We start from the raw sequence: 72,089 nt of genomic DNA, 5'->3' as shown, positions 1-72,089 counted from the left end.
ATGTCCATCCCAGTATTGACCTAGAAGCATTAAAGTACCATCTATCTTCCAATCTAATTTTTATTTTCTACTCTATACTGAATACCCATAGTACTTATTAACTGGAAAGAGGAGCTGCATCTGTCAGGTAATCAAATAAAAGAAAGCAAACTAAAAGAAGGCAGAAGCAGGAGCAGAATAACAGGTTTAACACCTAGTTAAAATGAAAAGTGCTTCATCTCCCCCCAGAACGTTCTAATTTATTGCAAAGTCTCCTAAATAAAGAATATTTTTTAAGTAGAGCACCAACATCCCCCTTATTTACAGTACTTCTATCCTTGTATTTGAGCAAGAGAAGGAGGAAACCCTTGTGTATTAAAACACTTAAGGAGACTACTAGTAGGGTTACAGCGAACTCTGTTCAAGGGCACTCTGCTGCCTGCTGTCAGGCTTTTCTTGCACACCCTTCAACCTGTAATGAGACATTAAAATTCATATGGCAGGAATTCACATGCCACAGAAAGGACAGAAAATATAAAATAGAGAAACACTAGACTGAAGGAAAAAACCCTAAACCAAAATAACAAAAAAACAAACTCACAAACAAAAAAACCCACGCACCAAAATCCACAACATAGAGAAATTCGAGGTTTCATTAGTTAGCACAAGAAGTTTGTTAGAATTAGATGAAGCAAACTAAATTGTAAATCTTTTCAAAGTATTACCAGATCCCACAATAAGAAGCTGCCTCTACAAACAGAAGATTTTATCAATTTCTTTCGAATACTACCTACCTTCTGTTTTCCTAATGATTAGATCTGATTATCAATGATATCATAAGCCTCAAAGAGAATCAGATGAAGTGTAGCAAGTTTGACATCCAGCACTACACTCTGCCTCAAGGCTCCCAACCCTCTGGAACTACATTAGAACAAACAGATTTTTGCTAGCTTCTAAATTCAGTTGGTCCAGAAATTATACAGAACAGACATGTATAAAGTTTCATTTAATGAATTCTAACTGAAACCCTATTAATTTCCCCCCCACTATCATATTTTTCCTCTTCAACCTATTGAAAATTTTTTTTTCAAAAACCTTCTCTCCAAAACACTTATGATTTATATTCATAACATTTATCACCCTAAGATCAATTGAATGCATGTAATACCCATGCGCTGTCATTCACATTCCTGGTTTCTCTCAACTAAACAGTGAAGGGAAAGAACTGTCTTTGAGAAAACTGAGAACGAGGTTGCAACATCAATAGGTATTTGCCCCATTTATCCATTTTTTATCAGGCATGATTTTATCAGGTAATTTATTTTTCTTTTTTAACCTCAGTAAGTAGACAGAATGGTTGTTATGCATGAGCTACATTCAAATACAGAAGAACTGACATGCCACAAAAAATTGATATCATATTCATATAGCAAGCTGTAAAGGAAGAAGTCTGTCCTGTTTCTGCTCTGCTCTATGCTAGAATTAAGTAAGTGACTATTGAGTGAATTGTGCACGAGAATTAAACTGATGTATGAGATAATCAGGACTAGATCATACACAAGACTGACATCTTTTTGTAAATATGATCATCAGGCCCACCAAATCACCACAGAGAAGTTTAATCTACAAAGCTACATAAACCAGTACATATTTGCTCTGATAGCTAAAATTAAAAACAATAAAATCCAAAATTTTTAAGTTACCATGCTAAGCCTCAATACACAAGAATCAGTCTTATAACACCTTTCATTATCCTTTTACATAAATTTAAAAAACAAAGACACCCCAGTAATATTTCATCATCACTAAATTATCATATCTCATTCCTCCATTCCCTTCTTGGCATGAGTAATATCAATTTTAGATGTACACGAACAGTAACTTTTTCTTATACAACTATCCTTCCAGACTTCTGCAACAGTAAGAGGAGGTTAAGGGGCTGAAAGTAAGTTCAACAGCAATACCTTTCTGAAAATAGCTATAAAGTTAAGAGTTACGAAACTGACCTGGACCTATTGCACAGATTCTTAAAGAATCTTGCTTAAAAAAATAGCTGAAAGAAAACTGAGTTTCATATAGCCCTTGGCCCCTGAAAATCGAAGTCTCTACAAGCACACGCTGAAGTAGAGACACTCTCAAATTTAATAATTAAAATGTTTTCAGAATTACAGGTGGTCACTTATTTTGATTCTCACTTATGAATATATAACATATGGATATGCATAAAACAGTTGCAGCTTTTTTGTTTGTCAAATCAACTTGATACTTTTCTTATGTATATTCTGTCTTTCCAGAGAAGGATCTTATTTCAAGTACTCGGCCCTTCTCATTAATTTTCCTTTATTAGAGTAGGCTGACATTCTGAATTCAACATCATCACCTATTACCAACCTCTAGGAAGGATGCTCTGCAAGATGGCATGGGAGAAATACATACAGTAATAATTGCTTTAAAAAACTCTGAAATTCTACTTTAGCAAAAAGTTTATGGACTCGGGTTTGACTGTAAAGTATGAGCAAGAATTGTTCTGTCATTGATGGCCTTCAATTCTGAAAAGCCGATAACAGATTCACTAAATACCAAATTACGTGTGTCTTTTTCTTCCCCCCCTCAAATGTTCCATTTGTGGACTTTTGCTTTCATCAAAACCACATGAAGGAACAGCATCTTTCAGCAGTATTTAATAGCAATTCTACAGTTTTATACAGAAACAAAACATGATAAAATAAGTCAGAAATCATCAGTTTGAAACGTCAGCAAAAAGACTTTTCATTATTCTTGAACAAGCTTTTAGAAAGGCTGGCCTTACACTTTGCCATTACCTAACAGAGTTGCTTAAAAGGCAAGCACTTTACAACAGGAACTCTTATCTATGTCTCTAAAACATCTGAAACCATGTTACCACTGTTAACAGAGGTCAGTGAGACATCAATGGTAGTTGTATTATAAATATTCTGTAATTCTGATTGGGAGCACTTTTCTTTCACATGGTGGATGCTAAAGTTTGCTGATATCAAGCGTTGACTGAGTTTGCCACCACCAAAACTTCACCTAATATACATAGCTGTGACTTGACTTCACTGAATTTCGCGCGGCAAACAAGACTGATAAATGTTCAGGCGCTGGTATGTATTTATGAGAGTTACATTTTTGCTAGGACACACTTTATCTCTTAAAAAAGGTAAAAGTGATACATATTTTCTGAAATTAGGAAATAAATATAAAACAGCAACACTCAAACAATAATTATTGAGTATCAAGTACAGAATATAAAAATGAATAAGCTTGTTTTCTGCCACAGAATCTCAGAAAATTGTTGTATGCTATAAAATCCTGTGACTCCCCTGGAGTCACTAAAATAGACCTGGCTCCAGCCCTCAAGCCCCAGCATGACCCTACATCCATACCAGTGTTCCCTTCAAATGCTGCAATCCCACCTTTAAGCCCTCTTTGAAATTCAATAACAAAAAACTATATGGGCAAACATTTGAAGGGTTTAAATATCAAACTCTCTTTGAATGAGTAATCACTCAAAACCTTGAATAATAATTTCAATGGACTAAACTTCAACATGACACTAAAAAAAAAAAAAAAAAAGAGAGAAGATAGTCATCTTCAGAAGCTGAAAAACTGGCCTCAAACAATATCTGGAAGTGAACACAAAAAGTGTTTCCAAATGTTCCATAAATAGTGGATGACTGGGTTTTGCTTATAAAGATATATACAAAGAAAATGCAACTTTTCTTCTTTTTACTTTAAACTGGCTCAACTGTCCATCAGCCGGTATGTTTTCTGAACATTTAATGCATGATACTTCACGTAGCTTCTTTAAAAGCACTGATGTTTCCTATAACTCCTGATATTTTCCCTACCAGGAAACACACATAATACATATATGTATGTATATACATACACATAAAACAACACAAATAACTGCGTGTACATGTAAGTTTACGTAAAAGGATTTTAAAGTATTTTTGAAGTGTCATCATTGTTATCATATACTTCCCATCCAACTGTCGTAAATATTTTTCGTGTTTCTGCATAGATTTTTAGGTACATCATAGAATCCCTCAGAGCTTTTTGCGTTTTTAGCGATCAGTTTTTCTGAAGTTCTGATGGTTTCACTTCCTACCCTGCTACTCACCTCATGAGTATTCTCAGTTCATGTTTTGCTGACAGGAATACAAGACCTGGCTTTTAAGCACTCATTTTGCATTTAGAAAAGAAGAGAGAACACTACAGTATTTGAGGAAGCATTTAACAGTCTCTAAATCAGAACCAAGTCAAAGTAAAAACATTTTTGCTATGTGTCTGCAGATATCAGAAAAATTAGTTCCCTGTTTTCTGCCAGACAAGATCGGGCACTGATAATGGTTTTTCTATAAATTCCTTTACATACATTCACAGTTAAAAAATGTACAGAGAAGGTACCACATTGACAGTTGCAGGCAAGCAACCATTCAGCATTTCTTTACGTTCAACAGTCATTTCTATGCACTTATTGTTCTTTTCAGACATGCACGAACCTCCTCACGCCCAAGAAAATGCTCTTGCAAGCCCTGATGACTGACTCCTTCCTTGAAATCACAGTTTGTAAAACACTGCCTTGTTCATGAAATTTCTAGGAAGGGTGGAAACAAGCAATGGACCAGATTTTCAACTGGTGTTACCTATTTAAGAGAAATCTGTTTCTTAACATTTGCCTTAAAAGATGTGGTAAACACCAAACAAGCATCTAGACTGAATATAGCCAATACAATTTTAATTACAGAAATAAAAATTTTGAGAAATCTGAATCTGACTGACTTTCCTGTTAGCTACAAATCCTTCTTTCAGCTGTTCTGTTTACAACTCTGAAATGAAAGACAAATTCCTGCAAACAGTCTCCTTTTCAACAAAAAAAAAAAAAGGAAAAAAAACCCACAGTGTTTTTATTGATCTACCATTATTGAAAGGACACTTGTACTTTTGAGCATCAGTTCACACATTCATGTTTCATCATGAAAATTAAGAACTTCCAGAAGCATGACTTGACTCAAAAAACCACATTGATTTCAAGGGCATCTGTCATTTATCATATAACTGGACTGGGATGTCAGATTTGAACTCAGAATTTTCCTTTCAAACCTGATTTCATTATATAAAGGTTTTCTGACAGATGCCCTTTATATCGAATGTTTTTGTACAAGTATAAATGTATAACCTCTTTCGAGAATCACATTAGAAGCCAAATGTTTTACATCTCATGAGTTTTCTTCAGGTTAAATAAATAAATTGAATCAGAAATTGAACTGAAAGCTTGACCTTGAAAGTTGGCTTTTCATTTCTACAGTTCTCCAAGGTACCATAGTATCCATCATTTTCTTGCTTAGATATAAGTTTAAGTCAGGAATATCTGCATGCTCATTTAGCAGAGAATTTGGGAACTCCACTTCTGAAGTAGCTGCATCAAAGAGTTGCTATTTCTTCGCTAGCAGCTATCTTGGACAAAATTGTTTCAGCTTGGGAAATTTTTACTTAATTTAATTTATTGTTAATCACACCAACTTCTGATTACTGATTTGGGTATTAGGAAAAGAGGGGAGCATGAAAAAAAAATAAAATCAAACAACTTCAGTAAAACTCTTCCTCCCTCTTCCTCATATTCATCCTACACCAAACATCATCTTTCCCCCACACCTCATCTGAACTTTCCTTATGTACATGACAGGTTATTCTTGAGCCTTCCCAAGCATCATAGGAGAGAGGGGGCAGTGCATAGCAGTTTTTCCCTGCTGCTCTTCGCTTCTTCGTGCTTTTTCTCCGCTCCAGCATCAGTCCCCCATGGGCTGCAGTCACTCAGGGGTGTGTCTGCTCTGGCATGTGTGCCCCACAGGCTGCCATCCCTTTGGGGTGTCCCTGCCCTAGTGTGGGTGACACGTGGCTACAGTCTGTTCAGAAGTGCCCCACTTTGGCACTGAATACCTCCTTTCCAGGGCACATTTCCAGTCACCTTTACAACAGTGCATCTTCAACAATGAACTTCCAAGACCATCTCCTCCACATCTTCAACAGTATCTTCCTGCCCCTCTTTCTTAAACATGCCTGAACAGGGACTCCATATACTCCCCTCATAGGCTGCAGTGTTGGCATGTGATGGGTGTTCACATCAATCTTGGAGATACCTGGAACCAGTAAAAGCAGCACACAGGAGTTTGTGGCCTTGTCCCATGCAGGGCACTCCTGCAGAGTCCTACCAAAATCTTGCTACATATGTTGACAGAAGCTGGGAAGAGTTTAATAAATATCCACAAAAAATTGGTTTGCAATTTGTTTAAACATACACACACATAAAGTCTCTCTGAAGACTAAGTATACTTACAACACAGTAGGCAATGTGCATTTTGCTAGTTTAGTATATGGAAGTTCAATAGATTAATAGAATCGTTTACAGACAGTGGCTGCAAACTGAAGCCATGTCCCCCACAACCAGTTAAAGCAGTAAGAGGCCCTAAGTAGAGCTTGCTGAAGCTCCTCACATTGCCTAGTAGGCAAAGTAACATGCCAGCTTCGATTAAGCAAGTAATGGTTAAGGCTTGAATATATTCTTTTGATCTCTCAATATCCTCTATTTCTTTGGGTTTTTTCCCCTTTCCCTTCTTTTGACAGATGCATGGAGAGGGGCAGGAACAGCTTCTCTGAAAAACAAAATCCTTCTAGATTTCAAAGGAAATTAAGATTCCTCTTGATTCCCCTCCTCCACTTCCTCTTTAATCCATAAATATATGTCAGGAAGATCATCTTCGACTCATTCATTTAAAATAGTTACAATACTTAGGTAAGTGTTTATTCTACATATTTCACCTGCCTTCAAAATGAAAGCTAGAGAAAAAGTACTTTTTCAGTCTGGTTCAGCATGCTTTAAGAAAAAAGTGCGTAACGTTTTACAGAGCAGAAAAGTGATTTTTTTACTCAGAACTTCGCAAGCTTATGTTTTCATCATACTCTTTCTCTCATTTTACAATGTTCCTAAAACTTCAGTAAATGGCAAGTATACAGATAAATAACTGGATTAGAACATCAGGTTTCAAAATAATAGTGATGATTATAATTATTTTATTCTACCCATCTGTAGAGACACTCCTTCCTCTGAAGCAGCCACTACCGAGAACACAGGACTAGATGCATCTCTGCATCGTGACAGGATGGCAATTTCTACCTTCTCATGTTAATAAGAGTTCAGAAGCATCTGGGACTTCTGACCAGAATTTTAGAAGAGACTACAAAGTGACACTTGAGCAGATGCTCAGATCATAATTGTTGTGTATTTCCTACATGTATATTCACTTAATGATGATCAGCTCTAGATTGAGGGTATAATTATTCCACTGATTAAAAACTAAAACAAAATTAAAAATCAGCAACTGACATTTCCTAATATGTCAATACATAAGACACATTATCAATGTCACTGCAGTTATAGCCTAGCAATAGTTGCAGCAAAAGTAGTAGAGGTCAAGAACATATAAAACGTGCTTAGCTATTTTTTCAAAGAACTGATTTATTGGCATCTGATTTAATTTCTTGCTTGAGTTAAGAATTAAAGTGCACTTCTTAATACATGCTTTCCCTAAAGAAAGCACTATAAATTATCAACAAAGTATCCAAACGTAATCAAGATACCTGGACAACAATCATAATATGTTTTTTTAAATATATAATCTTAAAATTTAATTATGCATAACCATATACTGTTGATATTCAGAAAAAGAGGTGGTTAGAAATGCCAGAACAAACTTTGGATGAGATCGTCTTTAATTCTCTACAAAAAGAGCTGAATATAGGAAACACTATCACGAGACCTAGTAAGGCACACATTAGGAGCAGACCTAAAAGTATGAAGGCAAGTACTTCAGGATTCACAGCGACCAGTTACAGGTCTTAGAGAACCCTCTTGGGGAGGTAATCATAATTGACAGTCATCAAATTCTGCATTAAAAGGTACACCTTTGACAAGTGCGGCATAAAACACGTGTTAATTAGTAACACATTCTCATTTTAGTCAGTATTTCAGCCGTTTGCAGGAATCATTTTTCACTCACTAGGAAGAATACGGGTCAGCAACCAGATGGCAGTTATAACAAGAAAATGGATTAAAAAAATATTTTGAAGAATGATCTTAGAAAACATTTGGAATGTTTTCTAAACAGATTTCATATAATGTAAGAATCAACCACATTTGCTATAAATAAAAAGAATCTAGAAATTCAGCCGGCATGCTTAACATTGGAAACAACATTACTATGTTGCTTTATTAAGCTTCCAACTTCCTTTCACAATTCCTGACTACTCCTAAGACTGCATGCTGATCAATTTAACATTTGTACTGTTTTACTAAAGAAGTTGATTTTCAGAACTGGCAGTTAAGATTAACTCAGTTCTGCAAAAGAATCCATGCTGAAGAAGCCAGGCCTGTGTGCCTAAATGGAGAAATAGCCTCTTCAGGATTTGATAGTTGCACTTCTGATTAATTATCTCATAGCATATCGAAATTATCCTTACAAAAGCAAGGCGGGGGGAGGGGGGAAATATATGAAAAGGAAACATGAAAATTTTAGGACTTCCTTATTTTTATGAAGAAGGTTGAAAAGTAGCCAGCTGGTAAGCAGTTTTGCAGAACAAGACCTGGGAGTCCTGATGGACGCCAAGTTGATCATGAGCCAGCAATGTGCCCTTGAGGCAAAGATGGCTAACAGTGTCCTGGGCTGTTAGGAAGAAGGTCACTAGCAGGATGATGCTACTCAGCACTGGTGAGATGCAGCTGGAGTGCTGGGTCCAGCTTTGGGCTTTCCAGTTCAGAAGTGACACAGACATACTAGAGAACATCCAGAGAAGGGCTCCACTGGATTGGAGTACCTGACATGGAAGAAGAAGCTGAGAGAGCTGGGACTATCTAACCTGGAGAAGGCATATCTTACCAATGGGTGTAAATACCTGATAGAAGGGTGTTAAGAAGACTAAGTCACACTTTTCTAATTGGTATCCAGTGACAGGACAAGCGGCAACGGGCACAGATTGAAATACAGGAAATTCCAACTGTACATAAGCAAAAGCTTTTTAATTGTGAGAAGAAGCAGGTTGCCAGAGTGCTTGTGAAGTCTCCATCCTTGGAGATACTCAAACCAGCCCTGAGCAACCTGCTCTGGCTGGCTTTGCTTTGAGCAGGAGGTTGGACCAGAGGTCCCTTCCAACCTCAGCCACTCTGATTCTGTAAATACTCTCAAGGAGATAATAATTTTATTAGCTTTCATAAGATTTTATAGACTTCATCACAGCATCTCATCAGATAAATTCAAGAAAGCATTTTCTACTGCAAGGCACCCCATTTTTCTCTCCACACATGCAGAGTTTGAAGTAGTGTTCACAGAATAGGTACCCTCCCCTCCATAAATTTCAATGCCCAGAGCTGTACTTTGAGGGTTCTGACACTCATTCCATTTTTATGCACTGTTTCACTAAGCAGATATACTTTCACAAAATGTAGGTGAAAGAGGCTTAGGATACTTTATTAGAATTGTATTTCTACTGCAGTAAGAAATCAGTTTTTACGCCACTTACTTTGACGGAATTTTTTGACATGATAAGATCTACACTTGATTTTCACTTGTATTAAAAAAAAAAACCCTAAGTCAAGATACGAAACACAAAATATAGAGAAAAGAATTAGATACTTGAGGAAGTAAAAAAGAAAAAAGTAAAGTTTTTGCTTGCTAATTCAGTTTTTTTTTTTATCAGTACAGAAACAAACAGGAAAAAAGTAATTTTATACAGTAAGTTGAAAAAATCTTTGGTGGTTTTCCTCATTTAGAGAGGAAAAAACATACAATGCTTTCTTGAATATGACAATTTAATTAATAAAAGATACATTAATCTTCCTGAAACACTTAGAAAAAAGAAAAATATACAGTAATGCCAGTCCTTGGTCATTTGAAAGTGACTTTCCATCAATGACTGACTTTACATCAAATGCAAATTTACATGCCAACCATGTTCATATAATTGCCTGCAGTTATCACCTATAACACACACACACAGTGTTTTAAATCAATACACTCGTTATTTTATATTATTCAAACAACAACAATATCTTTTCTTTCTTCATGATACACTTTAAGTATTGCATTTACATAATTCTTTAGATAAATTGTCCTAGTGCACTACATTTTTCAGCTATTTAAATGGGTCATTGACTTTTAAGAAGTTAGAAATTTCATGCATGTTACAATCGACTTTGCTTGCTCCCCATAAAAAAGCACCACCAAATACTTGAAGGCAACTTTGAGGTTTGCTTTGGCTCAGTATGCCTCTTTGAAGAAGGGTCTAAGGAAAGCACATTGTTCATTGCAATTATCACCCTTACTGTTCAAACCCTTCAAGCAAGCTTAGCAAAACCATAACTATTTCCAAATCAGAGGGGTTTTGTGCTGGGCGCAGTCTTTCTCCAGATGCATACCACTCTTTATTCGCTTTAATTGCAATTAATAAAAAACGTGACCATGAGGAAGAAAGATTTCCTTACACAGAACATTTGTAACAATGTATGATAGTCTCATGAATCTTCAAAGAACTCTAACAGGTATGTGGAGAAACAAATTGCAGATACACTGAACTAGAGTCACTGGTTTTAATTTCTCCAAGTTTCTCCCTCTTTTTAGTCTTTCAGAAGCATGATTTATGAAGTCAAACTTGACACTTCAGATTTTATCAGAGAGGGGAATTCATATTTTTCAAGTTTTAAAGGATTTGCTAAAGGCAAGCAAAAAAAAAAAAAAGTCTATGAAAACTTTAAATGTTACTACTGTTCAGCCAAGCTCTGTATCATGAAAACTGAAACTGAGATTAAAGCAATCAAAAATCCTTTCGGTAACAAAACTAACTGTACAAAACAGATAAAGAAATGAAAGAAAAGAGAATACAGGGACTGAATCAAAACTAAGAGCCCCCCAAAAGTGTTGTTGTTGGGTTGGATTTGGGTTTTTTTTTATGTAGAGATATCTACATACAATCTTGCTTTATTTTTTTTCCTAGAGGTAATAGTCTGCATCCTCACACACGTTTCAGTACAGCTATCTGACCTAATACTCCCCACAAGGCTCGGAAGATAGAATATATGGGATAACTTTCACATGATTCCAATATATTTTCTTGGACACTTGGGCAAGTGACAACATTAATGGACCAAGCCTTACACCACACAACTGAAAATACTTCTTTACACTGCTGCTGTTTCCTCCTCTTAGGGAAGCAAAGGTGTGCTAATTATACCTGAAGCTATTTATAAACCGTGATCCTTTCCTAGAATGCTCATCAAGCCCATGACTGAGCTGTAGCACACTCTCAAGCTCTGTGCCAAGGTTATATTTGAGCTGGTTGGTGCCTCTTACCCATGGAACAACCGGTCAATCAGAACATCCTGACACCCTAAAAGTCAGTGACCCATTTTAAGCAAATAAAAATCTGGTGTGGTCTGACAAATTAAAGACTTATATGAATTCAAACTAATACTTACTGCAACTGTATTATAAATGAAGAAAATGATACTTTTATTATACCAAAAAGTATCTAAATGGCTATTGGGCAAAGTGCATTGAGAATTTCACTCCTAAGTCATTTGAGTACCTTAGAGCTCGTAAATACCTAAATGCACACATTTCCACGTATAGATCCTACAGCCTGGAAGCTCATGAAGTTCCTGCTATTTTTGTTAAATGGCAGATAAGTCTCAACATCTTAATGATATCACTTTCATAACTAAGTCCTCTGCAGAGTTAAACTTCTTTTACTATTATAACAAAACTCAACAGATACATAGTACAATATCTTTAGAACGGAAGCTTCATCAACTTACTCTTTTTTCGTCTCCTGTTAAGAACTTGGTTTTTTTCTTGCTTTTAAACAAACATCTCCAAATATCATCACAATGAATACCCATAAGGGCTGTAAACCTTAGAGCTTCTCAACTCCCTACAGTTTTCAGATTTATAAGGACTGCTAACATGCACTTAAGTCCTTGGTACTCCTCCATTTTTAATGGAGTATTTTATATTTTTTCCCAGATAAACAAATCTAAGTGATCATAACAGCCACCTTTTCATCAAACAAAAAAAAACTAGCGGTGTGTATTAGACACGAGTCCATATTCTTCCAGCAATTTGGATGTCAACAGTAGACATATTTCCTGCTATTTTTAACATTTTATTTAAAATGCAGCAATTTCATCCATTAGCTAGCATTTCGTTATTTACATTACACAAACACAGTCAGTATAAAGCCACATCTGCTTTGAGAGTTAATCATTTGGGCTCCTATCTCACTCCTGTGCTATGAACTGCCACAGCACAAAACCAGTTGCATCCTTTACTAGTTGGCATTATTCATTTCTTAATGTGTCTTCTGAAATCAGCAGTACATTTTTGAACACGTTGGATAAAACAAACAGAAGAATAGTCGCCTGAAGTTAAGAATGCCTTGATAGTTCTCCTATTAACACTGAAGAAGAATCTAAGATATGTTTTTTGTTAATTTCTATGATACTTCAAGTCATACAGGAGACTAGCCAGAGTTTCAGTGCTGACGGGGTTACTTTTCTGACTTTAGCAGATACTTCATCAGACTTTAACCCTGTTAAGCTTATGACTATCCCAATACATGGCACTCTGCATACAACATACTATATGGTTTGTAACACTATGGGTTAAAGACATGTTTGAGAACTTTACACAAACAGCTTCTCAAAATATGAAATTACTATGTAACAAACCCAGAGAATGCTACAATCCAGACAGTGATTTAAATTTCTTATAAATTGAAGTAGTTATATTACCATTCTGGCTGGTTATTTTCAATTTGTGACATTATCCCTTCAAATTAGATGCATTCACCCATAAGTTCATGGAAATTAATAACCTTTGAAAAATTCACAATTACTTCATAATTAAAAAAAAAAAACAGTAGGCAAAAATCTTGAACTCTGTGAGAGTAAATTCCTATAGAAAAGTATTACTCTAAGTAGTTACAACTTGTGACTCCTATTTTACACATCTTAAAGAACTGTGACAGTAACACAATACCATTAGGGAGGCTAGGAAGTGCTATATAAGAACAAACAGGCTCAAAATCAGTTTCCTTCCATTTTCAAGAGAGGCATCAAGCTATCATTTGTAAAATGCAAAAGCAGTGAAAACATTTGACACCACCAGGAAATAAAGTTATGCTCTGAGAAATTTCCATCAAAAGCTGTTACAGGCATAAGTGAACAGTGACTCCGAAGGCTATGTTAAGACTGAAATTTTATTCTTCCCATTTTAATAAAAGTAAGTTCAACAGGTCAACAGAAGAGCAAAGATGGAAGTAATGGCACAGATAAAACATCAAGAATGGAATGGAATTTAATCCTTACATTTCATAATGGCATTCTCAAAAAGCCATAAAACCTTAGAGTTCACTGCTGTCGACTTGCGTACATTAAAATGTACATGAACCATCCCACATACACGACTGAAGCACCAGCATTAGGCCATATTTGCCAACATTTTAAATACAAACTGCAGCAAAGAAAATACGTATAAAAAACATATGTAATCAAGTTAGGTATATATTTTCAACACTAAATATAATTTACAATAAAAAGAAAATGTAAGTGTTCCTAGTTTGTGACTTTAATGATGATTAAATGATTCTGGCTTTCACACAGCATTTTGATTCCAAAAATATTTCTGCCAAAAAACCTGCTACATGTAACACTTAAATGAAATAAAATCAAAGTACATTAAAAACTGTTTTCCTGCTACTAGTTTAGTGCATTTGACAGCCTAGGATAATAGATCTCTTTTTTTTTTTTTTGTAGATGTTTTAATTGTGCAAATGCTATCACAAGAGTATTCTGCTGCAGCTTCCCATCAGACACAGCTTTTCAGAAAATATCACTAAGTATCACAAGTATTGGATTTTTTTGTTTAAATTTTCCTTGCTTTTAAAGCGAGCATCCGCTTAAAAGCAAGCATTAAGTTGTAAAGCTCTGATTAGTGTGAAATCCCACGAACTGAATATGTTTGATATCTCTGGACACACAAGAGATGTCTGTGTGGAATTACTCTCATCACTTCAGTAAAGACCTACAATGAGCTGCTGGGTGATCGTACCATAAAAATATCTAGATTAATGTCTACATCTCTGAATTTCTGTAACTTAAGGTCTAACTCTGCTTCTAGTCAAGCCAGATTTATGTCAGGTTGTACATGATATGATTTCAGAAGTATTAATGTAATCAATTACTGCTTTGGCACATCTTAGTCTTCTCGTGTTGGTCTCGACAGAACTTCAATAACAGTAGGGCAAAACACCATCTTACAGAAAACAGTGTTTTCACTTCTACTAACATGCTTACTCTGAATATTAATTGAAAGTTACTCTTAATAAAAATAAGCCTATTAGCCAAAAGAAGAATTGGCCTGCACATTATTTGCACAGTGATGGGCATCAGAGAGACAGAATAATGAAAACTCTGCCATGTGAAGAGCTGTTGTTAAGGCTTTTTCAACTAAAAGCTGGATATTGAGTTTGTGGTATCAGAATGCACGTATACAAACGTCCATCAGCCAAAGATGATGGTTGAATATTTTCATATTCTTTTTAATAGAAATTAAAAATAGCATCATTTAGGAGTACCTGCAATAGAAAGTAGTACAGTGGAATTCAAACAATTTGATACATTTTATGAACAACTCATATTAAGTCAGAATATTTATGGTTACACCAAATAAATAAAACAGAAACATAATGCTGTCCTGTCTTTTTTAGTTTTTGGACCATATCGAAAATATCATTACTCTTCCTATAGACTGTATAGTGTATACATACACACGATTCCTATATACTAAAAAAAAAAAATGCCCACTGAACTATCTTTAAAAAAAAGAAAAGAAAAAATCTTTCCAGGTTTCTTTGAGTTTAATTGGTTATTTAACTTTTCAGTTATAATTGGAGAACTTCATAACAAGATTTATGAAATTCCTGCTGAAATCAAAATACATACAGGAAAAATAAAAACCTTGTCAAATTATCACCTGGGGAAACAGAGATCTTTGACATTCTTTATCTGTCAGATAAAGATCTTCTACACCCAAATTAATGAACAGCAACAATATATAGGAAATGCCATTCCTTCCAGTGCAAGAAAGTGACATAACTGGCAATAACTTGCAAGTATTTTTAGATCATACATATGCATGAGATGCATAGTTGCAGCAAAAATTTATGAGCCAGTATCAAAAACATAGGTCAGAGTTGTAAAGTACCAGATGTCTGACACACAAATAAGTGGAAGTTAAATACCCTGATGCACTTGAGCACTCTATAACTAAAAGGTAAAGTATAAAGGATAGTGAGTCTATAAATAAGTACAGAAATAAACTCAAAACAAATGGACATCTTTACTTTTCAGAAGCTATAAAAATTCAACTTCATCTTTGATAAGGATTGCCATTTCAAAGACAGCCACTGAGTCAGTATAGATGGGGTAACACGGACTGCGCAGTACAGCAATGCCGAAGAGCGCCGGAGGAGGGAAAGAACAGAGACACAGACATTGTGCTCCATTCTAGAGGACAAACATGAAGGGTTCTTGTGGTTCTTAGGGGTCTGAAATCTATTTTCCTACGCAAGCCCGCATCTCTCATTGCTGCAGAAATTTGAAGATAGTGCCTCAGAAAACAAATACTTAATTTGCCATTCTGTTTGTCTCGTTGATCGGCATTTCCAAGAATTTGCAGTAGAAATCAGAAACAATGACAGATCAGCTAGAGTGGAAAAGAACTGCAAGTCTCTTTTAACAGATTTTAGTCATTAAGTATCTTGGAACTTTAAAAGCGCTGGTTTTATGACTACAAAATAAACTTAATCTCAAAAATAGCTGTCTTCAATGTTTAGTCTTTCCAGAAAATACACAATATAGAAAACTAGGATAAGAAAATAAATAAAGAAAGCAATGTTCCCAATTCAAATTGAAACCTTTGAAAATATTCCATAGTGCTGTATTTTTATTTCCATTCTCAGAGAACACTCACATCTCTGAGCTTGCTTCTGAGAAACATTTCCACAGAACAGGATAAAAAAGCAAAACCCTGAAAGCAAACAGACTCATAATGAATTTGTTTTCATGTATCACTGAAAATTGGTAGACATTTTAATTTTGCTTAAATGCTTCACGAAAGATTTTTTGGTTTATAATAATTTTCTCCCACTCTGAAGGTATTATAGCCTAAATGTGAACTTTAACAGAAGGCATACTGGCTCATACTTAGAGAAAAAGCTAAGTGATAAGAATGCACAAGACTGTGCATTTTATCTTCCAAAAAGACTCAGGAAAAAGTTCCTTGGGTATTGGTCCACAATGGCTTACGTATCTTTTGCAGAGAGATACCTCTTCTGCAAAACTGGGATGTCATATTGGAAACAGAAAATATTACTAAAAGGTTTCAGTAAATCACTAGAAAATAAATGAGAAAGATGGCAATCCTCCACTGCTCTCTACCTTGTGCAGTCAGTTATATACCTGTACAAGGAGAATTTCCATGCCTTTTAATCAGCCTAGATTTATACTTACTTTGAGCTAACAAAACCCAAGAGCTATGGCTAATAATGGTATATATAAAGCCCATTAGTCACAGGCACAACAAAAAAGCCTTCAGCATAAAATCAAGGATCCAAGTTTTCAAGTAATTCAAGATACAGATGTTTTTCTCTCCATGGTATTCTCACCTCGTTGCATCACATAAGTGAAAAAACTCTTTCCTGAAATACCAATTCTTTTTCTATAGAACTTTGTTTATCCTTATTCCTTCCAATATGCACCATCTTAAAAATTGTTTAAAAAAAAGGTTATTACAATAGTCTATCACCAAGATAAGATCTTCACTTAAAATTTCTTATCCGAGAAGCTCATAACTACTGTTTTATCTCAGAATAGAAATATAGAAGGAATAATGTTTGTTTAAGCATAGCAGCATTGCCTTTCTTCCAGCATATGAGCTATCAACCTCACATATGGCCTATGGAGAAGGCTTTGCTGTTCTTGCTCTTTTTTTTCCCCTTTTCATATAAAATTCATTCAAAGCAGGGCCTTGGAGCAACGTACAGCAGCAGAGTTGCTATAGATGATGGACATTTTTCTCACATTAATTTAAAACTAAAACAATAACTGCAGTCTCCTTCAGAAAACAGCTAACATGTAATACCAGCATCAGCAGATAAAATAAGACATCTCATTCAGCCTACTGCTCTCAACTATCCCAGAATTAATAGCTCTGGCTGAGTAGCTAAATGAGCTAACAGGGGAATAGCGCTCATAAGAAAAAAAAAAAAAAGAAAAGAAGAAAAGAAAAAACCCATCCTCATTTCCCACAAGTATCAAAGCAAGGAATCCACACAAATTAAATGTTAATCTCACCTGAATGAAGCTTTTCATTTCAACAGAAAATACTGAAGTAAAATGTTCAGCATTTCTGATTCAGCATTTCATGACACCTTTTAGTTCAATTACTATCCCACACGACATCCTTGTCTCTAAACTGTAAAGACTCGGTTTTGATGGATGGACCACTCAGTGGATAAGGAATTGGCTGGATGGTCGCACTCAAAGAGTTGTGGTCAACGGTTCAATGTCCAAGTGGAGGCCACAGACGAGTGGTGTTCCTCAGGGGTCAGTACTGGGACCAGTGCTATTTAACATCTTTGTTGGTGACATGAACAGTGGGATCAAGTGCACCCTCAGCAAGTTTGCAGATGACACCAAGCTGTGTGGTGTTGTAGACACGCTGGAGGGAAGAGATGCCATCCAGAGGGACCTTGACAGGCTGGAGAGGTGGGCCTGTGAGAACCTCATCAAGTTCAACAAGGCCAAGTGCAAGGTCCTGCACGTGGGTCAGGGCAATCCCAAGCACAAGTACAGGCTGGGCGGAGAATGGATCGAGAGCAGCCCTGAGGAAAAGGACTTGGGAGTGCTGGTGGATGAGAAGCTCAACATGAGCCGGCAATGTGCACTGGCAGCCCAGAAAGCCAACCGTATCCCGGGCTGCATCCAAAGAAGCGTGGCCAGCAGGTCGAGGGAGGTGATTCTGCCCCTCTACTCTACTCTCGTGAGGCCCCACCTGGAATACTGTGTTCAGCTCTGGAGTCCCCAGCACAAGAAGGACGTGGAGCTGCTGGAGAGAGTCCAGAGGAGGGCCACGAAGATGATCTGAGGGCTGGAGCACCTCTGCTATGAAGACAGGCTGAGAGAGTTGGAGCTGTTCAGCCTGGAGAAAAGAAGGCTCCGCGGTGATCTTATTGCAGCCTTCCAGTACTTAAACGGGGCCTACAGGAAAGCTGGAGAGGGACTTTTTATAAGGCCATATAGTGATAGGACAAGGGGCAATGGATTTAAATTGAAAGAGAGCAGATTTAGATTAGATATAGGGAAGAAATTTTTCACTCTGAGGGTGAAGAGGCACTGGAACAGGTTGCCCAGAGAAGTTGTGGATGCCCCATCCCTGGAAGTGTTCAAGGTCAGGTTGGATGAGGCTTTGGGCAACCTGGTGTAGTGAAGAGTTTCCCTGCCCATGGCAGGGGTGTTGGAACTAGATGATCTTTGAGGTCCCGTCCAACTCTAACCATTCTATGATTCTAATTAGTCTAGTTTGATTTATTTTCACTCCAGAAATGGTGACAAAGCTAAAACAGAAATACTGAGCTGCCCAGTATAAGCAAATCTTAGGTTTTAAACACACTTTTTGATCTACATGAATGATGGATGTTCATATGGTTTAGAGTCAAATTAATAAAATAGGGGAAGAAGGTTTGATTTTTACCATGCTTTCACGCTTAATAATTATTCATGTGTGCAGTTTCTGGCAAATATTCAGACTGAAATGGTCAGTGTTTGACAGACATGAATAAAAACACTGAAAATAGGAGACACCTCAACATTCTTCTCAGATAGGGTATCCCCCCCCCCCCCCCCCCCGCTAAAAATGGTCCCTGTAAGAATTAATACACAAATATATACATGCCCTTTATCAATTACTTCATAAAAGAAACAGCAGTTTGATTATATTGGTCTGGAATGGGACTGTCCAAGCCTTTCGACCTCTGGGCTGGGTGCCTGTTCAGGCAGCTGTCTGTAGACCAGTAACTGCTCGCACAAATCCCTGGACACAGAACACATGGTACCCAGGTATGCCAAAAAATACAGCTCTGGTGCCAAGAATACAGAGAATGGTATTGGATGGTGACATGACCTACAAGTCCCTGGCAAAGTAAAGCAACTTTTACTGGAAAAACGACTGAGAGGTAATGAAACAGTAGGAAGACTATGGAGAGAATGAAAGAAGGAAAGCTACTGCATAAGCCAAAGTAAAGACATCGAAGTTATTCATATTTCTACACAGCTAATTACAGTGGAAACAGGCATGAACAGTAGACTTAATTTTACTTGGCTAATTTCTGCCATAGATACTACATTATGTAAAAAAAAAAAAATCACAACAGGAGAGAAAAAATCACAAAAGGAGAAGCACAGAAGAAAAGTGGCTCAGAAAATGTCCTGAGCACCCTGAAAATATTGAAGATTATTCCTTCTTCCAGGCAGGAATGTGCAGCACTGTTCTCTCTTATTAATCACACCCCATTTTCTCTCTTTTTAATCACACCTCATTTTTTGGTTGGCTACCAAAAGAGATTATGATGATACAAATATAACTGACCCCCCCAAAAACAGCAAAATATTATAGGAATAGAGAAGTGATTTAAAAAGGTCAAATCTTCATGAAAAATCTGTTTAAAAGTAAAGACAGAGGGGAAAAAAAAAAAAGAAACAAAGCCTGAAGAAGTGTCTCTACTGGTACACTACTTTGGCAACTTACTGTTCTACAACTGCTTTGTCAGTGATGGCAACTTGCACCAAGCCTTTACCCCAACATGACATGTTTCCATTAACATTTGCAAGCTATTCATGTAAAAGTGCCTATAGTAAAAATCTGAATAATTCTGGTATCATGTAAGGTCAGTCAATAGTTTACAAGGGAATAAGAATGGGAAAATGTGCTCAGAAGTGTTGGCTCACTTCATGTACTTGGATCTCTAGGTACTACTAAAAACTTCCCCAGAACACATGAACCTCCATGTCCAGACACAATCCAGCCTTTTCATCTGCAGAGGTCACTTGAATGGAACAGGTCTACTTCCCTCTGCACAAAGATTTCCCTAAAACACTTTGCACCATGAAAGATACAACATTAGGCATCTCCTTTACTATTTTCCCAGTGCTATTTACCATAAGTGGAAAAAATTGAGTACTGTGTCAGAGTGTTGTAAACTTAACTCTAACCTACATTTCATCGCAATATTTAAGGAATTTATTTTTCCTGAGCAGTTGGGAAAAACTGTATTATCATCTGAGCATAACCTTCTTCAAAGAGATGGGAAAGTTATGTGATTACACAATATCTAGGTCATTTTGAAAATTATACCTGAATTTAAAGCAGTAATAATGAATAATTAAAATACATTAAGTGTATAAAGCACAAAGGAAGATAGGTTTTAAAACCTTTTGAGAAAATGAATGCCCCTTCTTCAGTTACATTAATATAATTCAGAGAAGCAGAGTTGTGCTTTTCATGGCTTGATTCATTTAAATAAGAAGTTACAGTTCTAGGGTAATTTCAAATCAAATTTTACCAACAGAACTCGACCTCATCTCTATTCCCAGACATATAAAGGAGAGCAGAATTTCCGTTTTCTGCTAGAAAACAGCCAACAGAAACACCATGTAAAGTATGGAATCAACTTCTTCAATCATTAGCATTCATTAAACCACTGTAGCTAAACCAAACAAGCAGAGAAAAAACACAAATACATACTATTTCTGGTTAATAAGGTACAAGAGCATGGGTTAAAAATAGGTTTTGACTCAGCATGACTGGCCAGTAAACCTCTACAATGAGAGAAGGCCCAGAGGAGATGGGCAAAGATGCTGCACCTGTGCAGCTCAGGGAATAACACAAGGTATGACTGACGGTAGCTGTTGCAAAGAGAGCTGACTATCATCTCACAACGGGGACCAGAGGATGGTCTTCTGTTTTAGACAAGCAACTATCGACAGCTGAGTAGATCAACTGACCATGTCACAGCTGAGTGGATAACTAGTGGGATAAATCTTTCTCCTTGAGTTCATTAGAAATGTGTGCACGCCTCCCTGAGTTAGCCAGACCAGCATGGGGGGAGCAAATATCCAGCTCAGCCCAACACAGTATAAAACCTGAGGAACTAACAAAAGAATTTCAAAGACAGGAAAGGGCTTAGGCTCACTTCAAGCCATATATTCCTTACCAGTGACAAGAAAGCCAGCATCACAACAATGAGTTTATTATAGAGACTGGTAATAGATATTACATTGGTATTGTGATTAACCGGTACGTACTGTAATTGCTATATTTTGCTAAGTATAACTTGCACTTGTCTTATGATTTCTGTGTATTGCTGTATCACTCTGCCAAATCAAAAATCCTGTGTAACATCAAACGTCTTCATATAAGTACACTTGATATTAAGCAGTGCATCCTCTGCACACGGAGTATCTACAAGAACCCAGTCAGAATATTAAGACTCCGGCACCCAAAGATCGATCAAAGCCAAAGTTTCTACAATGAGAGCACAAACTCACCTGCCCTCCACAGAGAAGACAGTGGGCTACTAGTCCCTGAGGGCAGAAGCAAGGCAAGTGACACATAATACACAAGACTTCAAAAGGTTTGCCTAGGTCCCTACAGCCAAACAAGCCCTGAATACAGACCTTGTACAACAGGATACAACACCATGCAAATATAAAGATCGTGGTTTCTAAAGCACTGCACTCTGGTCAGCATCCCTGCCCCTCAAATGGCAGATTCCAAAGTTTCCTTAGAAATTGCAGCATTATTGTATCACATAGCAAAAACGTGCATCAATTTTCCTTCAGCTTCTCTTGATTGTTTCCTTCTGATTTTGTTGTTTTGACTCTACACTGGGTCTTGTTTTGTGGATATGTTCTCAAAAGCTAGTTTTAAGAAGTGACGAAAAGAATGGCAGAGATGTTACCAGGGAGAGTAAAATGGTTTTATGCCTCATTTAAACAGTCACAAATTACACAGCAAGGGCCAGCAATAGCCAAAACTTTCCATCTGGTAAGTGTTTGCTCACCTGTGCGACCACAGCTGGTAGCTGCAATTTGGTCTTACCTTGTAGATACAGACACACTATCAGGAAGTCTGCGTTATTCTCAGCACTCTTCCCAATCAACATCTAAGCATATCATGCTGTTTTTTGTAGAATAGTCTTACTGCCTCAATACAGCTTCCTACTTAGAGCATGTCCTCAATCCACAAGTAGTTACTCTGTTCCCTTCTCCATATGCTAACATCTGACCAGAAAATTAAGAGTGAAGCAAGTGAAATAGCTGTCATTTGTCAGTTTTGGGGTTTTTTTTAAATGTTAGTAGAAGGGTTCAGCCTTTTAATTGCTTTTTCATTAAATGAATACAAATAAAAATTTTATACAGGAAAGCTATTCCAGCAGTGTCGTAAGTTTTTTCTGAACCTACAAAAAATTCTTAAATGCTTCCTCATTGTTGGAGCTGTGCTGACTTTCTTCTGCATGAACAGAATCATTTGTATAAAAGCACAGATAAGACATCCCTAGATTTTTAACACAATTTCTACCTCTCTTGCATTCTGCAGTACACTGTCTCTTTGACTTCTTATCCCTCCTCCTCCAAGAAAACAACAGAACTAATTTTTGGCATGATATTACCATCCTGCTAGTTGCTAAGCCTCTTTTCCTTCTTTCTGTCATTTATCTTTGGAGTAGACAAGTGAAGAAGCTACTACTTTGTAGTTGCAGAACAGTTTGCACAAATGGGACTTTATTCTGACTTTGCTTTGATCATTATTTTAAGTAGTAAGAGAAAAACATTATTACTGTATATAGAAGCATACCCTACCAAACTAATAATATCTGACATATCTCAGCATGCGTACAACGCTCTGAGTCACACCACAGGCTGTTCTCACTGATTCACTAAAAAAAAAGGATGGTACCAGAGCTTCCTTGTTCATCATTTTCCTTTATTGTGACAGATAAATCACCAAAAAGTCACTGATGGTTCTTCCAGACAGTATATTCTGGTTCTAGCGATGAGTTTGTAATAAAGTTTCAGCCACCTCAGCAGTACGTGATATATACTACTAGATTTTTTTTTTTTGAGGTTAGAAAAGAAACTGTTTAAGAGTGAACTTCAGCTAAAGAATTTGCAAGCAACAAATCATTTTGAGAAAAAACTAAAAACACTATCAATTTTATTAAAGGAATAAACAACAGAATATGGTCAATGCTTTTAGTTTAGCATGCAAACCTACTACAGGAGAAAGCATACCTTCCTATCCACCACAAGGTGAGTCTCAGAATCAATATTTGAGACTTTTTTCCATTTTTTAGTTTCCAGCATCCAACAGCTTTCCTCCTCTATAACTGTAGCTGCTGCATACTAAGCATTATTGAACAGACAGATAGGTCTAAGCTCTTACGAAAAAATGACTCTGAGAAAACTGAACTGTGTGGCAAAAAGCCAGAAAACTGACATTGGTGACTAAATTGTATCATTTTCTCATTCAAGTAATATACAATGCAGGCAAAAAAATTATTTTAACCAGCAAACTGTGATGACTTGAAGCAAATCCACAGGTTTCTCCTATATAGTTACTATCTAAAGAGCATTAGAAATTAGAGATGCCTCAGTGTGTGCTCTGAATTCTGAAGAGAACAAAGGCGGGACTGGAAGTTCCCTGTGTCCTCAATGCAAATTCTGTATGGTCAGGCCACCGCTGTGCTCAAGACTGAACAGGATTCATTTTCATTACGTAAAAACTAGTTATATTCTGACTCTTGGCCATTTGTTTTTCATATTTTCTTTTTCCATGTCTGTGAGGTGCAGAAGAGCAAGTTTACTCAGATGTTAGTATTTTTAATGCCAGGAAAAAGCAATTTTTAGCCAAATCTTGGTTTCAGAACTTCTCTTTCATTTCTGTCTGATGGTGTGCAAATGAATGGAACACAGAAAAGTGACAGTAAATTCAAGGAAGAAAAGGAAATAATATTGCCCTCTGAACAGGACAATGGATCTCCATTTAAGAGAAATGGCTGTGATGCTTGGGCTTTTTTCACTCAATGCTTTGACCCCATGTATTTATCTCAAAGGTTCCAGAACATCCAGTAGAGAACGTCAGGTTTTGCTGAAGTAGGTACTGCTTTACATTCAGCTTGGATTTCATCCTTTCCCAGTGGTTTATTCCAGGGGAAAAGTGTTTCTTCTCCTAAATATTATCTTCTATATACTTTTGCGAAGTTAATTGTCTCATAACTTTCAAGGAAACATGAAAGTGGTTCCTCCGCAGCACGTTCGAACATCCATCTCCTTTTTGAAGGACCGCACTGAGGTGTAATAAGAGGTTTTCCCTCAGTGTAGGAGTATCTCATTCATCTGTTAGCTTAAAAAAAAAAATGCTGAGCTTTGAAAACAGGCTTAGGTTGTCTAAAAAAATTTCATATCAAACCATAGGAAAGTGGCCTTGAAGCGTACTACTATTCTAGGAAAAAGGACTTACAACACCAAAGTAGAGTCTAAGAGCACTTGATATATGGAGTGTATTTTAAAAAAAGGAAAAGTAGTGTATGTTTGGCCGAAGAAAGGTGGACATGCTTTGATTATTTTTTTTTACACAACAATTTGGCAGATTTCATTCATTTCCTGCTTTAAAATAGGATATGTAATCTCTTGCTAAAGTTTCTATCATTTGCTTTCCTAAACACCTGTGCCCCTGGAAGCTACAGGTACAAATATTTTTGAAGAATAAAGTTTTCCAAAATGAAGTACTATTTTGAAACAAATAATCACTTATCTCAAAATTTGTATTAAAATTGTGTCATTTGTTAGTCACAGTTAATTATTTTAATCTTTACCCTGAAGATGCCATGCAACCTGGGAACAAAACCCATGTGGTTTAAAAAAACAATCACACAAATAGCAAAAGATGGACAATACAAAAAGAAAATAGGAAGTCCTGACTTTCCAGGTCCTTTTAGAATCAGCAAGTAGATGCGTTTCCTGGAAAGACGAGTTCTCAAACTAATAAAGCATTACAGTTTGAGCATTGTAGATGTAGCACTGGGACTGTTGACGTGCTTTTCACATAGCACATAAATATGTTAATAATTCTGTGAATATATAACATCTCTTCACAGACAAGAATCAGGACTGGTTTGGGAGTATTTAAGAAGGGACTGTAATTCTAATGAAAAAAACTCTTGAATTTCAGGCACGATACTGGGAATAGAATGAAGCAAGATGATAATATTGGGGATGATGTTTGGACCTTTTTTTTAAAAAAAAAGAAAAAAAGACAAGAAGTCATTGGTTTTTGCAACGAAGATTGAAGTTAGATGTTCAATGAAGACAACATCCAATCTCAATGCCATACAAATGGGATTAGGAATTTTAACAGCCTTGGTAGTTTTAAGATATTTATAAGAAGGAACAATAACTTTGGATAATGATTAAAGCAAATACAGGAAGAACACAGGATTGAACTTTTAGAACTTGCACCCACAGTGCTTCAGTTAATAAAGTCCTCATCTTTTCACAAAAAAGTATAATTACCTGCAACACAAGACTGTGTGGTTTAACTTTTCTTAGAGATAATAGTGGGTACAAGTTTCTCATATTAGTTGTACTGAAACTGATAGAAGACTAAAAGTATAGATTTACTTCAAGATTAAAGTAACAGTATCTGTTCCAACATTACAAATAATTTATATTTTGAAATGGCCATTTTCTAATGTGGACTATATGTGAACATAAATTATTTATACACCATATGCCTAGAAGAGCAAAATAGTAGAAACGCTATAAAAACAATGTAATGAATTTCCTTTATGCACTGCTAGCAAAAAAAAACCCCCAAACACACCAAAAACCCCAAAACACCTCAAAAACAAAAAAACCCACTCTATGGAGGAATTTGAAGAGATTGTAATAAAGAGAAAAAAGTCAATAAGCCAGCAAATACCATTTCCAGTGTACGAGGGAATTTGCCTGGGGCACAGTAAAGCACCAACACTGCTGAATATTCTGCAGGACCATAAATCCAACCCGTGAATTCTCACTTCCTAGTCCATAAATGTTACATACTACAATAAAGGCCCAGAGTGTCTCACTGAGAAAGTCAAGGCAGGTTTTGGGAAAATTGGGCTTTTACTATGTTGGGGAAGCAGAATCCCAGGAAAGGACTTCAGTCCCTTCATAAATGTATCATTCGATGGATCAATGTGAAGAACTTGGTATCTTCAATCTGGAAGAGCAGCAACAAAGAGGAAGCATCTACAACTGGCTCCTGTATTTCTGAACAGTAAACACATCCAGATGAGAACTTTGAAAATAGGTATCTCCTTTTCACTCCTCACAAAGAAATGAGCACACTAGTTAAATAATTTTAGTCCATAGGGAAGAAAAAGCTTTATTTCTGCATCACTGAGGTAATAAATCATTGAATATAGAAAAAATAGTGCCATTATTAGTAAGATATATTATATTGATGAACGTATTTTACTAATGAACACTTTTAAATTAATAAATACACAAGAAACAATACAATTTAGTATGGGAAGTCAAATTAGGAAAACTCATTAAAATTTGCAAATCTGTTACAGACACCTAGTGTTGAATAATTCATCAACAGTTTAACACATTTACTAAAAAAAAATCATGTAAATTACTTTTATCACTGGCCTAATTTCAATTTTTTGTTTTGTGAAGTGATTCTTCCTAGCACAAGTCTGAAAGTTTAATTGCAAATTGATTAACATGGAGCTCTGCTAATTAAATCAGCTGAAGGAGATTTAGGCTGACACCATGCTAGGTGCTCATATTAAGGGACTGTCCCATTGCATTAAATATAGTGCATTTATCACAGATAAACTAACAGGCTGTTAATTTGAGCTGACAGATAATGGAGGAGGAAATGAATCTTCACAGTATTGTGTGTAATAGATACACAGCTCTTTTACTACTAATTGTAGCTTTACATGTTTCTGAATAATTAGAAAGGGTTTTAATATTGTTGCCTTCAGTTTGAAATGAGAAGAATAAAATCTCTCACTAATGCTCTGCTTACGTGACAGTATCAGTGCCGAAGATCTGCACATATTTCAGTATTGACAGGCTGACTGTTAGTAAATAAGAAACCTTAGACTTAGAATAAAGCTAAAGAAACTGGCTGTATAGTATCTAAATGAAGCTTTATCTCTAAATGATACTTTATTATCTGGGCATTATCATATAGACGGTGGTATTCAGTTAGCGTAAAGTGTAAAGCTTTCATGAACTCAGTTGTGGGTTCCTTTAGGTTTCAAAGTTTTTTGGCACTGCAAAATGACCATATCATTCTGTTTTCAAAGTTATTGATAAGAAAAATTGTCAATTAACAATATAGGTCTAGAAATTCTACTTAGATTTCTCTGGAGCTCCAAATCCCAAATGAAGAGATATCCCAGAAAGTAAAACTGCTTCACCAGTGCAGAGCATCAACATCCTTTATTGTAAGTGAGCAGAGCCACCAGAGATGCTGATAAACATCCCACCATCAGGAAATCCTCCCAACAACATAGTTTAGTATTATGGCCACATGCAAGCTGTAGCCAAAAGCACAGACCTGACTTCAGACCAAAGTCACGTGTGCACAGATGCAAAGGGCTAACTCTGTAAGACTCAGCCAGCATCTCACGGAGATCCCAGATATGAACATGACAGCACGTACAGAAAGGAGGAATGCAATACTACAGACGAGTATGCCCCAGTAGATACAACACACTAAACATAAAAGTTTTGAAAGTTTTTGCCTCTCTCATTTCAGATAAAATACACACAACATGCAGCATTAGAAATATATTTGGAATTTTTTTGCTAGCTCCATACATGGAACTTGATGTCAGGTTGGCTAGCTTAGCAAATTAAAGACGACAGCAAGGAGCATCTTTTCCTTTCTTTTTTCCCCTGTAGTAAGTTTAAGACAGACTGTCATCACATGAACCTCTCTCCTTGTTCGTGCCAGCACCGGTGATTATGTACAATCAGTCACACAGAGAGAGAGGATCAGGGTTTAGGTAAAGCTTCAGCAAGATTGCTTCCTTGATACGCCCCATAAGCGAGTACACTAATGCATATGTAAGGAAATGCACATCTGAAAACAGGAGAAGCATGACACAGTGACACTGTTTTGATATCAAGTTAAGTGCTGGCTGCTCACAAAATTGCTGACTAAAAAAAGTAGCACTGCTACTACCTAAGTAATTTCAATCTAAAGAGCTGTCGTTTCGCTGGAGAAATCAATGCCTCCTCTCATCAAAAAAACCCCACAAATCCTGGATAAAAACAAAAGCAGTCAGTTTAGAGTATATGAAAAATTATCAAGTCTTCATATAATAAAATCTTACTCTCCTCACTCCTTCCAAATGACTGGAAGAAAAAGGAGAACAAAAGTCCAACAGTTTGATATCAGATATTAGTAGGCAGATACAATAGAAATTAGTAAGGATATTAATATCAAATAATTAAGACTAAAAATGAGTTAAGAATCTCTGAAATAAATAATACTTAATCATCAAATTTTGCCTATATTTTATGATACTGATGCCAAGTGACATCTCATACACATTTGCTCAATCAGCTGCATATGTAGCCAATATAGAAAGCCTATATGCTTCTGAATTATTAAAGTTCCATAGTTAATTATTTTTTTGTAAAGTATCTGCTAACTTCGATATGAGGTGGTCCCAATATACTCCAAAAAGAGTTATCTGCAGAAGGTAAAATAAGAGCATTTTGCTTATAATCAAAGAAAAAAAAAAGTTATTTGGCTAAGAATGAGAGAGAGAGACTTCCAAGAAACAGAGACCTTTTCAAGACCAGACTCACGATTAAAATCAAAATGCATTGTTGTGATAAACTTGAGAATTCATGCTTCATGACACTCTAATACCCAGGGATGAACTGCTGCTTGCCTAGTTTTAAGGTTTATACTTATAAATATTGTATTGGTTAATAGATTTACCTTGCAATATTCATTATTATTGGTATCTGGTGCACAAGACTTCAAAGCCATTCTCACTATTGAAAATATTTTCCAACCAGATCAGTCCTCCAACTCCTTTCAAAATAAACTAAATCAATACCTGCTAAACAGTAATCACACATGAACACACTTACTGCCTTTCTCCTCTACATGAAACTACAGAATTATTAAGATTTTGTGGGCTTTATGTAAACTGGCTACAAGACAACAGTGATGCCAGCTTTCAAATGGAGTAGAGGCACAACGCTAGGCATTGGGAAAATGCTGTTAACTTGGAAAAATCTCTCAAAGCTTCCTCTCTTTTTCACGCTACCCATAGAAAAATTTTATCATGCATCATAGATGGTTGGACAGGGTGCCCAACCCTTTTTTAGAACAGCTTTTAGAGGATGTTAAGGCATTCCTGTAAAAAGAGATCCTCAAAGATGCCTTGAAATTAAATAAATTTGACCTTTGGAAGAGATCCAGTATTTACAGAAATAGTCCACAAGTTTTGATATGCTTACTCTCTATAAGCTGTGTTTCGCAGTAGGCATGTTCAGAAATAAGACAAACTATTATAATTTGCAGAAATTATTAAAAGGTTACTGCTGGATTTCACTCAATAAGTGATGTTTTTCAGAGTTTAACAAGCATTCATGGGAAAATGAAGAATTAATGCTTTTTCAAAGTTAATGTTACACATGCTAAAACTGACATTATGCCTATATGTCATTATTCTGCTGGAAATTTAGAGAAAACTTCTCCCTTGAAGAAATCTTGGAGGTTTATCATGCCATAAACAACCACCAAAGTTTCCAAAATATGTGCACACACGGAGTCTGGGATCTGACAATATCGCATGTAGGGGAGCTAACCCATGGAGGCAAAAGAGCAAAGAAAAAAAAATTAATATAAAAACATGCACAAGTCTTCAGATTGAAAGGATGACCCACTGCAATACTTACTCCGTAGTTTGGTATAAGTTCCCTAACAATATTTATGCTCTTCATAGTTATTCAGCACCATGCTTATAGTTTTAGCTCTCTCTCTCCACAATATCAATTTTCCTAATTCTTTTTTACAGAACTGTGTGATTACTAGTAGGACAGGCTTCTCTCTTCACCTTGTTTTTCCCTTTCCTCATATTATTAACTTGAAACATTTATTCTTAAACAAAGATAAATTAAGACACTTATTACTTTAGAGTATTAGTAACTTTTGGTCAAACCTAAAATGCTTTTAAATCCAGATTTTAATTTTTAATCCGTTTACAGAAATAAACTGCTGCCTTCTCTCTTCCATGTTAGGCTGATGCTATATTTTAAGGATTTTAATTTCTTTTTAGACACTTTTTTGAGATGGCTAATGTAGTTTAACTCCTGCATTTGTCACTTGACAATGTCTGGTTCTCCATGCGCTGTTCTATTATGCTCATTAATTGCTTAATGACCGTGAAACAACACATTCTGAGCTCTCATCTTCATCTGTTCTTTTCATTCTTCACCTCTGCTATTCAGAGCATTCGAATTAACTTCCAATCCTTTTTGAAGTTTTCAGTGTTTCAGGCCTCTGACTTGGGATGCAATTGCTTAACCTTTATTTGCATCAGCAAATCACCACTGTTTCAGATAATCTCATTGACACTATCACTAACAAGTCAGCAATATGAGCTAGTTTTGTGAGGTTTTTTGAAGCTATTTTTCTTGTCACGCTAAACTTTTCTGCTGTTTCTTTTCCTTTTAAAATCCATATTGGATAAAAACCATACAGTAGTCTCAGCCACCTATTAAGATCATCTTGCTCATGAATGACAAAATCTTTTGTGTTGCATGGGTTTCGTGTTTCAACTAGATTCACCTGAAGCTTTCTGTCACCTAAGTGACAGCGCAGACTTAGACTCTTCATCACTATCTAGTATTTAGTTTGCATGTGTTATTTCCCTCTGCTCTCACTCAAGAACATCAAGAACAAAGTGACCAAAGACTTTGCAGTCTTGATATGCTCGTGCAGAAGGTGTCTAATGATATTCCGCAGAGAAAGACAATACACATCAGAGAGCACCTCAGAGTAAACAAGAACCTGCTGTCACTCACCGATTGCTTTTTCTAATGAATTTTTGTATTAATAATTTGATGCAGGCGCTACAGAGTATGCAGTAAAATAAACAGGAAACAGGACCATGAGTTTAAGGAGAGTTTACAACATAATTCTACATTATCAAACACTTGCAGAACTACATCTATTTTTATAACTGTGACTGAATTTCACTATTTGAGAAACAGCATTACCTGTAGTAACTCTCAAACCTTTAGATCCTGGAAAAATAGGGGTGGAATTTAATCAAGACAAATCCATAAAGAAGTCACATTACTTTAAGCTATGTAGAGTCTATTCAAGTTTGTTACTAAATACTTACCATGGTTAACTACTTCCCACTACTATTATTGCACCAGTCTTGCCAACCAAGCAGCTGATATTTAAAACAAGCGCTTGCTGGAAGTATGTCAAATAGTTTTCAAGACATTCTGTTGAAGACATATATAACAAGGAAACATTCAGTGTATGCTGAAAACATATTCTGAGTTTTAATCTCTTTTCATAAGTTTGTGTTTTGTAAAGTGAGAACAGTTATAACTACAGCTGAGCTTGTCTAACCTATAAGATAAGCAAAGTTTATATTGTTTCAAGAGATAAGCAAAATCTAATTGGACAAACTCAACACAATCATCAATGGAATAAAGAATCTCATTGATAAATATATCGTTATTTCCAAGCCTTAGAGATTAAAGCTATTAATTTCTGATTTTGTTTTTCCCATAATCAAAGTTTGCAGATAAACAGGTGGAAGAGAACTATTTCTAATAAACACAGTAAAAGCAAGATAAAGGCGCCATTATCGTTCGTTGCTAAAAACTAACAGCTCAAACAATTCTTTCTGCTTTATTATCTAGAATTCAGTTATTATTATAATCTGTTATTTATTTGTGCAACAGTAGTGCCCAGAGGATTGAAATACTGACATTGATATCAAAGACCTTAAGTGAAAGGCACGATCTGAACACTATGAGAAGCAACTATTTCTGCCCTACCTTGCTTAACAGACAAATCACAAATTACAAGAGGGGCAAGAAGGACATACACAAGTGCAGTAATTTGTTCAAGGTCAGATAGCAGGCGCACAGTAGAGCTAAGAGGAAGAATCAGGCCTCTTGATATCAACTGGAATAACCTATTTACTAAAACAAGCTCATCAGGTGGGAAAAAAGGAATTTGTCCTTTTTATGATGAAATTATTGGTAAGTAGATAAACATTTCAACAGTATGTCTATGGTTAGTAATCACTCTTCTTCCTGCAGCCTATGAAAGCTGATGGCGCAAAGACAGCTCCGCTAGACAAGAAGTCTTCTATTTCATAACACAGGTACAAAAACTACAATTCCCTTGCATATGAAAGACCAATGAGTTCTAAAATAATTTCATTGAGGAAGACTACCAAAATTTGTAACATTTGCCATGCATTCTTCTTACCGAATAGCACTACTAAATTCTCAGGCTTTATATCTTCCTGCATAACAGTGCTTATAGGGGATACTGCTTTGATAAACTAACGTTTCTAGTATTTTTCAGTAGAGGATATTACTTGACTATAATACCAATTTAAAACATAAAAAGTACCTTCATTTTTTACTAGGTGTTAGTTTAAAACAAACAAAAACACAATCCATCAAACAACAACAACAACGATCTTTGTAAACTACAAGAAGTCACTGAGAACCATCAATCAGAAATTATGAATTGTCAAGCAACTTGGATATTCTCATTTAAAGTTATCAGACTGGAAGAGATTCTAAAGAGACTTTCAGGTTTACAGCTGCATATAGAATTTTTTTATTTGCATAACACACACACACGTTTTGTCTTATGGTTTTATCATACCACTGTGGAGCATATCGCACCTCAGAATAAGCATCCTGCACTTGCCTTCTGTCTTCAAAAACTTTGGTCTCAATCGCTCTTAATTAGAGGATTTAAACCTACAAAATGCTTTATTCTTTCCTACATAATGTACATAACTTAGTAACAACTGAAGTTCTATCCTGAAGCAATATTGGGACTGATGAAAATGCGGGGTGGTCTTTTCTCTATTAGTAGTCTTCAAAGAAAGCATCTTGCTAAGAAAGTCAGTATTCCGAAGTTTAAAGAATTTTTTATTTGAAGGATTGGTGTGAATTAGACCTTGGTGTTATAAAGGGAATGTGTTTCTTCACATAGTACGTCACGTCTATAATGCAGATACTAAAGAGATGTAGATCCCTATAGATGAGGACAATTCCACTGACATCAATAAGAGCAAACTTGAACAAAGGAAAGTAGAGTTATAGACTATTTTTTATTTCCTATTTTATTCTACCATGAGAAGTATTTTCTCTTCTACTTAATTATAGGTTTATGTTTGTTAATCATACCGCACAGATTTCTCACTATAACTGATGAAGGAGCGGATTATCTTTTACTTTGAGAATGCTTGTGAGAGAATAATAAGCTTTAAAAACTAAATGGTATACAAACCCAGCGCAGAATTCTTTAAAGTAAAAAATCCTTGGTAGCAATTCTGAAGTGTGTTTTTGTTTAAGTTTACATTTTTCTTCTACGGTTCTTGTTTCTTCTGCTTTCCTAAATAGCACATGATTTAGAAACCTCCTTGATCATGCCAAACACTAGTGTTATTCATTCCTTCCTACAGAGCAGCACTGAACAGACAGGCTGCTTGTGTGGATTTTTCTACTATTTGCTTGCCTGTTGTTTCTAGTGAAACTCACTTTCCCATGTGCTAGAGAGTCATTTGAATGCAAACCAATTTTACTTCTCTATGTAGCACTGTTAGAATCAGGATACAATTTTATTTCTTAAACCAGAGCACAATTCCTGTAACCCTAGCAGCCTCTGTCAGCATGAAGACAAAAAAACCCACAAACATGTTATTTGAGATGCGCTGGTGGACAAGCAGGCTGGGATTTTTGTGTGGGTTAATAATACACGTTTGTTTACAGCTGCACAATCTTACTACATGTGTGTTCTAAAGCTACAAGATTTCTACTCCTCTACCTCCCTGTAGAAATCGCAAGCACAGGGCTTTTCTAGTTTAATCTTGTGGCAGGCCATCTGCACCCAGTTCTTTCCTGACAAATTGTGCTCAATTTAGTTTAAAGTTCTACTTACATTGGTAGACAAAGACAAAACTTATGCAGCTACTGAACAGATATAAAATAATTCTGCTAAAAGATCTGACATATTTGCACATTTTGTGTCTCTGCATTTAGCTGTACAGGGTCACACAATCTGAAAGTCTTGGTCCCCAAAATAGGGATAGAGTGGCTTATCAGGCAATCATTTGTCCATTGTATACTTTGGAATCTCCATTGTTCAGCAACCTCTACCATTCTCACATGGGAAGCAAAAGCATGAGCAAAGGAAATTCCACAAGTAGATATGTCCCTATGTCATTTTTCTAATGATTCCTCCCATCAATACATTCTTCTCATTTGCAACTTCCTTTTCTCAGAAAACCTGGTAACACATTAAAGAACTTCCTTATTGGTCAAGCAATATAATTTACCAGTAAAATGAACCATAAAAGTTAAAGAGATGGAAACCAATATAAGTACACATAATCAAAAATCTATCCAGTATGTGTGTGTGTGGTCCTAATTAAACTTCTTGATATGCTAATATCAGTACAGTACTGTACTTTCTAAAAGTACAGTCATGACATCTGACACCCTCTGGGTGCAAAAAATAATTTATTTTTTTTAAATTAACTCTTAGTAAGGTATATAAAAGATGTCTTTCCAAAAGATGAGATGTTTGAAATCACCAGTCAGACCACAATATTTTTAATGCTGCAGTTGAAAAACAAGTAGTTTGTATCTTAAAATTAACAAGCAAGTTTAGCTGGCATCTCAAAATACTCCAGGAGAGAAAAAAAAAATAATTTTTATTAACTACTCTGCTTTTTTTTGTTTTGTTGCTGTTGGTTCCACCTCCACTTAATAGTTTATGAAAAATGATTGCTGAAGGGTCAAACATGCCCTCGCTGTCGATCTCCAGATGAGCAAGTAACTTATACCTTTCAGAAGTTGTAACTGAAAGCTGTGCTACACAAAAAATGAAGTTACTGTTCTACCTCAGACTAAATCACAAAATCCTGGATATTTTCCAGATTCCAGACTGGACACAACTTCTAGACAAGCTTGCTGAATGGCTAGAGAAAAATGCTTTCTGTAGTGTACAGACCTGAGACCCAGAGTATATTTCTCTGATATGTTTGCTCCATGTAACCTACAAATACACTTTTTTTTTTTTTAGTTTCTTATTGAGGAAAAAGGGGATAAAGAGACAAAGTGTTTGCACATCATGTAAGTAAGCATATTTTCTGATTTGAGAGATATCAGAAGTGGTGTTTAACTATATATATTTAATATTACAACATTAAAGTTGCTACAGATGGATATTACACAAACAACTGTGTGATTTCTGCCTTTCAGGAAATTTTTTAGAGCATAACCCATTTGCACATTAAAGCCTAAACATAATTTTAGAAATGCATTGCTAGAATACATAGCATGCTTTAAATTTTTTATTTTTTTAACAGCTGAATAATCCACTTCAGAAAGCTCTGGGTCCATTGACTATATGCACTTAAATCAGATCAAATCCAGTCAATCCTAAACACAGAATCAAATCATTATTAAATCTCTGTATTTCCAACAAAATTCTTTTTTCATTTTCTTACAAATTCACAGTGTTTAATCTGTCAACATAAGCTTTTTTTCAGTCATTTGTGTCTAGTTACAGAAAGCAAAAGCTGAATCTTAACATTTACTTAAAAAGTTTTTAAAATTTATAGGTACAAAATTTCTTCTTGAAGAGTGATGATCAGAGTAAAGTAGGGTTTTTGCATACTTATATGAATCAGATTTCTAACTAGCTTTCTGCCTTAGCTTATGTTTCATAACGTGAAAATTTTCAGAATGCAACTTGACACTAAGCAGGAGTTCAACTATAAAAACAAATTAATGGATTGAGGTTTTGTAGACATTTTCAATATTTTTAATCTTACTATTTTTAGCTTCATTTGCCGTTTACTTTTGTCAAAAATCTCAAGTGTGCACTGAATTTTAAACATCACTGGTTTCCACTTTTTGAGATCATAATCAAACAATACATTCAAGGTGAATGTCTCTGATTTAGCATATGTCTGACCAATACTTTTAGATTTGTAGTCATTACTCATGCCATCTGGCTTGATGTGCTCATTAATAAGCGAAAAAAATCCATTGCATTATTGATTTTATGTAGTTGCTTTCTTCTCCCTGAAACTGTCAATGTCATAGCTTTACACTTTGTATTTTTTATACTTCATAGAGTCATTGCCAAAATTGCCACATAAATATTATTCTTTTATTTCCCAGCTTTCTTGTTTGACTGTCTAATACAGAGTTTACACTATTCAAGAGGAGTTCAGAAAGCAGTCTGCTGTATTTCATCAAGACTTCCTACTGTCAAAAGCAACAACTGTGCAAGAAGTTACTTCTACTTTGATTGCTGCACTGTCGCTTATCATTAACTTTTTTTGCTGTGCTTTAGAATTTTTTCTAGCTGGTAGAACTGTGGAGGTAAGCTTGCAATGTGCCTATTTCATTGGATGTTTTGGTGATATCCATTGGTTTTGACAGCAGTATTGTTGCATATTTTAAATATTTCTAACTGCTTCACAATGTAGTTTCAGCAAATCAACACTAGGAAACTGAACTGGCTTGTCCAGAGGCAGCAGTGCTCGGAAATAGCTTTTTACTGCTCAAAGTAATGCGTGATTCATCTTGAGACTCAGGGCCCAGTTATTACTTTTTTGCTGCCTGCATTGACCATCATCGTGTCTCCTCATTCTGCCTTAAATCTCTTGACCGCATACACTGGCTGAAGACAGTGGCAAGATCAACCCCTGCAAACACACATCAGCTACAACCGATTTGGTGGCACCTTCAGTTTGACAATGAATTTTCTTCTAAGATAATAATGGCAATGCGCAAGAGATTGCCTTTTTTGTTGTTGTTTGTTTGAACTCACACTTCACTGGCTTCCACAAACAAATTTGTACTCAGTATGTCAATTTTCATACAAAAACATTCAAGGTCTTTTATTTCAGTTTGGCGTTGTCATGTATTTCTGTTAATGTAAAAAGCATTGCACTAGCTGCTATGAGTAGAGTGAAAGTTTCTGGAGGTTTAGTGCTTTCGTTTATCACGTATGTGTACAATATATAAGTAAACCAACTATCGTATGGCTTTAAGTACCTTCCTAAGAAAGCATAAATAATTTGTTTCCCTACTAACATTTATTATCAAAAAAGTAAAACTTCACTTTCCAGGTTAAACCAAAATCACTTTGATTTCCAAAACTGAATTTTCAAACAGTTTGTTTACTATAAAATAAAGTCTAAATTTAAAGTGTCAATATATTGTTGAGCAATAATTCCACGTACACAGTAAACTGTTTTTACGAGAGTCTTTAAAACACATTTTTATAGAAAACACTGTAGGCCTCAGTTTTAAAGCAAACTGCTCGCATAATTGCAAGCTTTATGCAAGGCAGGTAATTGTGCATAGAAATCACCACTAAACCTCTTGGAACTTGCTTTCTTACTTCATTCTGTATGAAGAGAACGACCATTCTGCTCAAGTGCACTACGTTCTCACTATTTTTTTAATCTCACTATTATTTCAAAATGTGTTCTAGAAGCACTGGGAATGGATTCTAGACCAGTAACCATTATTTTTTTTTTAGTCATATGTAGAGATTTCAGACTCATCCCTAACTCAAAGTTCTAATTCTGCAATTAGCCTACTGTTTTTCAGGTAGTTTTATAGCTCAATTTTCAATTGGCCTTCTAAGCTCACTTTTTACCTCTAAATCGCAGCTGTCCTCTTCTCTGTGAAGCACTTTCGCTAGTTTATTAACAGTATTGAACCCTTGAGCATTTTTCAGAAACAGTCTAAAGCATGGAAGAAAGGAGAGCAGAAATAAAAAACAACACACAACAAAAGTGACATTACAAAGAACATAGGAGGAAAAAAAAAAAACAGAATTGGAAATGAATCCCGCATTGTTTGAATTCTTGTTTTGTGTACTATTTGATATTTTTCCTGTACTGTATTATTCTCTCAAGAGATTAAAATGCCTATAGTCCTTTATGAAGTTAATTTTATCCAGGGTGGTTTTCTGCAAGCAAGTCATATGTTCTGCAAGAACAAGAACATACAGAATGAAACAGATGAAAGCAAAACCGGCTTGCTGGCCTTCTGTTAGTTCTCATATCCGACTTTGAAAGCCTAAGCATATTTTACATTAATAGAGTATCCTTACAGTAAAATTAATGCTAATGTGGAAGACATAAACAAGATGAAATCACGCATGGAATGCCAAAGAAACAGCAGGTGCCACCAGAGAATCACAGCAGATGTACTGCTGAACACTTCCAGTACTTCCAATGTACTGAAACAAGACAAGTACCTGAACTGTTTCAATTCCATTTTCTAGCATAATTTCACCAATTGAAAAGAGTCAAGTTGCTTAAACTTTCAATGAGGGCTTAAATATACTGGGCCTTATAATAACTCACAAATGTACTTTCAGAGAACTACATTATTTCCAGAAACCACTTGTATTAACCTTTGAAGAAACAAGGAAGAAAAAAAACCACTATTCCGCTTTTAGGGTTCATTATGTTTGTTAGGTACTCATTTTCTAAGAATTCCTTAACAAAAACCCTCCAGACAGCAATCCCTCCCTCCATGCAGCAAAAAAGCTCCCTCAAACAAACTCAAAAAAGCCAGAAACAACACAACTCCCTCCAAAGAAAAAAACCAACGAAACCAAAAACCACTCACTGGCAAACCCCTACTCACACACCAGAGAATAAGCTTCTGCCAAGTTTTGTGGTGATTTTTTTTATTATTATTCTGAAGCGAATGCATTTTCATCCCAAGAAAGTTCATTAACCCGGCAAAAAAATCCCTTCTTTTGCTTAGAAAAAAAACCACCTCTTAATAGTAACTAGGAAACAGTTCTGTAAAAAGAAGCAAGACTTATTCAACCAAATGACTAAGCACTAAATGGAAAGGAGGAAGGCGTCTTGGAAAAAGCTGTTGATCTACATCACGCCTCTTTCGTGCCAAGTCAGAATCCCCATTTAAACTTTTATTTAAGAGACAGTAAATTTGACAGGCAAGCTCTTTCCCCACCCACCCCCCTCCTCTAAACCTGGTTGATCATTTAAGAAACATAGGAACAGAAGAATATGTTGCATGTTATTTGCAGGAGTCAACCTGTTCTACAACTTTGACAGGAAAAGGATTAGAGCTGACCCATTTTTGCAATGAAGGGAAGCAGCACTGATACATTTCTACGCCATGGCGACCATAATCCGCATTACCTACTTATGAAAAAACACAAAGAATACCAACTACCTATTGAAAGTTAATATTCTTATTAATATATAATTAATAAAAATGCTTTAAAATGCCTACAAAACTCTGGCACATCTATTCTCGCTTTCAGGTCAATATCTCTACTCCCATTACAGATAAGAACATTATCAAAACATTACAAGGGGAGCTAATCAATACAGTTATCAACTTTTCAAATAGTTCAAACTATTTTTTTTTTAAATCTCAACACAAATGTTTCAATATGGACATTTTTCTAGACAAAATTAAAGATAATTTTTTTATTCCAAACCAGAAGAAAAATTAATAAACCCCGCTTAGAACTTGTTATTAAAAGCAGTGGCCAAATCCACTGTGGAGCAGAAAGAGCAACACTTTTATTTGAGACAAGTGAGGTACTGACCAAAATAACCAAGCATTCAACAGTAACAATTAGAATTTCAAATCTCTATGTAATCTTCGTATTTTCTCTCAACTTTTAGGCACTATCCATAATTTCTCTTCAAGAATTTGCATAAATTTAATCCTTTATCCTCTAGATATAAATACATTTAGCAAAATGTGTTCCTAGAAGTAACAGAATTCATCAATGTTATGGTGCCTCTGAAACAAAGGCTTGAATCAGGTAAGAGTCTACAAGGAAAACAATATGGGGGAAAGGAAAAAAAGAAATCTTGCTCTAATTTCTTTTCATAAATATGGGTCTACCAGTCTAAATCAAACTTCCAAGTAAGGCATACTCTTGTAGTATCTTTCAAAGACTAGAATCTTGGTAATTGCTTTATAAACAAAATTTATTAAACAAAAATTGACTAAGCAAAAACTGACTAAGATATACACATTTAAGCCTAGCACGTTGCTTCTGCTTGATGCTGAAGAGTCAGGCAATGTAACTGCTTAGTCAATACCAAACATAGTATGGCAAGGATGCGACTTTAAACCTGAGGATTACTTTGTCCTGGTGCACATAAGCTGGAACCATTATGTTCTGCATTAAACGGAACAATGATAAATACATATTAACGTTCTGGAGATTTGTTCTCTCTGGCTCTTGAGTGGCTAATAGTTTTAGTAGAAATTAACATTAAATACTGTGACATGTTTAGTCATGTTCATTTGCTACCCTCACGTAACGTTCGTGTGACCCACCAGTACTCACAGTACAGAATACTAGTAGGTGAGACAGTATAGAACAGGGCTGAAGGAAGATGCCACAGCTACTGAGACAGGAAGATGTTTATAGTAAAGCTATAGTACAAATTCCAATGCGTATTTATATGAGAATGGATCTACATAAAGCTTTTCTAGATAGAACTTAATAAAATCTAGACGTTAATATCTTAACTAGATTTTAATAAAACACACGCTATGAACTCTCTTAATAATTTTTTGATTCTCAAATAATGTTGAAACTACTCCTAAAGGATTCTTAATGAAAAGGAGCGTGATGAAGCTTAAAGAATGTATTTTTCCATTTTGCTTTTTTTTGTAACTTTTATTAGTTATACTTACTTTCAGCAGCCTGGAGCAACTACATGTGCACATCACGTAGCATTCCTATACAATAGCATGAACAGAACAAGAATAGAAGAAAATTCAAAGCCTCCATTAAAGCAGTTTTAGAAAAAAGTTGTGATTAGTTTGATCTCAACTACAGCATATCAGGTTATGTTACCTAAGACTGTACAGATAGCTTGTAACTCACTATGATTCTCCAAGTGTGGTTTACAGGACATTTTTGACATTAAAAAAAAACGGAGCATGTTAATTCATGCCACAGTTTTTACAGAAGCAAACCTCTTACTCTCTGTAAAATTACAGATTAACTATTCAAGGCCAAGCCCAGGAAAATAAATAAACCATCTAATTGATGCTTTATTAATAATAATTTTGATTAATAATTCTATAATTTGTCTTTATCAAAACCACCCTATCTGCCAGTTGCCTTTATCTTTGGTTTCTACATGCTTGTCTATACATAAGACTGAAGTCCAGGCAGGAGCAGAGTTAAGTTCGTTATAAGCCCTTCAAAGAAGTTGACTAAGATTGTAAAAATAGGCTTTCCTTCTTATGCTTAACTAGTGAATAACTTAACTGAGGCATTGCAAGTGAAGCAGACAAGTGGCAGAAGAGGAAAGCTGTTCAGTTTTTAGGAAAAAGAATAGAAAAATGCAGTAAAAAATAACAAGAATCTGAACAAACTCTTATCTGATATGAAAAGTAGCAGCAATAGAAAAACATCATTAGACATCAGCAGCACACAAGTACTAGTACCATTCTGAGGTGTTACAGAATCCCATCAATAGTCACATCATGAGAATATCTATCACAGTTTGAAATACTGGAAATGGACTTACATCTATACATATGATATTTTTCAACTATTCTGTTCTTATGCAGAAAAAGTAATTCCATCATCATTCCTGTTATCAACAACAGTTCTTTTGCTTTGTTTCACGCTTGTACATACTCTAAAGTGTGCAATACAAAATTTGAACCCTGTTACTGAAATGTGGTTGACTCACATAAATGATTTGCAAGAGTCCTACCTTCCCTTATTACTCCTCTTCCACAAACTAGGAGTTTCCAGCCTAATACAGATCCCTTGGGATCCCTAGTAACGCACATGTTCACAGTAACAGCCTACAACACTGTCCAGAGCCTCCACAGTCCTGAACACTCCAACTATCTCTCACTTTTACCTTCTCCTTCACAGTCACAGGCACGTGAGAGGACCCTCAGGGTCAGCTGAAAGTTTGTTTCTGCTATGTCCGTTTATTTCTCGGAGCTAGTCACATCCATTTAACACATCACCATGAGTCCACTTTTCTTCATGAAGTACATCTACAGATATGTTTGCAGCTCAGACAAGAGAAAATCATTCATGTTAGAGCTTCTTCTCTTCTTACCACATTAGAATAATTCTTACCCTTATTCTCTGCTGCAAATGTTCATGGAGAACACATTTTGTATTCACTTCCTCTGCACATTCAAATATGAACTCTGTTATCTATAAGCATCAGTGTTAATAAAATATAGTTCTAAAAAATAATTTTAAAAAAATCCCAAACTTAAGAAGGAGATCAGAGAATCATAGAATAGTTTGGGTTTAAAGGGACCTTAAAGATAATGTAATTGCAACCTCCCTGCCACGAGCATCATCAATAATTGTGACCAAGGAAAATTAATTTAACAATTTATAGAATGAAGTGTGTGTGGTTTAGGGGCTGTGTTCATCTGCAAATGAAATCAGAAGGTGTCTGTCCAGTTCTAGTGGGAGCTGAAATACAGTTAGATCTTCCTCTCACTGTTCCTTAAAGTCTATTATGAATCTTGCACAGAAATGTGTGAGGCCAGATCAGTCTCACTGACATGATTTGAACACCTTTGATCACAATATGCGTGACTTTGCAATTGAAGTTAGGAAAAAGTCCTTTCAAATGCTTCAGCTGCCAGTGGAAGAGGCCAAAGAGAACAACACACTGAAAGGAAGAGAACTCAACCCCTCTCCTTAACTGTATGAGCCACTAAAGCTGTTACATGTGACTAAACTCCTAAAGAGCAGACACAGACAACTGTGGTTAGGTCCCAAACAGAAAGTTAATTTTTAAGGCCATTTACCACTCACTAAGATTGGTCTTCCTTGAAGTTGGTGTTTTTCAGCAGATAAAACCAAGCAAACTGTCATTGGTATGGGATGTTACTATCACTCTCTACCTGTTTTCTAAAGTTATAACAACAGGGTTTCATAGAAGTATGAAAGGCAATGAAACTGGGTTTACTATTTGCTTTACTTGCTAACGTTCCTGGCAATCAATAAGAATCAATCCTTTTAGAAGAGTTGTGTGGTATATTTGTATCCAACAGTTTATTTTTAAGAAGAACTGTGCACATTTTAAAGATATAGGAACAATCTATACTAGCTTTAATTGTTTTATATTTCCTAATTCACTAGGCATTCACATCAAACTATTCACGCTAAACATACCTCAAAATTTCAATCAACACAGACAAGCCAACTACACTTTTGGTAAAAGATAGCTATTAATTTCAATTGGTCTAAACAATTTTTTTTTTTCTAAAATGGGAATGCAATTTCTGAAGAGAAAACAAATCAATTTATTTATAGTCAATAATATAGGTGGATACAACAGATTTAGGCACACACTTTTAAGATACCAAGTAAAAATAACAAGATAGAGTATGCTGCTGTACTGTGTATTGTATTGGAAAATAAAGTCGAAATAATAATCAAATACTGTTCCTCGCCATGAATTTTTAACCATTCTTAACCTGAAGTCTTACCTCAATTCAACTTCAATTTTAGAGCCAATTCTCTGCCCAATTATCAGCTAGATATCCTTGTGACCAAATAGGTTTGTCTGTAACACGTATTACATTGTAAAACATTATTTAAGCCTGCACTGATATCAAAAGAAACAAGAAAGTCTGATTCATACAGTCCTTTAAATAGTAACTATCTGTTTCTACTGAACAAACATAACTCATTGATCTCATGGCATTTTCCTTGAGAAAATACAAATACATTTTCCTTAATGGTTCTTTCAAGCCAAATTTAACTACAGCTCTGACTTACATCTGGAATGAAAGAGATGAAAAATAGCTTTGATGTGACAATAGAAAGTAACAAAGAGGGAACAAATGACTCATATTTAGTCACTCCTTTATTTCCATTGGACGGATACTGATGTCATGAATTTAAATTAAGAAAATGAATTATTCCACTCATTAGAAAAAATTTTTCCAATTACCTGCACTGCACAGTAAATCCAAAGCTCATTTGCTAACATCAAAGATCATTAACCATACGCCATGTCCAAAACCAAGGGGCCTCTAATTAATGCCGAAAACCTGAGAAAGCAGGTCTGAACTACTTTTCTGTACAATAGCAGACTGGAAATCCACAGTGCCTAATTCTGCTTTTGTCACTTAAGTCTTTCCATCTACTTGTTGTAGTAGCAGCTGTTTAATGTGCACTGTTGTGTATGTAATATTAATAGTAATTGAGCTTGAAAATATATCCTTTCTGACTGCTGGCTATTTTGCTGGGATGTATCTGCATTAAAACTAACCAGGAGAGTGGGTGATTTTAAAATTGTTGGATTTCTGAGTTTAAAAAGCAGACTTTTCCATGGTGAACTCACTTAAAGGTCTTACCTTATCCTCATTACTGCATGAATTCTGTGCCAGTTAAATGCACAGCACAAGTTGTAGAATTTGACTGATTTACTATTTTTTTCCCTTGACTTGACCTCTGTAGCAGTCTCACAGCTCTAAATCTATACTATTAATGAAAAATTATTCAGACTACATGCGTGAATGTGACAATTACATTCGCAAACTTCACTAGTATGTTGACAATTATTTTTTCTTTCAGACAGTAATATCTCTCTCATCTAATGCTGATTTCTAAGATATATTTACTGGGTTTTTTTAAATAAATAACTTTGTGAAAGATGGTAGAGATTACATACATAAAAATTAGGCTAAAATTGATTTTGTAATTCCACCAGAAGGAGATATGTAGTAAGTCAAAAAGGCTACACTATAGGACCATAAACAATTTGGCTTCTAAGTCATAGTATCAAAGTTAAAAAGATATTTTAAAATTTATTTTTAAACTGTAAGCATTCTAAACAACACTTTACAAATATATTTCATGTCATTCTATGGTACACAGAACTATATGTGATGTAAGAGCTCTTGACTTGATCACTATAGAACCAGAACAAATAACAGTTACCAAAGAGTTTATTAGACACAGGTTTTAAGATTTAAAAGATACAGAGAAGGAGAAGTACTTTCCACCATCATTTTGCTGTCAGAAAGTTGAGGAACAGAGCAGGTAAATTTGCCTACGGTCATAGCCAGAATCTCTTAAAAAGAGAAAGTTAAGTTTACTTAAAATTTTTAGCAGAGGATTGCTCATATAAGCCTGAAAACAATCTCAGGTCGCTACGTATTACAGACAGAATAGACAAAGGAATTAAGGTAATTTCTCCAGTTCAGGAACATCATTTTCCCAATAGCCAGAGTAAAAATAAGCCTGTATCTCAGAAGATCTGATCTCTGCCTGCTCAGAGACTACATACAACTAGCAGCCAAAAAAAAAACACCCAACAAGACTCCAAATAGACAAATTTCTCTTGATGCCATCACTTCCAGAAAACATCTTATGAGCTAGATGTAACAGGAGACACTGAAGGCCCCTACAGGACTTTGAGACAAGTCTGGTCTTATTTAAGGTACAGGTAATTGAAGCAAGTTGCATTACAAGACCTGCTATAGCTCTCTTTTTAAGTCAGTTGGATGATACTCTGTCTCAATCAGATATGCTCACACTTTGTAGGTAACACTAGGACCTCACCATAAAGAGTTATCAAGGTTGAATGGCACCTTTCTAATGTTTGCACTCAATGATCCCTAGGCTGCTTGACCTACCAATAGTGAGTAAAGACATTTTTTTTTTCATTTTCATTAGGTGTGGTTGTATATATTGTTTAGTTTGAACTTTACTACCATAAATGGTATTTCCTAACTGTGCTAGGACTCTTATGTGCGATATAATTTACATTTCAGCTTTCCTCACGACTTGCATCAGAATGCAGTTAAACCTTAATTTAATAGTGGTACTTCTTACCTACAAGCTTGCTTTTCTGTTAATATCAAACACAACCCTACTTCACTGTTTTTGAAAACACGTTTTAAAATATATTTATTTGAACATTCCCTTATAGATTACTTACATATAAAACACCAACTTCCTAGAACATCTAGATGTTAGTTCACAACAGAGAAGTTGATGGAGAAGCCCAATTTCACTGTCTGAAATGTAACTCGATCACAGAAGCTGAAACCTTGTTTTGTCTTCAGTAAAACAAGAAACAAGCTTCTGTTTTGCTATTACTCTCAAGTGTTGTCAGAAAGGATTCATCCAATAAATGTTTACACACAGTTCTTGATAATAAGAACAAGCAAGATCAACATTCAGTCCATAAAATATAAACCCAAAGTATTACTGTAATAGTGTAGTTTAATTATTTTTGTTGGTTTTACTTAGGCATATATGGGGGCTTGTGTTAGAGGCTTAAGAGTCTCTCCAAAAACTATTAACAAAAAAGCCATGTTCAATACAGAATTGGGTCCCACATTTTCCCAGGCTTTAACTACATTTGTGTTGTTTCCAATTTTCCATTAGATAATTATTTCAAACCATCTCTGGTTTAATGAAATATTGAATTGTTAATGATAGAATACAGTAGCTTGACAAGAAGGGTGACATATACTATATATATTGAACTATAAAACTCTAGGGATAATTTTGAAATAATACGAACATCAGCTAATCCATTATCAATAGTTACAAAAACATAGCTAAGAAAAAAAAATTACATACTTTTCATTCACAACAGGATTCTTTCTAGAACAATGTTTTGTCCTGAAAATTCTATGCTTAATTTAAAATGCCTCCAAGTTCCAACTGATGATTTGCAGAAAACTTACATGATGTCACTGCGTGTTAATTGATGCAAAGTTGCTTATTTTGTAAGAAATATTTACCATGTCTTTCATTAATGAATTCAACACTAACCTATTACCACTGAATTTCACCAGCAACTACATTTCACTAAAACACATTGTGCATTAGTGTTTTATAAAGGCACATATTGTCAAACTGGTTCAATCCTCTGGTTTAAACCGGAAGCTGCAGGAATGAACTAGTGAACAATCAAACATTTGTGACTGATTAGAAAAGTTGGGCACCAGTCCTTTCTGGGTTTTACACCAGGCTGCAAGTCACCATATGTCATTATACCTCAGATTCCTATTGAACCTCCAAATAGACACCTCAAGAGTATCTTTTCTCATACCTCAAAAGAAAAAATTCTTAGGGCTGAAGGACAAAAACAACATATGTTTTGAAATGTAAATTAGCTGCTATTTCGTTATCACCTACTTCAGTGGAATCAGGTTATCAAAACGTGGAAAAGCTAACTACTGATTTTTCATTTAAAAAACCCTCTGGTTACTCAAACATCATAACCCTGTAACATAAATTGTGATTCAAAGCTACAAATACCACACTATCTTATGTATATATAAAATGACATAAAGAGACAAAGATGAGGTAAGCAGTATATATTTCAGAAAGATCCACATAATTTCAATCTAAAGTCTACTAATGTTCTTCAAGAAGAACAAGGGCAATTCGAAACACATTGCCATTCTCTCCCACAATTCTTTGTAACCCAAAGGAAACACCCCTTGAGGAATGTTGTTTTTAAGGAATAGCTAATGACTATGTTCAAACCACGTTTTATATTCGCAAAATAAGATTCTTAATACTGTTGAAATTTATAAGCTAGTAATATTAATTTTTTTCCCTACCCTAGAATAAGTTTAAACTGACCAGTATGTAAACATTTATTGGTTAGAGACCACAGCTTGTTTCCAACATCTGCAATTTTTTACTTTATATGATAGAAGCAATAACTTCAATGTGGTCAGCCCTTCAAGAGAAGGGCCCATGAAAAGCACCAGATAACTGATTGCACTTCCATCAGCATCAACAGCAACACTTTCCATTGTTTTAGCTGAGAATAGTGAGGGCATTATAAAGATGGAGAAAGAGAGATTTTCTTGGAAATATTTCCTACAAAGACACATCAGTACCTGAAAGGCACCATTTCAGCTGTTCCAATTTCCTCTAAAACACTCTCCAAAAAATGCTGACTCAACTGGTGCAAAGGCTTTCTGAAAAGGAATGCATCCACAGTAAAACTATGTCCTTCAATAATAGCACAGGTTTTCATGACAAAGTAATTGAAGTATAACAGCTTCTTTACTGTTTTGTCACAGTGAGATTCTGACTGAGTTGGATTTTGAGGGGTGAGGGGGTGCAAAGGTAGAGGGAGACTGCAGCTGGAGTGGGTTTTGACTTTGGCATAATGCTGAGAAACACAACAAGCAAATGCACACTGACCACCTTTAACAAAGAAAATAACTTCTTCCTGGTTTCCCTCAGGCAGGCATTACTTGGACAGTACTGCCAACTGTTGAAAATGTCATGGAGTAACAACTACCCAAAAATGACATTTTGTGTAGGTTTGAGTCAGGATCCATTTAAAATGCAGCATCTTTCTGCTCCTCAGTTAATTTCTGCAGATCATATCTCTCTAATGTTTTTATCTCAAAATACAAAGGTATAATTTTACTTTTTTTTCCTATTTCTAAATAGCATAACTTTTGATGGCTTGCTCTCTACAAGTTCGGTTCATCATCCTTCAAGGCACAGCTCTAATGAAACTGCTCAGATTCTTCCATCAGCGTTTACCAAAAAACATTTAGAAAGGTCATTTCCTAAGGCCAGTGGAGTAATCTAGGAGGAAAACAAGGATTCTTTTTCATCAGCCTGTCCCTCTGAGCATTTCTGTGATAGAGTCCATCATTTCCATCATGCATTCTGCTCATCCAAGACCTTTCTCCCTTTTCCTCTTTACCTAAGATCCTTTGGAGGGAAAAATAGCAGCATGACATTAAATGCCACAAGGGTAACAGAATTATAGTGCAGACAGATAAACTTAAGATCATCTGTTGAGTTGGAGCACTGTAAAACAAACGTATAGGTAAAAGATCCAGTGCCCTTGGATCAGCTGTATTTGCATGACTGATTCTGGTTTGAAATCCATCGGCAGTGCTCTATAGCTAAGACAAGTACATTTTGACCTAAGGTAAGGTAAAGTGTAAGACAGTGGTAAACTGGCTCTTCTGTCATTTTACTGGAAAACTCAAGGCATTTATATTCCTTCACTATTTGAATTAGAGAAACACATGTATACGACTTCATGCTTCAGTTCTTCCTCTGTCTTATTTCTACGACTCTTCCTATAAATTTTATGGTTGGTCTCAAAAGGAACTCTGATGCTATAACTCAGTCTTTTACAAATTCACTTGTTTCCAGATCTCTGTTTTTCTGTCCAGCACTGTTCCCCTTCATCCTTCACTACTTATCAGTTCCTCCAGAAGTGCTACTGCACATTGTCTCTGTTATCTGTTGGAAATAATTCCACTGCATGACAACAGTTGTATTTCTACGAGTTACATTTTTAGCACCACTTCCTTCTCCAGGCAGCATATGAGCATATCTTTCACACTCACCATGAAAATCTCCAAATACATGGGGCCTGGATGTGCTGCTTCTTTTCAGAGCTGCATAAACCATCAAGTTTAAACCATGGAAGTGCAACAAACAGGACACATTCTATCGCATCCAAATTGTTTCAGTTGTGCTTCATTTACCAAGTTCTTCAACAACTCATGCTTCAGCTCATGCAGGAATTAAAATCCAAAGTTACAGTATTGCCTTCAGAGAAAAACATTTGTTTATCTCTTACTGCAGTATGTCCAACATATGTTAGTTATGTAGTGAAATCATGTGGATCTTTCCTGACACTAGTATTTAATACATATGACATCACTGAGTATCATCGCACTGTTAGACTGAGATTGAAATCCCATTTATTTCTTTCTCACTCCATTACCTGCCTTCTCTCCTCCTCTTTACTGAAGCTGAACTGATTTTCTATCCCTATTCCTTTCATCCTATAATGAAAGCTAAACCAGAAATATTTTCAACTCATTTAACTGAATGTAAGATAATTCAATGATGCTGTTCTTTCCTGTATGTTTCCAAGACCCATGGAATTGAAATGTACAATGCTGCCTACTACATATGGGGGGGGGGGGGATAAAAAACAACATTAAAAAACCCTGAATTTCCTCCTAGCCCAAGTTAGGTTTGAAGGCAAAGGCATACACACTGAATCCAAATTGATATAGCATGGAGCTAGGCAAGGACTGCAAGGTAGCACAAAAGTAGTACTGCAGTACTGTTGCACTGTAGCATTTTTGCTATATACTACATCTCAACTACCTTCACCCTACCTTAGGATTCTCCTCAAGCGCTGCATCCTATATCGACATTCCACTATCCTCAATATCTGTATACTTTCTGACACTGCTAGAAGAAATCTGAAAATTATTTTCACACAGCAACACAAAGTCATGTTTTTAATTAGAAGAGTACGCTCTCTTTCTGGATGCTCAAAGGGCAGGCATGGTAACAATTAGAAGTAGATCAGATTGAAAACTAACACGGCATCAATCCTAACAGTACTTAAAAGATGGCATAAGTCAACTGATATCAATACCTACAAGCTTAAGCATGTACAATCCACCCAAAGAAAAAGAGACGCAGACTATTGGATCCTTTAAGCAGGAACTAAGTGAATACAAAGCAAAAAAGATAGCAAGCCTAAAAGATATGAATCTTAAGAGATAAGTTACTGGTCACCAGAGTATGGAGGTAAAACAGAGCCTCACTTCAAAACACATTCTATACAGAGCCCTACAGCCCTGTTTGTTTAGTCACTGCTTCATTAACAGCAAACATTAAGCATTCCATACAACGTGTAAAGTAAGTTCAGAAAATATTGAAGACTGTGTTTTAGTACTCAGTATATTAAAAACAGTAACAGCAATAACAGATAATGAAGTAAATTATTTCAGAATCTTCATACCATTTGCTGAAATAAGCAGAAATGGATTTCCACCCAAATCACCTTTAAGTTATCAAGATAAATATTTACTCCTAGTGCTTTCCACCATCATCTTCACTGATTTAACATCAGGGAATAACACTGACACTAATCATGTTTCCAGATCTTACAAATACTTAAGCAGGTAAAAGAAAAACAGCATCACCCACGTAAGTAGACTCAGCTAGTACAGTTTACTTAAACTAACCACCTACTTTTAGCACATATTTTCGCTATTAGTGAAAGATAGTGAACAAAAAGAAAGAGATGTATTAGATATCATTATATCCCATATAAACGTCTGATTTTCTCTTCTCTATCTCCATGTCTTCTGCTAGCTGTAGAAGAAATATGGAACCTGTTAGAAGTAGCTGTGCAGGTGAGTAAGAGCAAAAGCAGGCAGGCGCTAGATTGATCAATATCACACAAAGTGAATATGGTCTGGAAGAGTGGAAAACTCCGCATAGGCTAGAACATATTCCTGCACAAGGAGTCTGGAGGGAGCTCCATTTTATATACTACAGTTATCTTAAAGGGGCTACTTTAGCTTTGGAAACAGGAGTCCTCTAACATGATTATTTTTCATGTCTGACGTTAAACACTGGCTGCTCTCATACAGCTCAGCGTAAGAATCAAGTTTTAAATACCAATTTGGATCAAACTATTGAAAGTGCTAATTGAACTGGCAAAGATACAATGCTCACAATTAAAAGATGGTCTCCATTTGGTTAGTGGCCAGATCCATAGCTGGAATAAAGTTGCAGATGCCAGCTGATGATATGAGCCAGTTCGAGTCTGAAAGACAGTACTGCATTTCTTTCTTACACATTGGAAGAGACTACAGTGATTCTTACATTGCAGTGTAGTCCCTGACCTCAGATAGTGGCTCTTAAAAGGGGAGTATTGTTTTCTTCTTTTCTCAGTGGCACAGATCCAGCCACAATTTAAACATTAAAATATCCAGATTCAGTCTTCAACAGAGCCATCCTTCAGCTATGATGTACAGCTCTTCCTGTTGACGTGCGATGTCCAATTACTTACAGATACACACTTTATTCTTTTGATTTGCCTATTGAATTCTAAGATAGATAAATTGAAGTACAGCTTTGTCATGCCTTTATTCTTCACTTCTGCACATTAGAAGGCACATTGTTAAGTTGATCAGTACTAATTTGATGAGTGCTGGAACATTCTCTCAAACATTGTTTTCACTATGAGTGTTATGCAGAGGACTAACAATATCCTATGAACCACTCCCAGTAGAAAACGTTAAGAAAAACAAAAGCAAAACAACTTTTAAAGCACCAAAGGCTTAAAATATTCAAGCAACAAGCCAGAGTTGTTAAAGATATATCTGGGACATTGTAGATTTGATAGGTGCTTCACAACTACTATAATACTCACTCCATACCCACTAAAGGCAAACATTACAGGCAGTCATAACTATCACTCAGAAAATGAAGAGAAACTCCACAAACTTGAAACCAGAATGCCTTTTATTTCACAGAATGAGATAGCTCTCAGAGAAAGATAAAAGGAAGTTAAGTCAGCTTGTTTAGCATACCTGAGCACCCTTGCGTGCTTGGCAGTAGAATACCTTAAAGTTGGGACACTAAGAACACACAGTTAATTCCTATGCTTTTTATTCAAATAGAAAGTTATAAAACAGTATCCTTCAGGATACCAAACATGCCACAAAATGAAAAGGGAAGTGGGCAATGACTGGGGGATTAGAAAACAACAAGAATTGAAAAGCAAACCATCTTTCACACAAGAAGTTTTAATGCTGCAAGATTTTCTATTTTCGATAAATTAGTGCTAAGTACGAAATGCCAGATTGAAAAATAATCTGTAACCATCTTGTCTATAAGTAAGAGAAGAATTGTCCATCCAAAAAAAAAGTAATCTTTGAGTAAATGGTACAATGACCCCAAAGGTCAAATGGGTGTTTTTGTCAGTAATTACAGAAGGCGATAAAATAATTGATTTAAAGCTACAGTCTGTTATGAGTTTTATTTACTCCAGTGGAATCTTGCCAAGCCAGTTAATATTCCAAGGGTTACGTGTCTGCTGAACTAGGCAAACTTCTATGACCTGAACCCATAAAGACTGCAAAATGATATAGATTTTTTTTTTCTTTTTTTAAGCTAAAAGATTTTAGTTCAGGGTTGTCCTTCATTGGTAAAATGCACTTAAAAATCTGTTGCTATTTCTTGTAACAGAGAAAGTTATGTATTGTTTGTTCCACTCCTATTTTGAAACCAGCTTTCAAACTCAGCCTTACATACACTATAATACAGGCACTTTAGCCACTCAAAATGGTTTCTGTATATAAGAGGAAGTCCTTTACTCAGTATCACAAAAACAGTAATTCAAACAATAAGTGGGCAAAGGACTGGTATGGTGTGAGGGTCTATAAATGGATTCACTTGAGGCTGAAAGTTTATTTACTCTGAAATCGATTTCATTGAAGTGTCCCATGGTCACATGGGAATAGGTCTATAGTTGCAAATACAGTGGCCTTATGAACAGGGCCTAAAGTTTTAAAATTCCTAAGCAATTGTTAAGCAAACAAAGATTAAGGGTGAGGCAGAATACATTTCTAACACTGTAACATCCATTTAACTAACCTCTTCATTTTTTAACTATTTGTGGGTTGTTGGGTTTTATTTGTTTTAGTTCGTTTGTTATGTTTTGGGGTTTTTTTTGTTGTTTTGGTTTGGGTTTTGGTTTTTTTTTTAAAGATTAGTCTTTAAAAGATTGCATCTTGATGTTCACTGTGAATATATATGTATGTCATATTACTGAAAGAGTTATTTTCTTCTATTATTCTTGCTTCAACATCTGGAAAATGATTGAACCTCCAAAACCAGCCTCCACTCCTTATATATATCCTAAGTTGTAGCAACAAATATTCACTGTACAGCTTTAACCAGAGAGAATTTCAGTTTAGTTTAGCTAGAAATGTACCAAAACCTCCAATTCATTTTTTTCTAATATTCCAAATGAAGGTGTAATGGAAATCTGGATCTTCTGAGTATTTTAAGAAACAGGTATTTACACAAGCCTATGAAGAACGATCCTTGGACTAGTGCCATGCTGAAAACCCAAATCAAATGAAGCGGTAGTGACCCTAACCATACTCAAAAATACTCTCAGCTGCAATTATGAAGGCAAGTTTTCATGCATTTTTCCACTTAAGTTTTATATCCTAATCCTCATACAGACTTTTCGAGGAAGAGAAAAAGGAAAGCAAGTCGAAAAAGAAATCTTCCCATTTTTCTCTTCCACACTAAATAAAAATTTCAAGTCTAACACAGACACTTCATGAATTCCAAATTATCTCAGTTGAAAATGACGCTGAGAGGCATAGTAATGATGGTAAAAGAATGAACACTATTCTTGACTGCCGTCACCTGTCTTGCAGAAGTTAGTACTACTATTGTTTAATACAGTTTTGTAGATCAATACCTTCTAACCCCAGTGGCTTCTGCAAGTATATATCTTAATTTTTGACAGAAAGCTTCCATTACTTCAGCCTTTCAACCTATGTTACAGCACACTGTTCCTCAAAGAGAGTAAATTACTGGGAAGAGAAAGTTATCATTAAAACATCCATTCAAAGACAGTGTTAAACCCTCAGCCATTGTAAACATATTAATCATAAGAGGTTACTATTTTTACTACTTCTGTAATTGTAGTATGGTTAGAGTATGCTAAGAGCAGCAACTCTCAAGAAAATAATTGAGTACTGAAACTCATATTGATTAAATGCAGAGTGACCAGTTTATAACAACTGATATCTGGCCAAAGGAGAATGGATTGCCTAAACATTATTAACAGTTTTTTTTTCACATAATACCATTGCCTCGTCATTTATGTAGTTCCGTATCTGTGATAACAGATCACTATTTTAATGCCTTGTCATCTCTGTATGTAAAAACTGTGCGAAGATTGACATTTTCATTCATCAAAGGTAATACAGAGATACTGCCAGCCCAGGTATCTCAAGTAGCGTAAGCATGATTTTTTTATTATTCTTTTTTAATCTTTTGCCTCAGTTTATTTATTTTCATTATTACTCAAAAGCAGACGCAGGATTCTGCTCATCCCACCTATTGGTCCAATCATGCTTGAAATCCAATTTTACAAGTCTAGTCATTTTTGAAAGCGCAACTAACATTTTTAGCATGGATTTAGAGGTTATATGAAATGCTGCCAGATCATCAAAGGATGTGAGGCCTGAAAAGATTCAGATCTTTCCCTAAAGTAGATTTGGAGGGGTACCTGCCATGCAATCTTTACAAAAGCTTCAGAGCCAGTTAGAAAGAGTATGCGAAAGCACTCGCTGTTTTGCATATGTCAGGGAGTTGTTTGGCATAGTCCTCAGGATGGGTCAGATGCTGCTGCAACAGGAGATTACACTGATAACCCAGCCTAGCTAGGAAAAACCCACCAGGGTAACAGATTGCTGAGTAAGCATTTAGCACAGCACCAGTTTCTCAAGATACTTTTTTAGTAGTGTTAGACCTATACCGTAATGACAGTAACTAATAGGCATTACCAACTTAAACACAATATTTTGTCGAAATACAATGAATTGAAAGGAAGTTTTTATTCTTTTGTGGTTTTTTTTTTTTTACACTTAAGTGCAAGACTGTCCAGCCAAAAGACTGCAAAAGTGGAAGTTAGCAGAATAATTCCAGATGAACATTTGCCAGAAACATTGCTTGTCTCCAGCACAATTTCTTGCATTTGAAGAAAGAAGCAGGATATAAAAAAATAAAGCCCAATGTTGTCTGTAGAAATAATTTGATATTTTTAACTGCAAAAGATGTATCCAAATATGATGCCTTAGCTGTCAAAAAAAGATTCAGCTGTTTTGAAGCATTCCATTCTATACAAGCAGAAGCATACCGATCTATTCAAGCCACTGAGGAAAAAAATAGCCAAAAATCAATTTTTCATACTTCATTACGTGTCTACAACTAGAAATCCTTTAAACAGAGGGACATACACTATACATATTTATGTATTTTCCCTTGAGCGAAAGACATCCTTTTACGTTCAAAAAATACACTAATGGAATTGGACACGATTTTGCAGTCTTTAGCTTCTTTTTATCGGCACCCACAATGATGTTTTGACACCTAGTCCAGATGAGGAGACTTTTGCACTGCCACTCTTTTTCATTAAATTAACAAGAAACAGGTAAGAATTCTCTCCATCCTCATTAGTGTGTGGTAAGCAATGAGCACTAAGGAGATTCTTCCCCCACACATGCACACTATAAAACATTGTTATCCATAGAACACTGAAAGATTTACCCTTGAGGTAGCATTAGGTGTACATCATTTATGAAGTTTAAAGCATATGGAGCATAGGTATTGCTAGCACAAGAACAATCTGTTCTATTGCCCTAGAATTGAGATGAAAGTGCTAGCTTTTTACTGCTTTCTTATCAGGAGACTTTCAAGCCATATTTTTGAATCATTTTTTTAAGCTTTTAAATTAAAGAATTAAATCTACACCTATAACGTAATTGTTAGGCAGTAACAAGCAGAGCAGAACAAGTTTCCTTCCCTCCAACGTTTTCTCACACTCTACATACATAGTGAGGGGTTTTTTTCTTCTTTCTATATAAAGGTTAGCACCTAGATGTAGCTAGCCTCTGGTAAGATACAGGTAAACAGAGTATGTCCATAATAGTATCAATACTCAAATTTATTCATTCACCACTTAATGTCCCTTTTTACCTATCTCCTTCTAACAGATATCAAAATTAGTTCGTTTTCCCATCACCGCCCTTTGGTATCTCATCTCATTCCATCAGGTCTCAGAACGGCTATAGCAGTTTCTCGCTTCTGACTTTGCATAGCGAAACTTCCCAATAATTTCCCTGCAAAGCAGGCGGTTGAGGGGATTGCTTCAAGATGTATGTTTGTTTCCAGTTTAGTTACCGACCGAATTGCTAAAAACGTATCTTCTTATTTCTCCAGATGGATCCTAGCAAATATTAACAAGAAGAAAGATTCTGTTACCTGTCTGAATATTCTTCTGCAGGAATGGCTCATGCTACCTTAACAATCATTTCATTCCCTAGAACGTCAAAAGATTTAAGGCAGATGAAATTATTCTGTATTGCTTCTTCCAAAGTTTTTTCATCTTCCTCTGGTAATAACCACTCTTGTCAACAGCATATTGTTCTACAGGTTTAAGCCAGCGTGACAAAAACTCCATGTATCTGTAATGACTAAATGCTATTGGGAAAGGTTTTCCATTACACATAGAAGCACCATGTGATATAATCATCCAGCTTAAGCAGCAAAAAATATGATGTCCCTACAGTAAGGAAGAATGAATGCATTTAACCTATAATATTTAACCCTGACTGTATTATCAATCCTGTACATCACCTATTTGATGGAAATGGGTTAAACCTTTCAGACTACATATTATAAAACAATGAAGGAGGATTCATTTTGTACAAAGAAAATGTGTATTCCTTAAACACTCAGTTCTGGTATACACATCCTGTATTTCTTCCTACATGTTTCAGAAGCTATCTAAATTTTGTCAGTCTAGGCACACATGAAACAGGCAATATCACATACTATCACGTTAAAACAGATAGAAACACAAGTTTTTCCAAGTCCATTTGAAGAACTGATTAGTATTTATTTAAAACAGGTTTTACTATTTAGTTTTTACAGCAATTTAATTCCTCTGCTTCCAGGAACGGATAACCATCTTCCCATGAGCCAAAAGAGCTCCAGCTGAGTAGAAATTAGGGAAGGAACTAGGATCTTTGAAACAGGGACAAAGAGAGAGGTATGAGTTAAAGAAAAACATTAAGTTAAATGTCTGCTTTCATAAGCTTTCCTTAGCCAAATACAGCACATCTGTGTATACTGAACAGCACGTAGTTGTTCTACAAGCAAATAAAAAAGCAACTGCAGAGAAGACTCTATTCACTATCTATGCACTTGAGGAGTGTATTTTTTTCATACATCATTCATGTATGAATGCGGAGACTTCACTGATTTTTCACTAAATTAAATATCACAGGCTGCACTGATTGTGAAGTCAGAGATGCTTAATGAAGGAAACAGAAGGGAAGCAGCAACTCTGCTGGGGGTTCTGACCCTCCCTCACCCCATTGTCATCTAGGCACCATGGTTACAGATTCATTTCCCAAACCTTACCATTTGCATTAAGCCAAACAACCTCATTCCTCATCTGAGACTGAAACAAAGCTGCAAGTCTAAACTTTCTAAAAGAGGTCAGGATGGATTGTTAACAATCACGACTATTTGGTATCCCCCATACGCATCAGCAGCTAAATAACAGTCTAATTTTCAAAGTATATAGCTCTCATCTATGTTCGGTTTTTCACAAGGTTAGCACAGCCAATATGCTGTCTCCTTTTGAAATTCAGAAGGCATCAGATTAGACTCCTTCGGCTCACTTAAAGAAAATCCACTGCAGAATATAGCTATTAAGTCTTTTAAAATGTCTGGTCCCTTGGCAAACCTTGGCTCTCTTTATGGAAAGAAGAAGAAAATAAAATAAAACCGACAAAAAAGCCACAGTGCCTATTTTCAGAGGAGCACAGGCCAGGAACTTGTGTGCTCTCTGTGGAATAGAGGGGTAGATCTGCAGTGGGGCTGACGGACTCTTGTCAGTCACTACTAAGTATACAATGGCTATGTTGCATATTTTGGCACAGAAAATAAGAATTAATCATCAATTGATCCGCTTCAGCTACAGTTATTTGATTTGCACCCTGGCTGTGCTTCACCCCATTCTGAAAAATATTTCTTTACAAAAAAAGCCATAAGCAAAGCAGTAGTAAAATTGATTTTATTTCTCTGTTTTCAAGAGAAGCATTCTCTCTTTGCACATTGAGCACACATTTCATTATGTTGCATCAGGAGAAAGAAACTTCCTCAACAGACAATCTAATGCCACCCAGAGCACAGCTGCTTTTCAGTCTTGTCAGTTCAATTTTTCAGCACATTTTTTTTTTTCTCTTCCACATTTCTGTAAAATCTCACTTTTTTTTTTTCCCCTTTTTTGCTGCCACAGGCTAGTCTGACACAAACACATGACTGCAAAAATCACAAAGACACAATGAGCATAGTGTATATAAGGTGGACACAGTGTATTACTGAGGCTATTGTCACTGTAGGTCTCCCGGTTCACCGAGCAATTCTGAGACACAGTCACATTGCCTACTTCTGTTACTCACATCAACAAAATCGCAGAAACAGCGGAAAAGCAGTATTCAAGTATTGAGAATCCAACAACTACACGATACTAATAAACAACCACATTTTGTTTAACACTTACAGCTCTGGGTCATTTGTCTTCCTCCCCTCCCACCACTAAGCCAAGTTTTATAAAGACCCCTAACAGCTACTGAAAATATGTTAAAGGAAATTACAGAGACTGTATCCCATCATAAACCTCTCTTTGCCTGTCCTTACATAGAAGGTGTTTTGATTCTATCTAGGTGAGAAGATAGTAGAAGCCACTGACAACACTCATCATTGGGTAAAAGTGTGGTAGCCTGGAAGAAGTTTGTATGGAGAAGTTAGAAGGATGTTCTGCCGCAACTCCAACTAAGAGGGAAAGGTGTTAGTTCTGTGATTAGACGGGATTCAGCAAATATGCGCTCTGTTTTCTAAGTGCTGGAATTTTTCTGACAGTGGGTAAATCTGTTTTTCAACCAGCTTCCACTTTCATAATCAGTAAATGAAAAGGAAACCTACCTATTTCCTACAAGAAAACTGTGAACATGAATCAACCAAATATGACCATTCATAAATAACAATATGTAAATGGCTGGGGAAAGGAAAAAAAAAAAGACAATTTGGGTAAAATACACTAGCTGGCAGCCTTGTCTTCCTAAGACAGCACTTGGAGACAAAACACACCAGAATTTTTTGACACTTCTCTATTCCTTTACACACCTCTCCATAGAAGCTATCAATCAATATCGACAAGGAAGATACTGAGAAATTCTGTACACACCTATTTCCTCAGCTTGTAGAGTCATACACAGTGATTTCCTTCATGATTCACGAAGTATTGTTTGTTTCAACAAATACAGCAGAGACTTCAGCAGGAACACTACAAAAAGCATTGCCGAGATAATACACCGTAAAATATTAATAAACACGGGAGTGATACGAGGTAAGGGTAAGATAATTAAGTAATAGCACAAGAAGGAAAGGGGAAAAAATCTATAGTAGAAAACAAAAACTGCTATTTGATGCAATGTCATTTTGTTCTTCAGCATTTCTAAAAGGTACTTGCCATTTCAATGTGTTTGAAATAGCAAATATAACAATGCATATCTTAAGTCTTCGCACAATATTAAGATTGAAGGATGGTATGAAATATCTTTATTCTTTCTGACAAACTTATTACTTGTCTTCCATACAGAGGACATTTACAGATCTGACCCTTACACGACAGCTGGTGCACCTGTTGTAGAAAACTAGACAATGAGAAGAAACACTGTTTTTGACAAGTGGCATAAATGAAATTTATTTGTCTGCAGAGTGGTCCATCATAAGGATTACTATCTGTGAACAGGTTTCTGTTAAATATAAAAACCAACATCAAACCCACAATCTCACAGAAACAGGGATTACAAATTTAATTATATTCTTATATAATTATATTCTTATATTCTGCCTTAGCTATAAAATAATAAATGAGAAAGAAACAGGAAAACATCAACATTAGAATCTCTCTAAACACAAAGGATACATTAAAATGTCAAAAGTAACTCCATAGCAAGTCTCCTGGGCAGAAATGCATTATACATAGCATAACAAGCAGAATTCCAACTGTTCTAGTACATTAAGACTGAATTCTAGAGATCCTCAAGATTTACATGAGATCACAAGGAATTTCACGAATATTTTAGCTGTAGATTACATCAAATTCAAAATAAGTCGTTCCTGAAGGTTACAAAAGTTTTTAGCAGCATCTTTCCTTCCTCTCCTATTTTTTTTTCTTATTCTTCCTTTCATATTCCAGAAATCAGGAACATAAGTGACAAAAGATCACAAAATAATCTATTTTTTGTATTTCTGGCCAAAACGAGAAAGACTATCTTTCTGGATTTCTGATTTAGGTTGCTGAGCTTAAATTTATGGAGCACTTGTAAATGTTTTAGCCCAGATAATAAGACAGTATAGCAATGTAGTGCTTCCAAGGGCATCATATTTAACTAACAATTAGCCCTATCGTAAGAGCAGAAAATCTAATAAAATTTAAAAATTTTGACAAAAAAAAATAATCTCCCTCCCCAAGTGCAAGACAAACAGGTAGAATAAACCTGTGGCTGCCCTATTGTAGAAGGGCTGCAAATGTGGAGAAGCAAGTCTATTCCATGAGGCTAGCAGGAAGAATATACGAGTATATACACACACATATTCTCATATGAATATATAGTGCAGTTCAAGCACAGGGATTCCCAAACTAGGTTTAAGCAATCTCACTCCGATGCCAAAAACTCCACCTACAGCAGGTGCCTGTTTACTTTTCTACACAAGACAAAGGTACCCTAACTACCTCTCTTAAGAGCTACCTTGCAAATCTCTGCCCTATACTGCAGCTTGCAGATCCCATGGGGCCCTCTAAGGCAGTATGGTTGGCGACCACACTTGTGCTAAAAAAGTGCAAAATTTGCCATTGCCAGTTTTGTAGTCCAGCACTTGCACCCCTGAGGCCATGGGCTTCATGCAAGGGGAAGGAGAAACAGATGTAGCTCCTCTTGCCTACACATCTAATGGTTTGTTTGTTTTGGTTGGTTGGTCTGTTTGTTGGGGGGTTTGGTTTTTTTTTTATTTTTGTTTTCGTTGGGGGACTGGTGTTTGTTGGCATTTTGGGTTTTTTTTTCCCTTTATAAATATATCACTGGAGCTTAGAAGTTTTCTCCCAGAAGAAGGAAAAGGCTTTGTTTCACCAAGTAGCTTCTAGTTTGCTGTATTAGGCACTTGCTTATAAGTCACCAAAATAAAGCCATCAAGCTAAACACATTCCTTGAAATAATGGACTTGTGCCACTGGTAAATTTTTCCCATTACGTTTAAACACAGTTCATAACAAAGCAAATGCTTCAGGTATAGTAAGGTCGCAAGCCATATGCTAAATGCTACTTCTGTAGCTCAAACATAAGTCCTTACAAGCCATTAACCAAACATGCATCATCATCCACACTGATAGAAAACAGAAAGCTTTCATGGCCCAGAAAACTCAGGCAGCAAAAGTAAGTGTGAAAGGAATTCTAAGTAGGAGACAAATTATAGACTTAATGCCCCTGCATTTCTGGAAGAATTTAGAAAGCACAATATTGAGACAGTCTGTTATCAACCAAACCTACAGCAAAAGTCCATCTTCTCTTCTGCTAAAGAAGTAGTCTACTCTGCACCACAGAGTTCACCTTCAATCATGGGGAAAAAGGAAGGACACTGCTGGACCTCAACCTGAGATCTCAAAAATGAGAATCACTTTTGACTACCTGCTGGAGCATGTAAAACTGGCATTGCTGCAGCCGAGGGTATAAGCACAGAGTGAGCCTCGTTCTTTCACCTCGAAATCTAGGAAGGGGCAAGGGTTCCCTCCACTGTCATATCGGTCTAAATGAAAAACAGTTACTTTCAACGTCATTATAGCCCAAATAGTGCTTCTAAGATGGGAAAGGGCTTAAGAAGTAGAAACAAGTATTTTCAACATTCCCCCATGCACATGAGTATAATAATGTCAAAGATGTTCTCCTTTATCTCTCCTCAAGTCTCAGTCTGAGTCCTTCACAAATTTTTATCTGAGAAGACAGAAAGATATTAGTATTTTCATTTTTTTTTTCATATTTCCTTAAGAAATAATTACCAAACCAATAAACGTAAAGGAAACAGTCCATCTTGAAAATACGTTCAGGGAAAAAGTAAGCATTTAAGTCAAGTTCTCATGTTTAATAAGGTAAGCAAATTCATTATATTTCTATCACTTTCAACAATAGATGTACACCAGAACAAACCCCACACCTTCATTAAGCAACATCCACCTACCAGAAATGGTACTTTTATCCTGCTATAAAACACAGAGATGGCATTCTTCTGAAGCCAATGAATTAGATTGCTTTGTAACATCAGAGAAATAAGATTGCCAGTGAACTGCATTTTTAGAGAAAACGACCACCAGCCATTTCGCTGCCATTAATTAAGTTCTGCCTTTTACAGCCCTGTTTTTTGTACACCCATTTAGTGAGTTGCTGTAGTAGTAATATTATTATTGCTATTAAAGCGCATCTTGTTGGGCTTATGGTCCTGTTCTCAGCTATAAAGCCTTCTACTTCAACCAAATATTCAATGTCTTGCATCTTTGTCACATTTCATGTGTGGCCAGAAAGGAATTTGCTGTCATAGGAGAAAAAAAAAAAAAAAAAGGAAAGCTTTGTTTCACATTAAGCTTCCTCTAAGGAGTCAAATTTTTGTCATTTGGACAAAAAAAATTTGTCAGTGAGCAGAAATCAAAGTATCCAGCCGTTCAATAGTAATGTTGAAGTAACATTCAGAAAACTCTCTTTTTAGCTAAAATCATGCAAGTGTAATTAGACAAGGAAATCTGGACCGCAGATTTTTCGTTACTGATGCCAATGATTGACTTCATGTAAGCATTCCCTCCTACAAAAAGTTTTCCAGTTGGGATATGTAAGTGTGTCTGGGGCCACAAAAGCACCAAGGCAGCTGCAGAATTAGACCCTGAGCCTACAACACGCTATGTGCACTCACTGAGTGCTCAGTACAGTGGGACTCATTTCTGAAAAACGAGACTTCAGCCTAGGATGAAAAAGCTAACATGTACACAACCATCTTATTAGACCTGCTAAAACCAAGTAGTCCAAGGAAACAGAGAAGTAGACAAGAAAACATCAACTTCAGAATAGTTTTATCAAGTTAATTCAATCAAAAAATTTCATCCCCCTAACTTTTTAATAGGACTGATTTTAGCGCAACAATTTTTACTTCTTCCATCAAAACATACACAGTTAACTGAACAGGGAAATACACCTCAATCTTGTTACTTCTTTGGCACTACAATCAACTGGAAATAGATTAAGAGTCATCATTGTGTCTCAAAGCTGCACCAAAACTAAGTCTCGGTAATACAGAAAAGATGGTTTATTTCAAAAACATGAAGTTTCTGTAATTTGATAGGTATTTGGTTCATGCATATGATTTAAGACCACGCTGAGAAGTTCACCGCATACAGTCTGAAAACCAAAAGCTAATAATGAACGTAATCTTAAAAGCGATAGCTGTGAATTTTCCTCTTGTTAACAACACTATGAAATAAGAAAGGACGACATGCTGTGTTAACATAGTTGAACTCATCAACTCATATTTGTTTACAATTAGGCTTGGAGACATGCTGAGGTCTTCCAAAACTATCACGATGACATGATGCAAAGAAGATGGCATCACCGCATGACAAGGAACAAAAAGCAGCAGCTGTCCACCTCTGCAGCAAGTTCTGTGCCCACTGATTTCAACACCAATGTATGAAATGGAGGTGCTGTGCTTCTGCACAAACTTTAAAAAATAAAAATCCTCATGATGGACTTTCTATCCTGCAAGGTTGATGCTTTGCCTTAGCTAAGCAATTTCACCCAGCAGGATATTAAACCTTGCTTTTTGCAAACACAACTAGTCCTGCAAGCCTATGCTGTTTAGATCCAACCAATGAATTAACCATATGTTTACAAGAAATACTAACTGCCACAAACAGAATTACCTTCTGCTGAAGGAGATTAAAAAAATCTCTTTCCAGTAGATGGCATATTGATAGCACTGTATCATTTTTTTAAACTTCTGTCATGTGCTGTTGAAAAATTATTCTGTATTCTACACAGCCAGTTAATAATCAAGTGACTGAAAGCAGCTGCTGAACAGAGTAGTCCAGAACTTTTATAAATCTGCAACTCTACAGTAGAGTTTCAGTCTCCTTTTTAACAGGATGGCCCATCTGATATCAAAAGTAAAACTTCTCTTTGCAACACGTACAGTACTTGGGTGGAATTTGAACTGGAATTTCTCTCACGTTGATCACTTTCATCGTTCAGTTACATAAAAAGATAAATCATGTGCCACAAAATTATATTCTTATGAAAGTATATCTGCTTTATGTGAATATATATATAATATATGCTATATAATTAGCATTCACATACCAACTTCAACTTCTTCATATTCTTTCCAACTTTTTTTTTTTTTTTTTTTTTTTTTTTTTTTTTTTTACAATTATCAAGGATAAGCTACAGTTCATTTTCATTTAGGTAATATTTTCTCAAGAAAACGTGGCACTTGCTTTTAGGGCTTTACACTAGATACCTTCGCCTAGTTTAGTCTCCTGAATGTTCAAGTAGTTTGTAAGGCACTTTATAGAAACAACAAAAAACGTAAATTTAGAACAGTTTTCTACATCTCTTTTCACTACAATGAAGTCTGCACAATCTCATGCAAGACACAAAACCTGCATCTGCAAAGCCCGCTTGGTGCTTCCTCCCCTTTTTAACTCCAGCATAATTCAGTAAAGAATGTTTCGCTCTTATACAAGTGTAAAATTATTAGTCTGAATTGACAAGAAGTTTCACACTTAATTGCTAGTGAACGTTTCCTTAGACCACTTATTAAATCAGAAGGGATAATTATTGAATCACAATATATTACAATTTTCCTCCAAGTTTTGTATTTCAAAGAGCATTGAAGTGGTTTACATGGACTGGCACTGTAGAGTCCCTAAATCTGAAGTATTACCATACAAAAGTATCTCTCTCTCTCCCCAATAACAACCCCCTCCAAAGGAGCAAAGTAAGGAATTGAGTAACTGAACCATTTTGATATTCCGGATTTCTCCCTGCATTTGGTCCTTTTCCCCATTCAGAGATTTTCAGTTATCATTTGCCTGTGTTTGAGCATGTAGAGCTGTGCTCCTGCCGTACCTGACTTGGAGTACTCAGCAGATAAACAATTTTTTTTCTTTTTCTTTGTTTTTCAAGTCTCAGTGAACAATTAAGGCTTAAAACATGCAGTGCTTCTGGGAAAAAAAGAAAATAAAGCTGCTTTGATGCTGATTTTACAGAAAGAGACCTAGACTAAGGGAAAAGAAACATTTCCCTGATACATGTAGATGCATGTATCCTCTGATAACATGCTTTACGGACTTATTACTAAGTACCCTGTAAACTTTTAACACAGTATAGAAATCCTGAATATCTAACACAGCAGAAACACAGTCAAAATTTGGGCTTGACTTTCTGATAAAGAACTGGAAGTTAAGAAAACTGAATTAAGAGCAGTGTCATTATAACAGATCTGCTCTATACCAGCATTAACTTTCCATCTGTATACATCAAGACAACGGGATAGAGTGTCTCAGCTTTATCTTTTCTTTGCTGAACATTTTACGTTTACAGCATGGAGAATACACTATCTCTGAGCAACCGAGCAGCACACATTATCTTATCGGAACGCTGCATGATCAGAACAGGTTTTATTTTTCAGCTGCAATAGATTTTATTCTTATTTTCCTCAGTGATTTATTATATTTACACAGAAAGGGATGCTTCTAGATTGCAGCAACTTTTTAACACGTTTCCTGGCATTAAGATAACACCGCATCGTCTCACCTGCAAGCCACAGTAAAAAAAGGTAAGTCCTAGGTCTATGTTCAGATAGTAACCTAAACTGAGATGAGATTGTTGAAGCGTTTATTTTTTTCACTCTATAAGGGAAAACGTTAGCATCTTCTCAGTTTGAACTGTTTGGCTTCTGTGTTTCCAATGAAGCTGAGTCCATCTGCTATTATTACTGGATACATAAAGCTTATATTTGTTATTGTCTTGCTACATCACATGAGCTGTGGGTCAACTTACACAGGAGCAGCTCTTTTACATCAAAAAAAGAAGCCTAGAAAGACCGCGACAAGACTCAGTGTATTTCAGAGGATCGGGAGGGGGAGGGGGGAGAGATAAGAATCAGAGAAGATATCTGCTCTAAACTTACTAGCCGAGTAAAAGCTGAAGTCTGTGTTATTTCTCTTGAGAGCACTGAAGCTAAAAGAGCAAACAGCAAACAAAACCGGGGAACTCTAAGCAAAATAGCTCTCGGTACTCACCTAGCGCTGAAGACCAGTGCAGGAAAGAGAGGCAGCAAGTAATAAGCAGAGATGAATTTCATACTGGAGCTCCTCTGTGTCGTGCCGTTCCTCACTATCACCGACTCTTTCCCTTTCTCTTCGTCTCTTGCTCCAGCAGCTCCTGAGCCGCGCCTTCCCTGGGGAGCTCCCCGCCCTGCTGCGGGAGGGTCCTAGCCCCTCCAGAGCAGCCAGACCAACAGACCGAGCAGGGAAGGGAGGTCCGAGTGGGATCTGAGCTCCGGGAGTGATGTCACGAGGCACAGCGAGCTGCTGCTGCCGCCGCCGCCGCTGCAATCCCGCAGCCCGGCCGCCACCGAGGCTCCCGGGCGCCGGTTCCAGCCGCGTCCGCGGGAATGGATGGGCCGGGACCCGCCGCCCCAGGGGCGGCCGCGGGGGGATGAGCAGCACGCGGTGCCCGGCGCCCCGATCCAAGGTTATAGCAAAACACAGCTGGGAAATGCTTCCTGGAGCGGGGAAAAAAAAAAACAAACAAACAATAAACTACAATGAAAACCCCACCGATATTTTGTAATTAAGGTCTTTATTTGAAGTGTACCTGGGCAGGATTGATGACACAGAGGCAGGAATTGTTCCAAGTTACAGATCAGCCTGCCGCTACATCTGGAAAGGTACCATGTCTGCAAAGCAAGAATTGACAAGTCAGTGGCTCAATTAGGTGGGCATTCACCCCAGCACCGCATCAAGTCGAAGGGAAGAGCAGAAATTGCTTCCGAAATGGTATTTGGAAGCATTGAGCTCATCTCTAAAAGTTGCCTCCTGAAGCAACTAATAAGACCTTCAGAGCAATTGAGACTGTTTTTCCTGTTTTCTGTGTTTGTATTTCACCTGATCTTGATTTAAAGAAATCAGCATTGGTTAAAGATCTTTTCCAAGTCCAAGTATTCCGTATCTTGCCACAAGTGAAAAATTAACTGATAGTGAATCACATGAAAGTAAAGCATTTATGCAATGAAAAAAAAAAAAGACAATCGCCCAAACTTGCCTATAAGTGAACAAAGTGCGTTCGTTACAAGGAGTTTCGGTCATCTACGTGCTTGTCTGGTCACAAGAAAGGCATTCAGAAACTACATTACACATCACATGCATAAAATAAAAGTTTTGATAGTTGAAGTTGTTTTGTCATTGCATTCAACTGTTGAGGAATAATTTTGAATTCCATCAAAGCAAATAGAAAATTCACTGTTTGAAATGAATGGGAACCTTTTGAAATTAGTATTGACCATTAATAAGGCATTCACATGGCATGCAAATAGAATTAATGAATTAAATTATCGGTTACATTCTTCAGTAGCAAAGTAAAAGGGAGGGAAGAGAAAAGAAGATAAAGAAAAGGCAGCTTATATAGAAAAAAGGAATAAAAAGTATTTCTGACTGCTCTTACTTGTGTCCCAACTCTACTATTTTTTTTTCAGCACATCTGACAGCAAGTTCAATTCAACTACATTAATTTAAATCAGCATTTATTGTTATTTTGTTGCTACATACCAGCATGAAAGAAACAGTCATGTTACCATGGATACTTATGATAGAATTGTAAAAAGGTCATAAAAAGTGCAGTCAGCCTGTCATTTTCTCTTCCAGAAAAAGCCAACCTTCCCAGGCTACCAGGCACCTCACAGTCATGTTATCAGCAGCTGATACTTCTTCCATCATTCCTTTTATGTGCACATTTACAGGGTGGAACGGGAGAGAAGGCACTGGTGCATCAAGGAAGAAAATTATGCCTGATGATGCTGAGTGAGCTTAGGAAAACGCATGAAATTTTGCAGCTTGAGAAATTATTTTTTAATTCTGTTACTGCTCTGCCTCTTTTTTGTAGTGTAGGAGATGGAACAGAGAGGCCTACTGCTATGTCTTGGTTTCATCTCACGGGTTTTACCAGGCTTACATGGAAGAACAACTCCACAAGTGGTTCAGTGGCTCCAGTACAGGTAGTCTGCAGCTAAATAGCGCTGTATCACCCAGACATTGTATCATCATTCTTTGAATAATTTCCTCCATCCTGATCAGAATGGGTTGAACAGTTAGGAAGCCTCTGTGCTTACCAACAGTGCTGCTTTAGTCCTGCTCTGATGTGAATACCCTATAAAGACTGTCACAGCTCAGTCTCAGCCTACGAACACCTCAAGGTATTCAGTGTAAAAGATTTCCCATCTCAGGACAGGACATGGAAGTGGAGGCTCTCACTCCACATGGGCACAGCCTGCTCACAGCCAGGGTTGTGAGGAGGTGGCAGCAATGGCTAAGCAGAGAGTGCAGCAATTCATAGAATGGTTTGAGTTGGAAGAGACCTTAAAGATCATCTAGTTCCAACCTCCCTGCCATGGGCAGGGACATTGCAACCCTAAACATCGAGATACATGCAGATAAAATTGTATTACTGTGAAGACAAATGCTCAGCAGGGAATACAGGTAGGACAAAAAGAAAACCTGAATTTTTAGGGGGCAAACTTACATAGTTAAGGGCTGGGCCCTTAATCTTAAACGCTACTTTTGTCAGACTTGATTGTGCTCCAGCTGTTTGCCTGAAAACATTAAAAAGCATCCTTTTTTCATACTCAACTAACTGACCTTGATCTGGAACTTCCTATTGTTTTGAGGGTTTGAGTTTTTGTTTGGGTTTTGTTTGTTTGTTTTCTTAGAGGAGATGTATCAACAGTGCAGCTTCAGAAAAGAATAATGTATTTATACCAAAATATAGGCAAGAACTGTTTGCAGATTTTCTTAAATTTAGACTGTATAGTCAATTTGTTTAGTGCTTCGTACACTTAAAGCGAGACCAAATATTAATTTACAACAACTTCAAAGACCTTAGATAGAAATATTCCATATAAACATATTAGACATGCAGAACTCTTAAGTAGTATCTTGTTTTCGCTCTTATAAGTAAAAGCTTTCTATTTCTTGGCTCAAATTTATTGACAGTCTTACTAAACAAATAATTATTCCTAGCTTAGCAAGCAAAAGCAAGGTGATTCTATATGCTCTTTTACAAATAACCATGCACAGAAAAATATAAAGAAAACAATGGAACTATTACTGCAAAATTCCAAGGCATTTCAAACACTAGTTGTCACACAGGTTCTTGCAAGTTTGGCTAAATGCACTGATAGTGGAGGAATATCATTACCTACTTTAGAGAGGAAAATGGATCAACTGTCTCCGTTTGCAAAATGCAGCACAAGAATATGCTTACTAGAGCAGAAAGACATCCACTTATGTGCCTGTATTTATGTATAACTTCTATAGCAGGGGTCCTAATTTTATTTTCATTCTTTGGAAATAATGGTAATTAAAAAAGGAATCAGAAAATCATGGTATATATTATATTCAGTTATTTTTTAATGGGTACGTGTTAATAGGGAGAAATTGCTATAAATATACTTAACGAAGCAGAACATTAACGTATCTTGCTGTCAAATACTAAAATTCTAAATATTGAAGCCTTCGCAAGACTTTGCACTAAAGACTTTCAGAAGAATAACGGCACAACCATTGGAAAAAAAATGTAAGGTGTTATATTTCAGGGTGCTTTACAAATGCAATTGGTAAATTTTTATTTGTGAAAAAAACCTACAACTAAGGCAAAGCTACGGGTAGAACTCAACTATCCCAGTTTCATGTCCAGTACTGTGTGAAGCGGACCACTTTACGATGTAGATGTCGCATGACCGACCACTTTTCCCACTCCATCTTCTCATTCCAATGGAGTTTCTCTGTCTTTGGAAATGCTCCTTGATTTAACTAAACTCTTAACAAATCTGTTAATGTTTTGCAGGGCAAAGCATTCTTACCAAAACAGGAAGGCAAAGCATAAGTCTCAGGGTGAAGTGTTTCAATATACTAGGCCTCATATTTCATACCCACATGTACAAACACAATCAGCACAAACACATACATAGAATTAATACATGCAGCTTATTACCGCTCTTGATTGAAACCTGACATATTAACGATACCACTTTCTGAGATAATAGGTTTGAGGTGACTGATTCTCTATTCAATCTTCAGCACGCACACCTTTATCAACACTGCAGGAATCCACTTGCTCTGAATGGTGAAGCCCTGGGGACTTGCTAGCACAGCAAAGGAAGGTATATGAGTGACAAATGTGTGTAAAAACTGTGTAAGAGTTTCTAGCAGTGTCTTCTAGTCTTCTTCAGAATTGTGTATTTCACCTTCATTTAAAAGTATATATTTCAGGTGAGACAAGATATCTATTATCTCTTGTAAGTATGCACATAGAAGAAATATTCAGTGTCACAGCTAATCCGACTTTCACAGTATCGCAGAGTAAGTCAGATATGCCATTATTTCAAATTTTTGTAAGTATTAAAAATTAATTAAAAAATAAGTAATTAAAAATAGTTTTCTAGCAGTAAGTTTAAATACCATATCACATAACAAAACTGTTTGAAGATGATCCGAGGGCTGGAGCACCTCTCCTATGAAGACAGGCTGAGAGAGTTGGGGGTGTTCAGCCTGGAGAAGAGGAGGCTCCACGGTGATCTTATTGCAGCCTTCCAGTACTTGAGG

Source organism: Tauraco erythrolophus, chromosome 6 (assembly GCF_009769465.1).
Source record: "Tauraco erythrolophus isolate bTauEry1 chromosome 6, bTauEry1.pri, whole genome shotgun sequence".
NCBI lineage: Eukaryota > Metazoa > Chordata > Aves > Musophagiformes > Musophagidae > Tauraco > Tauraco erythrolophus.
The sequence above is the reverse complement of the archived record's forward strand: the minus strand, read 5'-3'. Positions refer to the sequence as shown.